Below are 72089 nucleotides of genomic sequence, written 5' to 3'. Positions count from 1 at the left end.
ACAGTTACAATTGTATAAGAGGTCCGTATAATTGTTCTTCCGCTCTTTAGCATTTCCCTAAACTCCGTGTCAAAGTTTAAGGCATTGGGTATAGGCCTTCTCTTGTGGGCTGAACAAGCTATGACAGCCATGAACAGTGTTGGTTCAATAACTTTGACAATTCGGAATTAACAAACGTTCTGACTTTGTAAAGCTCACATCAGGTGCAATCTTATGGGATTTGTCAAAGTTTTCCAGTCAGGAATACTTCTCCGCTCTATAATCTGATACACTTTGATGGAAGCTGCATGTCTCTGTGCGGCGTTCCCTTTCGGCCGACTTTATAGAGTTGCTCGTGTCGTAGCGGTCAAAAACGTGTGCTACTATGTGTGCCATAGAAATTCATTGGGACATACCTTTTTAATAGTAAGCTACAAGGTCTTATGTTTTACCTGTTTCAGCATTAACAATGCCATACCATCTCTTATTTAAGTTGTGAGTGATGGTATAAAAGAAGGTTGTGAAGGTGCACAAGAGATTTGGGATTTGAATTGCTTCACAAAATCCGACTTGCATGATTTTCTCATGGTGACGTCATTTTGAAAAGGGGATAATGGAATGGGTGCGACAACACATGTTCTATGACAACATCATCTCTACATTTTGCCGAAATCAGTGCACGACTAATCACAAAATATTGATTTATGCGACCTGAAAGTTTTTCCCACGATTTATGTTTAAGGTTTGTGTTTGACTTTGATATTGGACTATAAAAACTCCTTGTGATCTTAAGAAATAGTATTAGTGATACAATGTTTAGACATGTAGCATTTAGGAAGAGATACCGATAAGACATTGAGGGTGGGATTCCACACCAAAGGGATCAGTCATGAATCATTTAGATTGGTCACAATTGCAATACCAAGTTCTTCATCTCTTTTCATTGCTGTTGGCTTTGTTTCTTTTTGTGAATTTGCATAATTTGCAACAATTCCATCCCTTTTCAGCATTACACGACTAATGGATTCTATAAAACATCTAGTAAGGGTTCATCTTACAAGCGCAGACTTTGATTTGTTATGCCTACAGTGTCACGTAATCCCCTTGAAGCTTTTATAACGGTCTTTTCTGTTGCCATGTCATAGTACTTTTAAAATGTCCAGGAATCTGTCTAAAAGGCAAAGAAGCCATCTATAAAAGGTGATCGAATTTTATCAGAAAATTGAAGCATATCGATTATCAACCTTCGTGCGGTACGGTTGGTTACAAAAATATAATGTTACATTTAAGATGACGATCTCAAGGAAAAGACCAATTTCCCTCTCGTTCTGCTCTAATTAACATCTGACAGCTAAATGTCTACTGCTTCAAGGAACATATCCCAGTATGTAAATGTAAGTAATACATCTCATCCAAATTGTGTATATGTAGCTATAAGAGGCTGTATATGAATTTCGAATAGCTCCGTCATATGAGCGTTATTAATTTTGTCTAGCTTGAATTGTTGAAATAGTGCCTCTGAGACAAATGAATTTGATATTATTGATTAATAAAGGTACAAATGTATGAAATATCATATAAATGTTAATTATTTTACATTTTGGGTTAAAAAAGTTATGAAATTAAATTTGAATGTACTCTATCAAATGCAAAGTATTCGTAGTGTTAAACTTTTATAAACACTCTTTAATAACGAATTAATTTTCCTAAACTTTATCCAAAATCGTTAAAATAACATGAATAAGGTGCAACAACAATGTGTATAATAACAGAAATCATATCATGGATGTTATTTTCCAATTTTGACGTCAAAACTTTTCTAAGTCGATTTGTCGTTCAAGTAAACTAACGTACTTCAAATCCCATTTTACGAAAATTGCACCGTACGATTTTTTGACGACAAGTCAAAATGTTCAGTTTAACCTTTGAACTACCAATACTGTGATTTATAGCCGTATAGTCCGAATTAAAATTAAACTCCTTAAATAAGCGACTTTTCCTTACTCGGTCACCGTACTATTAAATATGTTCAAGAATCATGATTGATTGTTGGTTGCTTAACGTCCAGTGGCAAATATTTGTTACATGTTCAGGACGAGAACAAGTTAAAAATACATATAATAGGTAAGTCTTGTAATAGAGGGTGGTTTTTTCAAGAATCACCATGTATTCTTAACTTGATACACTCAAATGCGAACAAAGCAATACTTGTTTTTCATATATATAATTGAACCTAATTAGTATATTGCAAATAACCTTTTGTTCGCAGTAGTATTGTAATAGAAAAATGTACTTTATTTGATTTCATATAGTTACTAATTAATACCTGTAAAATCTTCTGCGAAGAACTATGGTTATTGAATGGTATACAATGATATACGATGGTGCTACACACGTGACACATGTGACACAGGTATAGTGTTCATGACAAATCGACAAATCATGTCTTATAACGATAAAAAAAAGAGTCAGTTAGTTGATCGATCATAAACCGAGAGTCAATAACCACCTATATCTCAATTCGTTGAATCACTTATCGGAAGACATATGTCGGAGGCAACTCCGAATAAACCTTTTAAGTGGTGTGTTCCTGCTCTGTTCAATATAATTCTTCAACAGTTGAATATTAAACTCTTTTTTTTTAAAGATAAAATAGTTGACAGGATAAAATTGGTGACTGAAGATAAAAACAAAACACAGATGGTATGTTTAATGGAGAATAATTCAATGATGATACACAGGGGATTTGGTTTTGACACATACACTTTCTTGCAAATAAATTTTGACTGAGGGTAAATGGCCAATTAACTGACATAACGGTTCATCTTTTAACGTTTTATTATCTTTATTCATAATCAAATTAAATTCGAAAGTAATTAGCAATTAAAGCCCTGTTGATATACCAATATGCTCCAAAATTTATGGCAGGCACAAAATCAGTTATCTGCGTACATTTCATTATCTTTTGCACGATATCTAAAATGAGAAATAACGCAACAGTTTTTAGTTAAAGAAAATTTCAGATATGTTGAACGTGATCAGAAGTTAAATCTTGTTGATTATGACTTCAAATAACTTGTTATATAGTTTACACATTGTTGTCATTAGAACTGTATTGTATACAAGTGTCATACAAGTGAGAGTTTTAGCTAGCTATAAAAGAGGTTTAATCTACCGTGTTCTTACTTAGAAAATGCCTGAAATTAGTCAGGAATATGACAGTTGTTATCCATTCGTTTAAGTACGAACGTTGTGCTGTCTAGCCTGCAATAATGCAAATATTAAAGGTGTTTTAAATCGCTTATCTCTGAAAAACAAGCATAATTATGATTAGTTGAATGTGTGAAAGATTCCAAAAGTATGATTTCATAGAAATATTGTTTTTAAGATATCCTGATTGAATACAATGTCCCACACATGCATTATTTTAAATCATCATTTTGACATTCGACTGCAGTTTCTCAAAAAAGCACAATTTTGTCACTCCGTATCACATCTAACGTTTCAAGTTTTATTTGAATTACAGTAAAAAGTAGGAAGTTTTTAAAACATCACTCAAAACATTTAACAAATGAAAAACAAAAGTCAAATTCCTGAATTAGCGTAGCTGATCTTTAATCAACACAATAACAGTTGGTTTTCAACATATTCAATTTATTTAGATTCTAATGAAGTATGATTGCTATCTGGAACGAGTTTTGATATTTATAGTTTTCGTCATGATTGAAAACTGATATCTTTTGGAGTTATCTGATTTCCAAGAATTTCAGTATTACTAATCGAGAGTTTATATGAAGCAATATCCAATCAGCATACGCGTTAATCCTATATCTCTTATAATCAATAGTCATTTTGCGCTGTATTAAACAATCTGCAAATATTAAATCACATGCTATGCATGGCGTCATGTGTGGTTTGCTCACGTCAAACATTGACGTCAGACATTTCAAAACGTTTAATATACTTCAAAATGTGATATCATAAAATAATGATATCTATTATTCTTAACTTTATCTAAAATTGGCATATAATAAAACATTTAAACATAAATACCGCTCAATCATTTACTGAGTACAATTTAAAAACATCACACGTATTTCTTTTCATAATTTTGTTTATATTCGTAATCTGTTCTTGTTGTATTGCTTACTTTTTTTATTTTATTAATAAGAAATAAATTTTCACTAGGTCAATACGCTCCCATTCCTTGGTTTGCAGTACATATTTTAGTCATTAATTCTATTAATAAATCTATATCAGTGTGAATTCACTAGTTTGGATTGCAATAAATATGTTGAATCGTAAAAAAGAATCGAATGAATGGTTCTCAAATGTATGCCTCCTAGTCAGATATAGAAATAAATATACATGATATAGTTAAGATAAATATAACTGTACTGAAACATCATATTCCAAACTGAACGCTTCTTTTTTTAATACATGATGATTAGAATGACACGGAGCAAGAAACTGTAAAGATGCTACGTAGCCTTCCTGAACATGCTTTATCACAAGAGAACCAGCATTGGATGGACGGTAAATATCAAGCATGTTGCCACAAATCTAGCAAATGACAGTAAATGAACGATATATTTTTAAATAAAAGAAAACTTACTGATTGAATAACATAATGGAATAGCACCGATAAAACCCGTCGAAAAAAAAGATACTGTTCCACAGTAACATTTAATTTGGACTAAAAAAAAATCAAAAACACGTTCAGACTCAGTATATATTTTTGTCGTTTTATAACTGACAGATTAATATGGTTACAGGTCTGTACCTTTTGAATAAAAATTTTAAACAACTATCCATTCGAGCAAATACAAAGCACATTGATAAAAAAAAGATTGTTTGCTTGCAAATAAGACAACTTCATACTCATGATATTGGAAATCAAATAAGTAGATGATATCTATTATAGCTCACCTTATGGTCTGAAAAATGATAAAAATTCATACAATAAATAAGCAATTTTAGGCCAAACCATGAAAAACTGAAGTGAAGTTCAATTGAGAAAACCATATCATCAACTAATGTGCAAAACAATAGACGAAATGATAGTATATGATTGACAGAAACAAAGGACAACCCTTTACTTACAGACTCTAGAACCCATTGTTCATTATTTTTTGTCCTTCAACATGGGGACTGGTCATGGTTCATATGAATTCTACTTTTGATTTAACAGTTCAGTTGTAAGGTGGTAAAGTTTATATCAGTTTTTGTTCAATCGATTTATTACTATTGTACAGCGGTAAACTAATGTTGCTTTTATTGGATTCTTACATTGAACACTATACCATACAGAAATTTGACCAGTTCAAAATTAAGAAAGCATAATTTCTAATAATGAAGAAACAGAAAATCCAGTGTGAGTTGTATTTTACTGTTGTCTTAAACTTGACATGAAATTTAAAAAATCATGAACATTTTCCGCAACTTAATCATATGTTAATTAACATGATTATGTAGTTATATAACATGGATACATTTTTTAACAAAAAATATCCAAAGTTGATTAAAAAACCCAGGTCTATGAGTCCTGACAACATCAAACGCTTTCGTTTACAGTCAGCTAAGCGCACTATATTTCATGTTGAACAAGACAATAACAATCAAAACCAATGAGCAAACAAATACTCATTAAACCAAAGGACATTTACATCAACAGTTATAAATAATTAAAAAAGAAACAACACGAACTCAAACGACACAAACATTTTTAGTTAGCAGAACATGAAGACCGTACATCAGAAGTATACAACACAAGTGGCTAAACTATTTTACATGTTCTATGTTTAAGGCAAAACGTATTTTTATACATGTTCGAAAACGTGGTTCCCTTAGATCGAACACACTGCTTATTGTTGTAATACCGATATTGTTTTTACCTTTTAGTCTTTGTAAGATGTGCAAATAAAAAAATAATCACATTAAAATTACTGGACATGAGTAAAGTCTATCTTGATCAGTTTTACAGAAAAAAGGTTCTTATAAAATTTCATTATGTATCAAAAAATAGCAAACACTAGAATATAAAAAAGAGAATGTGGTAGGATTGCCAATGAGACAACTCTCCACAAGAGACCAAATGACACAGATATTAACAACTATAGGTCACCGTACGGCCTTCAACAATGAGCAAAGCCAAAACCCCATAGTTAACTATCAAAGGCTCCAAAATGACCAAAAAAAAAACAATCCAAGCGAGAGAAATTACGGCCTTATTTATGTAAACTAGAAGTTTACCATAAATTTATTTTATAGACACACAAAAAAAAGAATAGTGCTTTGCAACACCAAAGATAAAGTTAATGACTGAAGAAGTTTCTTTACTACAATGCAATTTGGGATTAATTTTCGTCTAGGATATTTTTTTCTACCCTTTTTCGTATGCAACCTGATGTGGTATACCATGGTTTGGGGTATTAAACCCGAATAAAAGAATACAAATTATGCACTCAGAATGAAAATAAATAAAAGTAAACAAAAAATAGCTCCATCTAATAGAAAAAAAATGCAAACGGAACGTTCCTTTTAAAAACAGAAGTTCCGAAACATAAATACAGCCAACAAATAGAAACAAGTAATATATTCTTACTTGGTACAAGTATTTTTCTTAGAAGTAGGGATGGTGAGTTTAACATAGTTTAGTAGCTAGCTAAATTCGTCACTTATCTTAAATTGGCATATAATTCCATTATATTCACACCGATGTGTGAGCAAAACAAACAGACAAAAGATGTAACAATACAAAAGATTGGTTCAAATTTGGCAATTAGATGCAATAATAAAAAACAAGACACTTATAATTTGTAAGTTTTTATAATATCCACCACAGTTCAAATAATTCGATGATATATGTACAATAACGAAACCGTATTTAAACTTTATTTGAGGAATGTAAAATAACTTTTCATTATGGGATGTTCCGTGATCAAAGAAGAATTACATTTTTTGTTTCTAATGTGTCCATTTTCTGACTAGAGACCAATTTTTGTTTCGCAAAAGTTAGGTAAAAAAAACGCGGAAAAAAATCAAAGAAGTCAGTTGCAGTCAACACCAATTACTGTATCATCCGATATTAGTACATGAATTTTAATTAACACCTATTTTGTCGCGTGTCCCCTTATAACATTACGCCAATGATTAGGCACCACAGATGAAAATTACACGCATTAAAATGAAGAGAAAATTTAAAAAAGAATGCCAGTAAGGTCAAATTTGTTGTTTACCCTGTGATATAATGTTGACGTGTGTCTTTAATTTCAGACGGAGAAATTATCACGGGTTCAGATGAAGCGCAAAATGGTGATGTGTCAGATTCATTAGGTAATAAAAAGTAGATAAATTTTGAATGATGCATCATTTCCAATGTGTTGCAATAAGCGAAATCGAAATCGTTTATTTAGGAAATGAACGCTTCTTTCTGTAACTTCATTGGGGTGTAAAAGCGTTAACCGAAGTGCATTTTGAATGAAGCGAACCGCTTTATTCTAAAAATGTGCGCACGGTCAACGCTTTTACAACCCTATGAAGTTACAAAAAGAAGCATTCAATACTTATAATTACATTTTTTAGCTAGGATCATGAAAACACGAATTTTATAATTTTCTTATTTAATTCACCTGTGTACTTTATTGTGGGACCACGTGTTTTCATGAATGAAAAGTTTTGTTGAGTAATGCAATGGCTTAAGGAATAAGACGTTTTGTGCAGTTAGCAAATCAATATAACGTATTATAATTTAACATACATCTAATGTAATAATTCATAAATACTCGGTCAAAATTTCTTTAAGTTTTATATCAGATTAGTTTTCATTTCTCAATATTATATTTTTGGGGTTTATTAAGGAAATTTATCAATATCTAGACCTCTTAGAAAATGGTTTTGAATGATACAATGAGATCTCAGTAAATTAAAATTATTTTCGTGAAATATTGTTTAAACTACATCTATACATGTATGGAATAAATAATTCAACTAAATTTTACAAAATTGATAAAAAGCATACAGCCGTTGGATGGTGTAATTTAAAAATAAATGTGTATGGTGTAATGGTGAATGGCATAGGGTGCAATATCAGAAGGTGTATGGTGTTATGATGTATGGTGTGTAGGGAATGTGGTTATGGTGTAACATGCGATCCGGACTTGTGGGAATGAATGGTGTTAGACATTGAGAACTATGCAAAATATTGAACAGATTTTAAATTCTATACATCAATTTACAATATTGAGATCAAAATCCGTTTTTTTTTTAATACAAAAAAATAATTTCGTAGTCGCACGATTTCTTTGAAATTACATTGCATAATGGTGTAGTGTGTATTGTGCAAAGGGTGTAACGTGTATGGTTTAATGGTGTATGGTGTTATTGGAAAGTTTACACCATTAAAGGAACTTAAGATAGTCACATTTTCAAATACAAAAAAATGTATATGTTCTAAAAATAGAGAACATTATCATATAAATTGCATAAATAAAGTATTTTTTGCCACTTATAATAACAAGAATTTATATTTGTTCTAGATATTTCTAGGGGGAACCACACATGTGGTATAACAATTGATAACATTACAGAAAATAACGTCCCACTGTTAGTTCAAATAATTTGATGCTATATGTACAATAACGAAACCTTATTTAAACTTTATTTGAGGAATGTAAAATAACTTTTCATTATGGGATGTTCCGTGATCAAAGAAGAACTACATTTTTTGTTTCTAATGTGTCCATTTTCTGACTAGAGACCAATTTTTGTTTCGCAAAAGTTAGGTAAAAAAACGCGGAAAAAAATCAAAGAAGTCAGTTGGCAGTCAACACCAATTACTGTATCACCCGATATTAGTACATGAATTTTAATTAACACCTATTTTGTCGCGTGTCCCCTTATAACATTACGCCAATGATTAGGCACCACAGATGAAAATTACACGCATTAAAATGAAGAGAAAATTTAAAAAAGAATGCCAGTAAGGTCAAATTTGTTGTTTACCCTGTGATATAATGTTGACGTGTGTCTTTAATTTCAGACGGAGAAATTATCACGGGTTCAGATGAAGCGCAAAATGGTGATGTGTCAGATTCATTAGGTAATAAAAAGTAGATAAATTTTGAATGATGCATCATTTCCAATGTGTTGCAATAGGCGAAATCGAAATCGTTTATTTAGGAAATGAACGCTTCTTTCTGTAACTTCATTGGGGTGTAAAAGCGTTAACCGAAGTGCATTTTGAATGAAGCGAACCGCTTTATTCTAAAAATGTGCGCACGGTCAACGCTTTTACAACCCTATGAAGTTACAAAAAGAAGCATTCAATACTTATAATTACATTTTTTAGCTAGGATCATGAAAACACGAATTTTATAATTTTCTTATTTAATTCACCTGTGTACTTTATTGTGGGACCACGTGTTTTCATGAATGAAAAGTTTTGTTGAGTAATGCAATGGCTTAAGGAATAAGACGTTTTGTGCAGTTAGCAAATCAATATAACGTATTATAATTTAACATACATCTAATGTAATAATTCATAAATACTCGGTCAAAATTTCTTTAAGTTTTATATCAGATTAGTTTTCATTTCTCAATATTATATTTTTGGGGTTTATTAAGGAAATTTATCAATATCTAGATCTCTTAGTAAATGGTTTTGAATGATACAATGAGATCTCAGTAAATTAAAATTATTTTCGTGAAATATTGTTTAAACTACATCTATACATTTATGGAATAAATAATTCAACTAAATTGATAAAAATTGATAAAAAGCATACAGCCGTTGGATGGTGTAATTTAAAAATAAATGTGTATGGTGTAATGGTGAATGGCATAGGGTGCAATATCAGAAGGTGTATGGTGTTATGATGTATGGTGTGTAGGGAATGTGGTTATGGTGTAACATGCGATCCGGACTTGTGGGAATGAATGGTGTTAGACATTGAGAACTATGCAAAATATTGAACAGATTTTAAATTCTATACATCAATTTACAATATTGAGATCAAAATCCGTTTTTTTTTTTTAATAAAAAAAATAATTTCGTAGTCGCACGATTTCTTTGAGATTACATTGCATAATGGTGTAGTGTGTATTGTGCAAAGGGTGTAACGTGTATGGTTTAATGGTGTATGGTGTTATTGGAAAGTTTACACCATTAAAGGAACTTAAGATAGTCACAATTTGAAATATATGTTCTAAAAATAGAGAACATTATCATATAAATTGCATAAATAAAGTATTTTTTGTGACTTATAATAACAAGAATTTATATTTGTTCTAGATATTTCTAGGGGGAACCACACATGTGGTATAACAATTGATAACATTACAGAAAATAACGTCCCACTGTTAGTTCAAATAATTTGATGCTATATGTACAATAACGAAACCTTATTTAAACTTTATTTGAGGAATGTAAAATAACTTTTCATTATGGGATGTTCCGTGATCAAAGAAGAATTACATTTTTTGTTTCTAATGTGTCCATTTTCTGACTAGAGACCAATTTTTGTTTCGCAAAAGTTAGGTAAAAAAACGCGGAAAAAAATCAAAGAAGTCAGTTGGCAGTCAACACCAATTACTGTATCACCCGATATTAGTACATGAATTTTAATTAACACCTATTTTGTCGCGTGTCCCCTTATAACATTACGCCAATGATTAGGCACCACAGATGAAAATTACACGCATTAAAATGAAGAGAAAATTTAAAAAAAGAATGCCAGTAAGGTCAAATTTGTTGTTTACCCTGTGATATAATGTTGACGTGTGTCTTTAATTTCAGACGGAGAAATTATCACGGGTTCAGATGAAGCGCAAAATGGTGATGTGTCAGATTCATTAGGTAATAAAAAGTAGATAAATTTTGAATGATGCATCATTTCCAATGTGTTGCAATAAGCGAAATCGAAATCGTTTATTTAGGAAATGAACGCTTCTTTCTGTAACTTCATTGGGGTGTAAAAGCGTTAACCGAAGTGCATTTTGAATGAAGCGAACTGCTTTATTCTAAAAATGTGCGTACGGTCAACGCTTTTACAACCCTATGAAGTTACAAAAAGAAGCATTCAATACTTATAATTACATTTTTTAGCTAGGATCATGAAAACACGAATTTTATAATTTTCTTATTTAATTCACCTGTGTACTTTATTGTGGGACCACGTGTTTTCATGAATAAAAAGTTTTGTTGAGTAATGCAATGGCTTAAGGAATAAGACGTTTTGTGCAGTTAGCAAATCAATATAACGTATTATAATTTAACATACATCTAATGTAATAATTCATAAATACTCGGTCAAAATTTCTTTAAGTTTTATATCAGATTAGTTTTCATTTCTCAATATTATATTTTTGGGGTTTGTTAAGGACATTTATCAGTATCTAGATCTCTTAGAAAATGGTTTTGAATGATACAATGAGATCTCAGTAAATTAAAATTATTTTCGTGAAATATTGTTTAAACTACATCTATACATTTATGGAATAAATAATTCAACTAAATTTTACAAAATTGATAAACAGCATACAGCCGTTGGATGGTGTAATTTAAAAATAAATTTGTATGGTGTAATGGTGAATGGCATAGGGTGCAATATCAGAAGGTGTATGGTGTTATGATGTATGGTGTGTAGGGAATGTTGTTATGGTGTAACATGCGATCCGGACTTGTGGGAATGAATGGTGTTAGACATTGAGAACTATGCAAAATATTGAACAGATTTTAAATTCTATACATCAATTTACAATATTGAGATCAAAATCCGTTTTTTTTTTAATAAAAAAAATAATTTCGTAGTCTCACGATTTCTTTGAAATTACATTGCATAATGGTGTAGTGTGTATTGTGCAAAGAGTAAACGTGTATGGTTTAATGGTGTATGGTGTTATTGGAAAGTTTACACCATTAAAGGAACTTAAGATAGTCACAATTTGAAATATATGTTCTAAAAATAGAGAACATTATCATATAAATTGCATAAATAAAGTATTTTTTGTGACTTATAATAACAAGAATTTATATTTGTTCTAGATATTTCTAGGGGGAACCACACATGTGGTATAACAATTGATAACATTACAGAAAATAACGTCCCACTAACTATACGTTTCATTTTGATTATCATTCTTGTTAAAAGAAAATAAATATGCATGTACGGTGGGTGTAGTGGGTACAGTGGTTATGCAACTTCCTAGAAATTGTGCATAGCCGTAGTTCGTTTATTCGCACAATAAATTTATTTCCTGTTTATTTAAGTATTTCTATAGGTATTACAGTAAAGCTACATAGATATAGAACGATGTGGTATACATGTATAATGTATTGTATAATTTTGGCATACACGTATATACTGATTTATGTTAAAATTCGGGTTTCATATCTATTCATGGGAATGAGGTTTTAAAACTTAATTCAAATTTCATTTTCGTACCAAATGACGATTTGCAGTGTTTGATAGACAAATATTGACCATTGAATTAATTTCGGTGTTTTTTTTTTTAAATAGATCTGAACAATCGAATGGTTTTTTTGGTAGTTTTATTTTAACATACTTTTAAATTTTTGAAAGAAGGGGCTTTCCATTAACTTTGTAAATGTATTATTATTGATTGTAATTCCAGTTTCTAGTTTAAATAAAACTCTTTATTTAAACTAGCAATGTTTGAAATCCAGTTCTGCACTATCACGGTGGGTATGGTTGTCCTGCGAGAGAGCGTTCTGTGCTGGTGATTCGGTCCTGACGGGTGCTGGTGATCAATGAAAAAATGTAAACAAAGACGAAAATGATGATTTTTGACGTTTTCACTCATAAAAAAATGGAAGAAAACAGATGAGATTTTTCAATTTTGTTTCTTTTGGCTTCATATGTAAACCATTAAAAAGTTGACTCTCTAAACTGTTTCATTAAGCGTAACACAAAAATGCTCCATTTTCAGAAAATCTAGCACTGAAAAAATAAAACAAAAATGCTCATAGAGTCCGCTTTCTACACCGCAATCCACACAACAAAACTATTTTTTTGTGACAAAACATTGCAATTTATTAAAATTTAGCATTTTCTCAATTTATTCATGTCCTGATACTGTGCTGGTGGGTCCTGTCATTGTGCTGGTGGGTCCTGATACGGTGCTGGTGATTTCGGATAAGAAGTTGGTCATATTTGAAACAAATGTTACAACATCAATAAAATTGGGCAAATAATTGTTGTCAATAGGATCTATGACTCCTATTTTAGCTCTTGTGCATCCATTTGGCTGTTTAATGCATCAATGTGTTTTCAAATGATCGTAACTTGTATCACATAATTACATAAAAGGGCAACATCTGTCGTCCAATATCAGATAACAATATATAGTATCTAAAATAAGAATAGTTTTATTAAGATATTAAATGCCCCTTACATTGATGCTTCAACAATGATCAAAGCCCATGCCGCATAGACATGTTTGTTAGCGCTCCGCATACCCCTCCCCACTTCCACCCAACCAACCCTCCTCATTTCCTCCTTCATTGTTACAGTGGTGTACCAACACAACAATTTATCACATAAAATAATAACACAAAGACACACATTATTGAACAACGAATGCTCGCAGATACTGAAAGCTAGTTCAAAGCCGCATTTTCAACTAATAGATAAACCATGTTTTCCTATACAAAAATCCTAATCGTGTCGATTAAAAAAGTCAGGCGCGTAGCTACGTTTACGTCAAAACGCCCGGGCGTAAACTTAAATTTTCGTAAATACATTAAGAAGAACTGGTTAAAATCATATTATAAGCCTTGCATATCTTTCTTCAATGGCTTTTATAATTGCAAATAAAAGTGACGAAATTTACTTTTCAATCAAAAGGTATCGTATTATACATTTGTTCATTTCTGTCAAAGTCTGAATCTACTGTGAATTCTAATTACTTTCCCTTTGTTTAAATCTATTCATTATCTGTCGAGATTTGCTTTTTTGTCAAGTCTGCAACTTTTTAGTCTCGAAAGCGAGACATAGCAATCCTAAATTCCGTCGGCAGCGTCAACATCTTGGTTCAGCATGTTGTGGAAAGTTTTTTTTAGATATCAATGACTGTCAGCTATTCATGAAATTTTACGAAAGTTGGATATATATTTAATTTTACCGTATCTACTGATGATTGCAGTTAACAAGTACATACAGTCTAGGGTTTTTTGTTACACATCAATTACATTGTCTAACCTTCATCGAATTTTATGAAACTTAGCAGAAGCTTTTTTATGATTAATGTCTGAACAAAAATTTTAAAAGTGTTTTTATTTTAATTTTTCAGTTTACGGACTTATCTTTTCGCAACTAACAGACGGTCTGTTTAATACTTTAAATGATAATTTTTTAAACCTTCATAGATTGCCATGAAACTTTGGCAGAAGAAAATCATGAAAAAATATCTTAAGAAAATGTTTAATATTCTTAAATCCTGGAATGGACTGATAAATGGATTATTTTTTGCGGAAGCAATCATAGGCCCAGGCGAGATCTGGGTTCTACGGAAACCTTTACGAATTTTCATAAAACACCCGAAAACTATCAAAATTAATTATTTCATGTCCATTAACGAAATTTGCGCATGAAAAGGGGTCTTGATTGAGTGATTGCTTTACCCCATGGTTTCTTTTAAACATATTTAGAGTAACTGGTTTGGACATTTTCTCTAAAACCAAATCAACACAATGAATAAATTAAACATAAAAGAATGTTTTCATCTCAATACATTAAGAAGAACTGGTTAAAATCATATTATAAGCCTTGCATATCTTTCTTCAATGGCTTTTATAATTGCAAATAAAAGTGACGAAATTTTTTTAGTGTTCTATCGAACTTTCGAAATAAATACCTGATAACCGTTCAGACAAAAAAAATATGTTGCAAAAATCTTACAGATACAGCAAGTGATTCTTAATAGCTATAAGATCCTCTGGCCTCTGTTGGTCTTGTGTTATTTTGGTTTTGGTTTCTTGTGTACGGTTTGGAGGTTGGTGTGGCGTTCATTATCGCTGGACTAGTGTATATTTGTTTGGGGGCCAGCTGGGGGGCGCCTCCTGGTGCGGGAGTTTCTCGCTGCATTGAAGACCTGCTGGTGACCCTCTGTTGTTGTTTTTTATTTGGTCGGGTTGTTGTCTCTTTGACACATTCCCCATTTCCATTCTCAATTTTATAAGATACATTTTTTTATTTAAAATACAACTTTTAAATCTTACGGGAAACTATTCCAAGCTTTAAACTTTCACTGTAATCTCGCTCTAACTTATCCCCCATCCCCCCCCCCCCCCCCCAAAAAAAAAAAAAACCCACCAAACAAACAAACAAACCCGCTATACTATTGTCATTTTTATAGTCAGCACTTAATTGTTCACAAACAAATGTGTTTTAAGCTGCTAAAGACATATGATTCAAACGCTCATAAAGTCCTTTGTTCTATATTTTTGCTCTCCATTTTTATGCAAAACCTTTTACATTTTTATTTTATGGGTTATTGTTGTAGGTCGTACGATGACGTATGGTTTCTTATGGAAATTTGTCCATTGACAACAAACATACCACATCATCTACTTTATATAAGTATTGTATAAATTACAACGTATTTTTGGTGATCTTGCAAAATGATCGTAATCCCGAAAATCGTAAACATATTTTCTTATCTTAAAAGGGGGCAAGAAGGGTTCCATTAACAGGCCAATAAATAAGGTTACAGTTAATTTAAAAAAAAATAAAAAATAAGGGTATTTTTTTCTCTCATAATAACAGTAAACAGATTCACAACAAAAAAAAGCTGACAACAGTTAATTAGTCAATAATAGTACAGCATCAATGATCTTGAATATATGCCACTGTTAACTAAAATATAAAGGCACAGAACCAGGACATAGGAGCACAGAACCAGGACTGTTTTTCTTATCACCAGCACAGCGTCAGGACAATTCCGTTTAACGAACTTGCACGAATTTTGCAATATAATATTGTTGTAATATACTTTGCATGGTACTTATGACACATCAGAGAAAAATTAAGCAACAAAACAGTCGTTTTATTGCCGTCCTGATACAATGTAAACAAACCCACCAGCACAGAATCAGGACCCACCAGCACCTGACAGGACCAAATCACCAGCACAGAACGTTCTCTCGCAGGACAACCATACCCACCGTGACTATATCAATGTAACTAAATTAAATAACTCTGCATATGAAGTCATTACGTTTTGTTGATCGGTTTATTTGTTCCTATTTCAATGTAAGTATAGTTAAATACTGTTGAGATTACTTCAAGAAAAAGTTGTGCTTGACTTTACTGGCCAAGCACAAAATATGATCTTCTCAGAATCTGAGCTGTTTGTAGTGTAGTCAATTCGTTTTTGAACATTATGCATTTTCCTCCTCTTCCTTATAATTCCCTTTCTTAATTATTGAACCTAAAATTTATGCAACAAAATTTATGTTAGTTTTCCTTTATTCACTAGTTTTACGCTCTTCGTAGCTTGCTGTTCGGTATGATCCAGGGCTCTGTGTTGCAGGTCATAATGAAATTTTTCTGATTGACACTGATACGTCATATTCCTATATGTATGAGAGGTCAAACTGCACTGCAATTATCAAATTAACATAAACTCATCATACTGTACTTAAGCTTTTGCATATTCAAAAGGTTTAAAATAAATATATCTGAGTTTAATCATATTATTTTAAATCTTTTAGGAACAAATACCTCTAAAGCGGAATATCATACTAGTAATTCCAAAAAAATATTTCTTCAATCTTAGAAAGCACAAAAAGAACAAAATATGAAATTACGAGGGTTTCAAACCGTGTATTATCCAGGTACACGATTATTTGACATGAATCTGAATCGGAAGGTAAACATACAATAAATGTAGATTGTGTTTGTCTTTTATCAAATTAGGTGTAGATTATTTAACTTATGTAGTCGAAATTGAAGTCAGCCAACAATTTGTAGGGACGAGTAGGAGATTATGTATATTTACCTGCATCACCGATGACGTACTCTGAACCTCTCAATATCGTTTGAATTTTTTTTTAGTTGGTTTCTGGTTTTTTTGCATAGAACCGCCTTTTTTGTTATTATTGTGTAATAATTTCGTTTTCAAATTTTATTATACCGAACATTGTGACTGTCCCTTTGGTATCTTTCGTCCCTCTTTTATTTTGTAGTTAAATGAAATCATATAAACTTGTGTTCTATTTCAATTTTTCGTTAGAGAACTCAAGTAGTATTATACAGGACATAGCAGTACGATTAAAAACGGATGGTTTGAATGCCATTAGACGATATCTTTCTGCGCATGTGAATAAATGGAAAAAAGCGAAAGTCAAAATTGCAGTTGCAGGCCAAAGCACGGCAGGAAAGTCTTCATTCATCAACTGCATTAGATGTGTTCGATATTCAGACAAAGGTTATGCAAAAGAAGGTTATGGAAACACAACTGAGATCGTTAAACAATATGAAAATCCAAAAAACAAACAGTTAATATACTGTGACTTGCCAGGATATGGAACGACAACCATAACAAGAAGGATATTTCTAGAAAGAGTCAATATAAGAGAGTACGACATGTTTATAATTTTTTTCACCAGTGTACCTACAACTGATGATGAATGGTTGGTAAGACGGCTGCAAGAAGCTGATATACCGTTCTGCTTTGTGAGATCAAAACTTGATAAAGACATAGCAAACGGTAAGAGAACAAATAAAGATGAACAAACTGTCATGGCTAACATTAAGGGTGTTATTTCAAGAGCGGCAGATAGCATGCCATCCTTAAAAGTTGAGCAAATATTTATTATTTCAAATTACAAGCCATCACTTGGCCAAATGCCCCAATTAATAACATTCATGCAAGAAAAAGTAATAAAGGTAAAGTTTGAAGCAATACTGTTTTCTATACCTGTTTTTACAAAAGAAATTATTGACTTAAAATACATAGAAATGTCAAAAAGAATTCAATCTGTCTCCCTTTATCACGCGTTTGGTTATCTTTCTTTTGATTATAAATGTTCAAAAATCAGAGACGAAATCATAACGTATTTTAAAGTATTTGAACTTGACAGTGCGTGTGCAATAGAACTTGCGGTAAAACATCACTATTCAGAACCATATATCCTCGAACTTATCGAAAATTTTAATTCGAAAATGCCTCGCATAGTTCAAGGGATAGTACCTATCTATTCAGTAATACAAATATACAAAGTCTGTAGTCAGTACCTACAAAATCTGCTAGATGAGCTCAAAAATGATGCGTTTGCGTTGTTTAGACATGAAACACAAAATGTACCAATTTGATTGAGTATATATATAGTATATATATATAACTCGTCTAAACATCAACCCAACAATGTTAGATCTGTAAATATATATATGTCACTGACTCAGACGTACTTATAAATATAATTATTTTCTGTGACTGTATATTACATTAATTTATAGGATCCTTTACTATAGATAATTTAACTGATCTGTATCAATAACATCTTCATGCCTTATATATCATGTACTGTAGTACGCCGCTAGATTAAAACTGACGAGGGAAGGTAATACACGGCCAACGAAAGCTCTTTTTTTTGAGAGCCCAGGTGGTTGTGTGGTCTAGTGGGACGGCTGCAGTGCAGGCGATTTGGTGTCACGATATCGCAGTAGCATGGGGTCGAATCCCGGCGAGTAAAGAACCAAAAATTTGAGAAAGCAAATTTACAGATCTAACATTGTTGGGTTGATGTTTAGACGAGTTGTATATACATTATGTACACAGCCATGTATCACCATCATTGATGGCGATCCGATGGATACATCTGTTGTAGAGTTGTCACTGACTCAGACGTACTTATATATATATATATGAAAGCAAATTTACAGATCTAACATTGTTGGGTTGATGTTTAGACGAGTTGTATATATATATATGAGTCTAAAAGATTGTGTAACAATACCGATAAATAGATGGAAAACAAAATACTAAGTGTTGAATATCATCGCACAAAGGTGAACAGATGATATAAATTATACAATAATTGCAAATATTTCGGCTCAACAAATGGCCTTCATCAGTGTTATAATACTGGTTGGTAGATTCTTATAGACTCTCTCTCTATATATATCTATATATATATAACTCTTCTAAACATCAACCCAACAATGTTAGATCTGTAAATTTGCTTTCGCAAATGTTTGGTTCTTCCCTCGCTAGGATTCGAACCCATGCTACTGTGATATCGTGACACCAAATCGCATGCACTGCAGCCGTCCCGCTAGACCACACGACCACCTGGGCTCTCATAAAAGAGCTTTCGCTGGCCGTGTGTTACCTTTCCTCGTCAGTTTTAATATAGCGGCGTACTACAGTACATGATATATAAGGCATGAAGATGTTATATATATATATATATACGGTACAGTTACCTGTAAACCTACTACGTCTTTATTGTGTTGTTCATGTGTATAATACTTCCTATATATTTGTTTAAGGGATGGCTAGGGCGTCTTAATTATAATCATATAATTTTTCAATTATTAGTCAAAATAAAGTTTTATCATGCTATTTTTATAAATTAAATAAAAAATATGATCTCCCCTATTATTTGAGTTATCTGCCTTTATTTGAAAACAAATGAATCAAACAAATAGATTGTGTTTTGTTTTAGAAAATACCACCGTAACTACGATTAAAAAGCACATACTGTTATATACTAACATTAAAAGTGTTACACATGAATAACATACTACTCTAAAAATTTGCATATTTCATTTTAATGATCTAGACCAATTATTATCAGCTACTTCAATATCTAAGCTCGAGGACGTAACTCGAGCCAACTTATACTATTATCCAACTTTAACTTGTTTATGAATGCATTTTCTGTAGTAAAGAATGATATTTTGTAAAAGCTAAATAAGTCTGGCTCCCGCGTTGGCACTTTAAACGGCCATAAAATTTTGACAAATGTCAGTATAACTCGTTGTTAATAATTATGAAAAGTGTGTAGCATAGCTTATATATGTATTTTACAAAAATGTATGCATTGGTTGACTATTGGTTTATACATGTTATATACATAGAGTAATACAGAACTATAAATAGTCATAATTTAAAATTTATGTTGAAAATGAGAGAGAAAATAATCGTATGAATTGAATAAATAAAGTATATTTTTTGTGCTTTATATGAAAAAAGTATTTGACCATTTTCTCGACATTTTTAGGATGAAAGCACATACTTGGTAAAGATTAAAAAATATGCACTTCTTGTAGAAAATGAAGGATCACTACGTTTCATATGTCATTGTTTTTTTTTTGTTAAAATGATAGAAATTATGGAGTTAATTAAAAACATATGCATACCTTGTCATGTCCGGGTATTACATAGCAACATGTATATTACTAAAATGGTGGGTGTCGTCCCATGTGGTCTTACGTATACAGGTTCATTTTTGTTTAATAACATTTATAAAAATCACACTTCTAAATGTTCTGTATATCAATTTCATATTTAATTTCAGACCAAATGCAAAAATATTTATTTTCAGTGAATTTTTTTTTTTTCACTGAATGTAATCACATACATTTAGAATTAATACTAAATGAGTGATATTAAGGATTATACTTTTCGGTTAAGAGTAGAAATTAGGTTCCCTGCTGAGGAATATGCAAGACAATTCTTGCAAAGATACAAGATATAAAGCACATGGGAAATCCGGTTCTTCTAGTATGTCTTAAACAAATCATATACGTTTTTTTGCATTTTATATGTTGTGTACAAGATGTAAGTTTGTACAAATTATAATTTGTATAGGGTTTTTGTACTAGTTATGATTTTGTTTACACCTAACTCCTTGCAACAGGTGAGACAAGTTTATCGTCTAAAATGTATCCGTCAAATGTTTAAAATTTCAACTTAACATTCAGTGACATTTTCATTGTCCTAAAATTTTAATTGAGGATACCTGAATAATTTAATTTCTAGTGTTATTTTTCACCGTATACCAAATTTATATCTATAAAAAGTCTTTTTATATTCTGATATTTTTTTTATCAATGCTTCGTATTAGACTGTATCATGTAGTTTTGGAAACAGAAATATGAGAAACAAAAAACTGTTTTCGTAAATTATTCCTTTGTGTAAAACGGTTCATAAAACTCAGATAACGTGTACAAAAAAATCAGTACAAATGATTATTTGTACAACATTACAACTTGTGCACATCATATAAACGATTAAACGAGAATACCTCATTGTGTATGTCTCTGCTCTTCTTTCCAAAATAAATCAATCATCATGCCTCTGTGTCCAATGCAAAGTCGCATTTGTCATCCATTCTTATGATAACTTGAAATTGAGAAAGGAAATGGGGAATGTGTCAAAGTGACAACAACCCGACCATAGAGCTGTCTACAGCCGAAGGCCACCAATGGGTCTTCAATGTAACGATAATTCCCGCACTCGTAGGTGTCCTTTAGCCTGCCCCTAAAAATATGTATACTAGTACAATGATAATGGACGTCATACTAAACTCCGAATTATACACAAGAAACTAAAATTAAAAATCATACAAGACTAACAAAGGCCAGAGGCTCCTGACTAAGAACAGGCTCAAAATTGCGGCGGGGTTACACATGTTTATGAGATCTCAACCCTCCCCCTATACCTCTAGCCAATGTAGAAAAGTTCAAGAGAAGCCCGAGTCCGATGTCAAAAGATGTAACAAAAGAAAATAAATAAAATGACAATGATACACAAGTAACAACAGACTACTAGCAGTTAACTGACATACCAGCTCCAGACCTCAATTAAACTGATTGACAGATTATGTATTCATCATATGAATATCAGGCACAATCCCTCCCTTTAGGGGTTTAGTATCATGCTATCATAAAATATATGAGAAGAACATAACCCGTGTAATGCCAACAACTGTTTTTTTTAAGAATAAATTTGTTTAGTTCCGATGCAAAGACTCTATTAGTGAATCAATATTAAAGCCAAAAAATGACATGACAACAGTATCGTTATTATATCCCTTAGTTTGGGTTATGGTGGGAGCAAACATGATTTTATATGGTTGGGAAGAAAATTCAGAAAAAGTAATTTTATAATATAAAGGGATGTGAGTTTACCTTTTTTTACAATGTAACAAGGAAAAGGTCCGGTGATTGTTTCTTATCTGAAAGCATGTTATGAGAGCTATCTTCTCAGATTTTATTTAAAAATACTGTGGCATAATCTATACAAAATCTTACAATTTTGCACAAACTGTAGCATTTGAAAAAGTCCGGTGACCCGTACCTTTCATTATATTTTTGAAAAAAGCATGTCAAAAATTTAATTTTGACAACTTTTTAAAAAAAATATATGGATTTCGTTTAAGCTATAAAAATGTGTCTTTTTATCTAGATTAATTAAACATTTGAATTTTGTATTTTCTTGATGTATCATGCATTGACGTATACGATTTGTTTGTGTATTACGTGCCTTTAAGCAATGTTTGTAACATACTTAGTTAAAACGAGGGTGATGTGTTCCAAAAGTAAGATATAAAGGTAACGTTTTCTGGCTTCGTATGAAATACAGGGTATTTGTTTTTAATAAAAAAGAGGTATGATAAAAGTCATAATGTTTTCCATGGAATTACAAGTTGTAAACCTATGCAGAAATTTGAATTTTAATATAATTAACAGATGAACAATGTAAAGTAATCGTGACACACATTAGTGAAAAATGATCACTTAAAATGTCACCGTGACGTAATTACACTTTTGTCAAAAAGGGCAATTCTACGCGCTTGTTTTCATTATATGCAACAGCTATGCCAAAAATAAAATAAATATTTACTCAAATTTACAATCTTTCTTGTTGAGACTGTTAATATATCTGAATGTTAATGACAAGTACCCTCAATCAAAGCATTCGAATCTTAAAGGCACACACTTAAAGTTTTGATTACTGATATATGTCAGAGTAAAGTTTTACGAACAGTCGAATATTAATTTTTCGTACTTTTAATATTTACATTTTCGAATAGAAGGGGCTCTTTAAATAGCATGATCATGCCTTTATCTTTGTGAATGTATAACAATTGATTATATTGCCAGTTCCAGTTTTAGAAAATAGCTCTGTATTTATACGGTGTTTGCAATACAGTTCTGAACTTCTATGTTCTAATCAATGTATTCAATTTTCATAAATTTGTTTGTATTTACGTTTCTTGATCGGTTTATATTTTCTGATTTCAATTCAATAAAAAAGAAATATATACGTTGTTTGTTCAATTTTTTGTATTGCATTCAGTAATGTAACCGTTCTTCTCTTTACATGTTAGATAAACAGTAATTCATTGACTGCATTTGTTAATTTTCCTGAATCTTTGTCAACTTTTTCGAATACTGTTTGCCGCATTTAGTTCTATCTAATCTAACTTAAACAGACAATCTCAAGAAATTGTGGTGAATACTGCCAAGGTTGTCTATTCCTGAGGTTGGCAAATGTTGGTGTGTTTTGCTAATATGCTTGGTCGTTACGCAAATGTGTGCTTCTTTGTAACATATTTGTTTGTTTTATTAGTAGAGATTATAACACAATGTTGACTGCTGTATTTTTGACAATTTTTCTTTTTATGTCTGTTTGTTTTGTTTACTCATCGTTGTCAATATTATGGAATTTGATGCAACTGTCATATAAATTAGAGGTTCTGCTAGCTTTAAACCAGATTCAATCCACCATTTTCTACATAAGAATATGCCTGTACCAATTCAAGACTATGACAGTTGTTATCCATAAGTTTGATGTGTTTCAGCTTTTGATTGATTTCAATTGATCATAACTAATTCAAGTCAAACATTTCAAACACATTACTATTGATAAGATTTCAATCAATTAAGAGAATCCTTAAATAATTTAATATATATATATATATATACACATAGATTAAAAGGGGGGCTAGATAAAATGTAAGTGTACTTGTTTAAATTTGTATTCTCATTGTTTGACCTCATGATGTAGTGAATCCAACAAATAAACTGTAAATATATATCACGATATCATGAAGTGACAAAAGATTCAAAACAAGGAGCCATTGTGTTTTCAATGCAATTGTATCATTAATATACTAGTATAGGGAATATAATCGGTTACACATAAATTGATAAATAATGTTCATGTTTAGAAATGCAATTTAGAAGAGATAAAATACATGTCTAATAATTCAGGGAGGGACACGGATCGTCCGTCGACTGAAATTGCAATTTTTCGTTAACATGGATCTCAATTTTAATTATCATACATCAATTTTGTTATCTGTTATTTTTATTCTGCAACTAGTTGTGTATATTTCCTAAATATAGTAACATATCTATATTTTGTATAATGTCAATTTCACCATGGAACACTTTCTCCACAACCAGGGGTTCATTAAGGGATGAAAATAAGTTTGACATTTGTGTTACTATTTAAAGAGCTATCAATGTATTTGTTTAAGTTGCAGTATAAAACCAATATTATGCCAATGTCATAAAAATATAAACTTTTTTGTACTCGGCGCAAAACTATAGAAGGGCTCGGTAGAACATTGCCCTTTCTCAGTTTCTCAGCCTCATACAAAAAGTGTAAATTTTTCTTTCATTGACCTAATATTGTATATGTATCTGTCTGAATGTGTTACAATCCATAAATATATACTCATTTAACATCTCACACAATATGACAAAATATCAAAACTTTGGCTAGCGCTCACTAAAAACCTGTTTTGTGAGATCAATTTTAAACATATTGGACAGGAGTTTTCGTGATTCTAGCTCAGCCTCCATGTCTTGATTCAAAAAGTTTTCCTTGTCTTAGCTAACTTGCAAGGTCTTGTTTCACAGATTTTATCTGATCCTTGCTAACATGTCATGTCTTTTTTGCAACGTTTCCGTTACCCTAGCTAACCCGCCAGGTCTTGTTTGACAGAGGTTTCCTTATCTTAGCTGACCCGCTAGATCATTTTTGATTAAGTTTCTCTGATCCGAGATAACCCTGCCAGTTCTTGTTTTCATATGTCAAGGTATTATTCAAATGTATTATATCAAAAAGAAAAATGTGTGATTATTTAGTATTACCTAAGATGTAAATGTTTAAAAAAATGTGTGAGCAAGGAAAAGCTAAATTATTAGATGTCAATCACTCCCCAACAACCACTTTTTTAATTTGTATACAGGTATACAGTACATATGTATATGTATCAGTGCAAGTTTCTTGAAATTCCGTCAATCCATGTGTATGTGTACTGATGACTTTTGTATAGCGGAAAAGCGAATGTGGCGATCCAACGATTAATAGAGGTGCACTTGATGATTTGTTTTAACAATTGATCTCAGAATATCATTCACATTGATTTTATTTTACCTTTGATTTCTTTACCTAACCATGTGGTCGTCTTGAATAGATGTATTACATGATTACCTACAGACATTACATATTCAACTGTCTGTTACTTTGTAAGGTGATGGTGATGGTCAGTAAATAGACGGTATGGCAGTGTCTCCAACTTATTACATTGGACTCCATTCATTTGGTAAAAAAGATAGAACAAATTAAACATGTTAAAGCTTTAAAAAAAACACTGTTCTTTAATAAATAAACATAAAACATCAACGAGTAACCTAATGAAAGTCTACAACAACAATAATAACAACTGTAATTATAGACATAAGGCAATGAAGAGAACCAGTCGAAATATTATATACTCCGAAGTCAAATGTCGGTTATATGAAGATCGTGTTTTGGATTACACTGTATTTTATTTCCCACAACAGTTCAATAACTGTGTACATTCCTGAAGTAAAACTCTGAATTTACGTGTTCTATAGATATAAAGGATAGGATTGACTAGTGCTGTGAGGGACGATAAGAAAAAGGTAGAATGTAGGACAAATCTAGACGGCCATTCGACTATTGATCCATATAAAAACAAAACTGTCCATGGTAAACTTAGTGATGTACACACAATACTAACATCACAAATGGTAACACATAGTCGAATGTCACTTTTACTAGTTGTTCTTCCTGTATCAATTCTTATCGGTGACTTCATAAGATTCTGGTGGCGAATTAACAAAACTATCATAATTAATACATTGGTCATTATACCAATTTGGATAAGTGCAAGTAACGTAGCTATGTACGGACATCCTGGGTTTATTACTCGACTTATAGAACATTCTTGTTCACCACTGTTTCTACCATTTAGAATTTGAAACAAAACCAATGAAACAGCAGAAAATATCTATGAACCAATTACTGTCGATATATAATAGCTCCGCGGTGGTTTATAAACAATTTAGCGTTTAAACACACTGTACAAATTCTGTCAAGAGTAATGTTAAATAAATGTACATTTGATACGGAGTGAGACAGTTGTATAATGATTAAACGAACGACACATTCCGTGTTCGGAATATTGTTTTTGTTTATGTTTATGTCAATTATTAGAAACCAGATAAATCCGAATATCATATCAGTTATGCTCAAACTAAACAGTGCTTGTATATTTTTCAGATCATTTCTTCTGCAAAATGAACATAAGACAATGATCACAGATGGGAGGTTTATAATGCCCGCGTCACACTGTCCCGATTTGTACGCCGATGTCAACACGATTATGGAAATGTTCAAAATCGGGACTGATCGTATCCAGATCGGGCTATTCGTAGTGCCATCTTTAACCATCGTAGAACCATCGGCCACTTTTTCTAGCCTTCGGGGACAACTTCCGGAAGGTTTCTAAATTTTTTAACATGTTAAAAAATCCCCGAAGGTGCGTCCGATGTTGAGGGTTCGTATTGAGTTCGTATCACCATCCTCACCATCGTAATGTCACCGGGAATGCATCTTTGAACATCGTATTGCATTCGTGTTTCCATCGTTTCCATCGGGCAGTTTTGACATTACGATGTCTACACGAATGAATCACGAAGTTACCCGAAGGTCTTACGATGGCAACACGACTTCGTGAAGACCTCGTAATCCCGTCGTGTAGCCATCGAATAAAAGTACGAAGGCGATAAGATGGAACTACGACGGCAATAAATCCAGCTTAATGTAAGTTAATTTTCGCGCTAAAATAATTTAAAGTGCCATGCGCGATATGCACTGGTCAGTTTAATACGACAGTTAAGAAAGACGTTCACAAAGCATGGAGCTTATAGCATATGATTCTATGAGAACAAGAAAGGCGACAGCGTTTTTTCTATTAATTCAAATGGAACAAGAAGAGCAGCTATTACAGGCTCAGGATTTACTTTAACAAGTAAAATATTATTTTTCGTCAATTTTTCATATCAAGTAACATAACGAAAATCATAAACGCGCCTCGTACACCAACACTGCAGGCACACGTATACAGGGTAACCAACTTTTTCTTCATTATTCTGATTTTTTATGATCGTCTGAGTTGTTGTCCCACGAATGTTTACTCCATAAACATTTTGTTTTCTATATTTTATATTTTGCCGCATTTGTTGCTTTCCCCACATCATTCCTTTTGTCTATATTATTATGATATTATCCTGGAAAGAGCTCTTTTTGAACAAAAGGGATCAACGAACCCATTACCTTACCTTTTAGATAGATCAGTTAACATGGGCATAATTATGGGTGATTATTCAGACTAGTGCACACATTTTACAGTTCAAACAAGGCAATGCCGATCGTGGCACCACCTCGTATGTAACATATTGGCGACACTATATTTGTATATGACACATGCAGAAAATGGTAAATTCATATGCATATTTGATACATAAACTATTTTTTTAGAAATCAACCAAAACAATCAGTAACTAGAAATACCTTTAATATTGTCTTTAGAACCAGCAGGTAAAAAAATGAGCAACCAATTTCCTGTGTATTATTCTATTTTAAGGAGAAAAAACAAGTCCATCTGCATGACCTTGACCTTTGGCCTTGAACGTAATAAATGTCAGATCATTACAAGGAGGAACAATATACCAAATGTGGTTAAAATCTTTTGAAACATATTGGTTTTAGAGTGTCCACAAGGGTGATATTACCTTGTATTACAACTGCCACTGTGACCTTGACCTTTGAACTTTAAAGTCAATAGCGCTTAAGATATTCTTAACGAGTAACACCATACCAAGTTTTGAGCATTTTGGTTCTAGAGTGTCCATAACAATTTTATCTACACGCAACTTACATGTAGTAGGCGAGGGGATAATAAACTAAGTTTTATAAGAATTAGACAAAAAGACAGATTTCCCGCCTATAATTTAAATGCATCGTAAGCTGTACACGACGTCTTTTAGACATCGTATGGCCATCGCGCCATCATCGTAATCTATCGTGTAGTCTTCGTAATCCATCGTGTAGCCTTCAACTGAGATATGAAGCTTAAATACCCGTCTTCGGTTAACCTTCGTAAGTCCATCTCTTGCTATCGTATATAATTTAGGCACCATAGTATAGACTTCGTTATTCATCGTACTTGCTTTTGTCACTTTTTTGATATTTTAACGAGATCGGGACCAACTTCGTACGAACTTACAATTTTCGCATTCGGGTGTCCATCGTATATAAAAATCGGGACAGTGTGACGCGGGCATAAGAATAAACACTGTACCAAGAACATATGATAATCAAATCATAACTAAATAATTATTCTCTGCGGAAAACGTAAGGACAGACCCGTTTTGTGTAATGTTCAACATTGTTTCTGTATACTGTCGGCTGATATCAAATTACATATTTATATGGTCTGCGGTTAGTACTATTGTTCATCAAGATTGCTTACAACTTCACAAATTTATTCATTTCTGTTATAAACGTGTCTCATTATAATAATTGTACAGGGGAGTGACAAAATATTTACAATTAAGTGCCACATTATGATCTAAACGCAATTGTGTCATTTATATGTAGGAGTAATACCACCAAATCATAGTACGTCATATCCAGTTAAATACGGTTCGAAAAAGTTATTCCCTTGAATTTGACAGTTGTTGGAAATATATTCTACATTTGCAGTAAAATAATCTGAGTCATAAACCTATATCTTGTTTTATTTCGTGTTTCTATATACAATGAATTATTTAAGAAACTGAAGGTAACATGATGACTGAAGTTTTTAAACAGGAAGAAAGGGTTGAAAATTTGATTGGTTGACTTCCATTAATAGTTATTATCTTATATGCAATGTATGATATAAACGGGGATTTTTTGTCTGTAGTACTGCACAGGATATAATTGTACCTATTTAAAGTATTTCTTAAATCGAAACAAACATAAATTCTGCACATTTGTTTTTAACGTACAAATTCAGCAGAAACTATTTGGAAAAGAGCAATGCAGTATTACGTCTATATGGAATCAAATCAAGAATAATCATTTTTTAGAATTTGCGCAACCAAGAGATAAAGTACTTTTGGATAGTTCTCAATTCTAATAGTTATAGACCAATTTTATTATCTGTAACTTTTATCAAACTCGTTAACCACCAGGCCTAGTTTGACAGTGTTTCCCCCTCCGGTGGATCGCTATCCTTGCCGTGGTCGGAGGGCTTGCGTGTCTCAGTGACCCCAAGAGCTATGCCAGCTGGAGCTTCGTCTCCTGGTAGGGTTACCCATGCTGGACAGGTCGAAGGGTAGAAACCAGACTAAAGTGATCCGAACATCGTGAGATGCCCGATGTTTTAAATAAAATAGGCTCTCCAACCCGTTTGCCGTGGGTTGCTACCCGTGTCGGTGGTTGACGAGATCCTTGTGGATGAGGGCTATAGCCAGACTCCTTACGGTCAGAAAATACCCGGACGGACGAGACTATAGTTCAATAAGCTGCTTTGGCTTCGAAATCATCTAAACGGGAGGTCGGATGGACCCGGTTCGATCAATCGGCTGGTCATGTCGAGCCCTTCAGTTAATCCTCAACAATAAGCTTTCTTGTAACAATTTTCATAATATACACATGTATTTTAAATTAAGCTATTTATATTTTGGATAACTGAAGAAGGCGATGGCTCATGGGTCAATCAAGTGGTACGCTTTCTTTTTCGCTTGATGGATACGCTCTGCTTGAGTATACTATTCTTGGAACATCTGGTGCTTTCCGCAGTGGATCTTGGGTGCTGATTTTGAGGACCAGCTACATTATATATGGAGCTCGTTTTCAGCATTAGCACTCGATCCCGGTTCGCCACGGAAACACAGCATCGCCCTTGTAGGCACTCCGAGGTGGGTGGATGGCAAGAATGGTGAATCTTTCTCCTTTCATATGGCAAAACAAAACAAACCCTCGAAATCAGCTTTAATACATAAGAAAAGAAAATGTGATGATTCAGAGCCCTGTCGGGAAGATGACAGTTGGCCCAGATTTATTGTAATAAAAGGAACAGAAGAAAAACCAATTTCAAAAATATCGCCCTTTGTAATTCACAAACAAATTCAAAGCGTTGCTGGTACTGTTAAAAAAGTTTCAAAAATGAGATCTGGCAATTTGTTGGTTGAATGTTCCAACAAAAGTCAATCAACAAATTTACTTACAATGTCTACAATATCAAACTTTCCTGTTTCTGCCTCTCCTCATAACAGTTTGAACAGCTGTAAGGGGATCATTCGAGACAGAAGTCAATACCTTGGTGACCTTACCGTGGAAGAAATCGGTGAGGAACTTTCAAGCCAAGGTGTAACTAATGTTATTAGATTTCAAATTAAAAAGAATGGAAATATAATCAAATTAAATACTTATCTTTTGACCTTTAGAACTCCAACTCCTCCTCCATCTATTACTTTAGGTTGCTTCGGAATCAGAGTTGACATGTTTATCCCAAACCCAATTCGATGCTTTACTTGTCAAAAGTTTGGTCATGGAAGCAAACAATGTCGTGGTAAGCAGAGATGCTTCAAGTGTTCTGACGAAGGACACGAGGGAACAAACTGTCACTCTGAATCTTCTAAATGTGTAAATTGTGGTGAATCCCATTTTTCATCGTCTAGGGACTGCCCTGTTTACCTTAAAGAAAAAAATATTATTAAAATTAAAACAGAAAGAAACATTAGTTACCCAGAAGCTAAACAGATAGCTTCTGTTTCGAATGATCTCCTTGTTTCAAACAGACCATCGTACGCCAGCAAAGTTGTCCGCTCATTCAGTCACGAGAATACACAAACTCGCATGACTTGGCCAATTGATGCGGACAATTTTAAAATGCTGCCTGTTGAAACAGAACCTACCGATAGAATATTAATTCCAAGAAAACCAATATCTTCCAAAACCAGTACTCAGTCAACTCAATCTTCCCTACAGAGCTCACTATCATCACCAAAAAAAAATGAGAAAAAAAAATCAAATAAAAAAGAAACAGTAGAAATACACAATTGGAGCGGTGAATCTGTCTGGGATCTTCCCAGTGATATAGATGATTCTTCCACCTCCAAAAGTCTTCCTTCATCTGCATCCAAGAAGGTATCTTCTTCGTCCAGTAAACAGTCTACCAGAGCCCCATCTCCTCTTCGTTCTCAAGAAAAGAAGGATGTCCAAAAGAAGCCAGGAAATACATCCTCTCAGAAGTCTTCTGATTCGAGGTCGCGGGGTAGGGGTCGAGGCGGAGTAACACCAGCTGCGCGTAGTCCTGGAGATCGACGACTCTCCTTGCACAACAGATTTTCAACACTTATCATCGAAACTGAAATGGAAACCGAAAGTGTTCCGCCACCCGAAAGATCACGATCTCAGGGTGAGCGAAATAAGAATGCTGGCAAACTCGACAGCATTCGCCCTTCTTTTATTAAATAATGACAAATATAATCCAATGGAATTGCCGAAGTCTTAAAATAAATCTTCTCGAGTTAACACTTCTAGTTCAGTCTTTTTTACCTATTGCATTTTGTCTTCAAGAAACTCATCTAAAAGAAAGTGACAACGTATCTTTAAAAGGATACAACATGTATAGCACATTTTCTAAGGTAGATGAACGTGCTGCAGGCGGATCATCCATTTTTGTGCAGGACAACGTCATTCATAGCACAGTCCAACTCACAACGGATCTACAAGCAGTTGCAATTCGTTTATCATTAGACAAAACAATTACATTATGTTCGATATATATTCCACCTAATTCAATTATCGATAAAGCAAAACTCAAAAACCTCACTGATCAATTACCCTCACCATTTATACTTATGGGCGACTTCAATGCCCACAATCCATTATGGGGTAGCAAGACTCATAATGCCAAAGGTAAGATCATTGAGGACTTTGTCTCTCAAGAAGGATTATGCATTTTTAATGATGGATCTAATACGTATCTTCATCCTGGAAACGGGTCTTATTCTTCTATTGATATCACTATATGCGATCCCTCTCTGCTCCTGGATTATTCATGGCGTGTTCATGATGATCTATGTGGAAGTGATCACTTTCCAATAGTACTTGAACATTTTTTTAATTCTGTCCAACAGAGAGTACCACGTTGGAAACTTGACAAGGCGGACTGGTCCTTGTTTGAGAATCTCTGTCGAACGGAACTTCAGTCAAAGATGTTTGAGACTGTGCAAGATCCAATTTTAACTTTTAATACAGTTCTAACGTCAATTGCTGACAGAACTATTCCTAAGACCTCGGCAAATCCAAAACATCCCAGTAAACCATGGTTTGATGACGCATGTGATCAAGCCATAGGTGACCGTAAAAAATCTGAAAGACGGTTCAATCAACAACCAACGACGGAAAACTTGAGTAATTTCCGTATTTTTTGCGCTAAGGCACGGCGGACTTGTAGGCAAGCCCGACGAACATCCTGGAAAAAATTTGTCTCGGGGATTACATCTCGCACTCCGATGACAAAAGTTTGGAATATGGTAAATAAAATAAAAGGTAAAAATTCTAAAGCCACTGTAAAACATTTGAAAGACGGCAATAATTTATTAACATCTGAAAAGGATATTGCCAACAAACTTGGTGAAACTTTTGCAAAGTCTTCTTCTTGTAACAACTACAGGGAAGACTTTAAAAAAGTTAAAAAAACAAAAAGAAAAAATTAAATTAAACTTTAAATCAAAAAATGGTGAAAATTATAATAAACTATTTTCTCTTGAAGAACTTAAAACATCTCTGTCAAAAGCCCATGATACAGCTTGTGGGCCTGATAATATTCACTACCAACTCTTAAAACACTTGCCAGATTCCTCGCTAGAAGCTCTCTTGCAGCTCATGAATAACATCTGGGAATCTGGTGATTTACCATCAATCTGGAAGCTTGCAACCGTCGTGCCTATTCCAAAACCAAGTAAAGATCATACGGATCCTATTAATTATCGACCAATTGCTCTTACCAGTTGTGTCTGTAAAACACTCGAACGGATGGTCAATGATCGCCTTGTTTGGTTCCTGGAATCCAATGGGCTATTAGCCAATATTCAGTGTGGATTCCGACAGGGTCGCAGTACTCTTGATCATCTTGTTCGATTCGAATCATTTGTCCGTAATGGTTTTGCGAAAAATGAGCATGTGGTGTCGTCTTTTTCGACCTTGAGAAGGCCTATGATACTGCATGGAAATATGGTATTTTAAAAGATCTATTTGATATGGGGTTGAAAGGCAATATGCCTAATTTTATTTCTAATTTTCTCTCTAACAGACAATTTAATGTTAGAGTTAATTCGACCATGTCTGATCTTTATGATCAAGAGATGGGTGTCCCTCAGGGCAGTATTTTATCTGTTACATTATTTAGTCTTAAAATCAACAGCCTTGTTGAAGTTTTAAAAAGTAATATTGAAGGTTCATTGTACGTTGATGATTTTTTAATATGTTACAGAGGCAAAAATATGAATAACATTGAAAGACAATTACAATTATGTCTTGGAAGAATTGAAAAATGGGCCTCGGAAAATGGTTTTAAATTTTCCACTTCAAAAACGGTCGGGATGCATTTTTGTAACAAAAGAAAATTGCATCTTGATCCAGAACTAACTTTGTACGGCAACCCAATTAAAATGGTTGATGAAACCAAATTTCTTGGGTTAATTTTCGATAAAAAGTTAACCTTTCTACCCCATATCAAAATGTTAAAAGCGAGATGTTTAAAAGCTTTAGATATTTTAAAAGTTGTCGGCAGCACTGACTGGGGTGCTGATCGCAACATTTTACTCAATTTATATAGATCTCTTGTTAGATCTAAACTAGATTATGGCTCTATAGTGTATGGCTCTGCAAGGAAGTCCTACATACAGATTATCGATGCTGTGCATCACCAAGGTTTGCGTCTCTGTCTTGGCGCATTTAAAACCTCACCAGTTGAGAGTCTGTATGTAGAGGCTGATGAGCACTCACTCACTGACAGACGTTTGAAGCTTGGACTTCAATATGCTGTCAAACTAAAAGCCCATTCAGATAATCCTGCCTACAGCTGTGTTTTTAATCTGATTTATGAAGATATTTTTGCAAAACATGAAAATAAAATTCCTCCGTTAGGTTTACGTTTAAAACCACATTTAGCTTCTTTTGATTTAAAATCTGTTGCTCAAGTTCAAACTTGCAAATGTCCTCCATGGGAACTTCCCAAACCAAAAATGAAATTTGATCTCCGTGAACACAATAAAAATAAAACAAATCCTCTTTTAATTCAGCAACACTATGCTGAAATTAAAGCCGATTATCTCGATTTTTCAACTGTCTATACTGATGGATCAAAAGATGGTGATAGAGTTGCATCTGCTGCTGTCTTCAGGGACAGAGCTGCAACCCTCCGTTTGCCATCTGATGCATCCATCTTTACTGCTGAAGCAGAAGCAATAATTTTGGCTTTGAAATTTATTGCTTCTTCAGATAAATACAAATTTATTATATGTTCGGATTCACTTTCATGCTTACAAGCTATACGAAATACTAAAATTAAAAACCCAACAATCCTGAAAATTTTATATGTAATGAGGAATTTAAAAATTCTTCTGAAAGAAATAATATTTCTATGGGTTCCGAGTCATGTTGGAATCCTTGGAAACACAGCTGTAGACCTTGAGGCAAAGAATGCCCTGGGTGACCCTCTATCTAACTGTGATATACCATATACTGATTTTAAATCTAATATTAGAGAATATGTTTTTAATATATTGAAAAATAAATGGAGTAAAAAAGACGATAATAAAGAAGCATTTCAATATCAATAATATGTATGATTTATTTAATAATGTTCCATTTACAAATATTGTTGCTTTTTTAAAAGAAATTGGAATTTATTATAAAATATAAAAATTTATTATATTTAAATCGATTTTAATTTTTATCACGTTATTTTACTGTTGATTTTTATTTGTATATAATCAATTTGCTTTAGTCAAGAATTTTAGTGTATTGAAGGACCTTTTGTCTTATTTTAAAAATATGCTTTAAATTGTAAAAATATTCAAATTAGCTCTCGCCGCGATATAGCCTTTTTGTGCTAATGCGGCGTAAAGCAACCAACAATCAATCAATCAATGACAGTGTTTCCCTGATCATGGGTAACCCACTAGGTCTTTTTCATAAGGTTTCCCTGATCCTTGGTAGCCCACAAGGACTTGTTTGACAGAGTTTTCCGTCACCCTAGCTAACCAGCTAAGTCTTTTAGACAGAATTCTCCGTCATCCTAGCTATGATTATAGGAAACCCACAAGTATTTGTTTGACAGATCAACAGTTTCGTTGATCCTGAATAACCCATCAGGGGTGTTAGATATGGTTTCCTTGATCATAAGTAGCCCACCAGGACTTGTTTGATAGAGTTTTTTTTTCGTCACCCTAGCTTACCAGCTAGGTATTTTTTCACAGAGTTTCGGTCAGCCTAGCTAACCTTGTATGTCTTGTTTGTTAGAGTTTCGCTGATCATAACTTACCAACCATGTTTTGTTTGACAGACTTTCCCTTATCCTAGCCAACCCACCAGGTCTTCGTTTGACAAAGGTTCCCTAATCTTAGCTCGTCCGCCATGTATTGTTTGACAAAGTTTTCTGTCATCCTCTCTTACCTGCCAGGTCTTGTTTGACATAGTTTACCGGCATCACCCTAGCATGGTCTTGTTTGACAGAGTTTCACTGATGTTTTGTTTACAAGACTTTCCTTGATCCTAGCTAAACCGCCAGAACTTAGTATGACAGAGTTTCACTAATCTTAGCTCATCCGCAATGTATTGTTTGACAGAGTTTCCCTGATTCTGGGTAACGCACATGTCCTGTTTGACAGTTTTTCCCTGATCCTAGCTCACCCGCGAGGTATTGTTTGACAGAGTTTTATGTAACCCTAACTTACCGGCAAGGTCCTGTTTGACAGAGTTTCATTGGTCACAGCTAACCTGCCAGGTCTTGTTTGAAACATTTTTCATGTTCCTTGGTAACCAACAATGTATTTTTTTACGGACTTTTCCGTCACCCAAGCTAACCCGCTAGCGAAAGTGTTACGACTTCAAGACCTGAACCTAGCTAAACGACCAGTTCTTGTTTGATAGAGTATCCCTGATTAAAGTTAACCTTTCAGATCTTGTTTCACAGAATTTCGCACCATAGCTACCCACCATGTCTTGTTTGACAGCGATTCCCTGCTCCTATCTCACCTGTCAGGTCTTGTCTCTATGTGTTACCCTACGATCAAGTAAATTCAAGAAAAATCAAAGAGACAACCAGACAAACATAAGTACACATAACACAACATAGAAAACTAAAAAAACTAAAGAATGAGATACACCAACCTTACTAAAAACTAAGGTTGATCTCAGGTGCTCCGGAAGGTCATGTTATAACGGGTGCCACATGTGGAGCAGGATCTGCTTACCCTTCCGGAGCACCTGAGATCACCCCTAGTTTTTGGTGGGGTTCGTGTTGTTTATTCTTTAGTTTTCTATGTTGTGTCGTGTGTACTATTGTTTTTCTGTTTGTCTTTTTTATTTTTAGCCATGGCGTTGTCAGTTTGTTTTAGATTTATGAGTTTGACTGTCCCTTTGGTATCTTTCGTCCCTCTTTTCTCTTCTCTTTTATAACAAATATGTTTCCTTGATTCTAGCTTGATAGATATCCATGTCGTCGACTTGGTATCTAATTGTTCTGCATTACTACATGTATGTCATAGATAAATTGAAAACTTATGCAAATGGTGTATTTAAAATGAAACAATCCGTAATTGAGAAGAAAGTTGTCGTTTTATTGGTTTTTATTAACTTTGAATTTATGTTACTATAGTAAACATTACAGTAAGCATTTATCGCCTTCTCTAACAAAAAGGTTAGATTCCAACTGGGATTCCGCCTGTTAAAATTTACCATTCTTCGACTAAAAAAAAAGAACAAGGATTTTTTTCAAATAAGGTATTTTTTTTTTATTTTTTTTTTTAAAAACCGAGGTAGCTGGTACTTTTTTTAAATGGCATTACATGAATAAAACCAAAAAATAAATATCTAACAAATAATTTACAAACAAAATGAGCTAACATCCTTGAAACAAATTGAACAGGAGTTTCCTTACTAACCTCATTGAACCTGTCCAGTATTGTTTGATAGAGTTTCCCTGGTTCTAGTTAACCCGTCAAGTCTTGTTTGACGGACATTTCCAGATCCTAGTTAACCCGTCAGGTCTTGTTTGACAGAAATTTCTAGATCCTAGTTAACCCGTCAGGTCTTGTTTGACAGAAATATCCAGATCCTAGCTAACTTGTCATGTCTTGTTTGACAGCATTTTCCCCTGATGCTAACTATATATATGGCTAACCTGTCAAGTCGTCTTGTTTGACAGAGTTTCCTGATCATACCCTGACCTTTCAGGTCTTGTTTGACAGAGTTTTTCTGGTCCAAGTTAACCCCAAAGGTCTTGTTTGACAAAGTTTACCTGGTCCTAGCTAACCGACCAGGTCTTGTTTGCAAGAGGTTCATACTAAACATGTATGTTTTTACAATCCTACAAAACCACCAAATAATGAATTTATTTTTGGTGGAAGAAGACTTCAAGTCTTTTGAAGGCCTATTGTGCCAACTATAAAATCATTGAACCTCCGTATGCCGCATTCATTTCTGTGTATTACAATTTTATAACAACTTCTGATTCCTGAAACCGATTTTTACACATGATTAAGCATCTGCGTCATTCAATTTGTAAATTAGGATTGAAAAACAAACACTATCGTAAATATGTACCCTTTTGTTTATGTAAATTATTAGATTTAATCTACATGAACGTTATTTGTTTACTTGTAACACGATGTGTTTACTGTAGATATTTGTAGTACGCATGCGTGAATTTGGTATCAAGACAACTCGCCCTATTTACATGTTCGTCCTGAGTTCTTTCGCCCGTATAGTACGTTCGCCCTGTGTTCATTCTATTTACTCTTGTCAAGGACGTTTTATTATACCTCATTGCATTTATTAAAAATTAGTAATATTAAAGGTATCGCTAAAAAAACTCTAAAACACGATTTAGTGAATATCATCTGTTCCTTATTTTGTTCCCAACTTGAAACTTAGTACACAAGTGTTCTTTTTGATATGATCTTTCTAATTTTACTGCCAAATTAAAGATTTTACCTAATTTTCACAGTCCACTGAACATAGAAAATGATTGTACAGATGGGAAATCCATGAACTTATGACACATTCTTGTTTAAAGAAAAAAATACGTCATAATGATTATGGAACAAAGCAGGCTGGGTTAGTGTGGCTGCTTTTATAGTAATTCAAGTTACCTTTTATTCATCTTCTTCCACCACAGAGTTATCAGCTCTTTGATTAATAACATTTTTGGACTATATCCATCAGTTACAAAATTTATATCAAACTTTTGTTTCATATGCATTGTTTCGGTGTTTTAATTGGAAGCATATGCAGTCATAAATGATGATTTTGCTTAAAATAAAGTAAAAAGTTTTCGTGTGATTCACGATAAATGTCTGTCAATCAAAATTACACAAATTCTGTTGAACAATAAATTGAGCGCCTGCTAATATGTTTAACCCATCGTATATGCCTGTCCCAAAATAAGGCAATAGTAGTAAACCGCTGTTCGAAATTCATAATCGATTGAGAAAAAAAAACAAATCCGGGTTACAAACTAAAACTGAGGGGAACGAATCAAATACAAGAGGAGAACTACGACAAACAGAAACAAAACACTAACATCTTACCCTTCCGGAGCACCTGAGATCACCCCTAGTTTTTGGTGGGTTTCGTGTTGTTTATTCTTTAGTTTTCTATGTTGTGTCATGTGTACTATTGTTTTTCTGTTTGTCTTTTTCATTTTTAGCCATGGCGTTGTCAGTTTGTTTTTGATTTATGAGTTTGACTGTCCCTTTGGTATCTTTCGTCCCTCTCTTACACACATGGTACCTTTGATAACTATTTACACAAAAAAAACGAACTATAATATAACGATGGCCATTTTCCTGACTTGGTACAAGACATTTTAAGGAACAAAATGGAGAGTTGCAACTGGATATGTGGCAAGTCAAATCTCCCGATTTTATGGCAATGTTGAATATAACATTAAACTGATAACATTACAAGTCAGAAGTCTGTTATCCAGTTGTTGTCGTTTAATTTGTATCTGTGTATCGTGTGTGTTTATTTTTTGGTTCATTATTTTGTACATAAATTATGTAGTGCGTGTCGTTAGAATTGTTTCATATTAGTTTTTTTTTTTCATTTCGGGGCCTTTTATGACTGACTATGCAGTATGGGTTTTGCTCATTGTTGAAGACCGTATGGTATCCAAAAGCTGTTAATTTTTGTGTCATTTTGTTTCTTGTGGAATGTCGTCTCATAAGCAATTAAACCATATCTTTTCATTTGTATTTGTAAATTAATCAGTATATCAACGAGAAAATCTTTTTAGGGAAATGAATATAGTAGATGTATTTTAATCGATAGTGCCAAGTAACCTACAACTATTTGACCACATTGTATATGTACCAATTTTACTTCGATACCAACAGTTCTTGAAATCTTCTTTTTGTCAAAGAAAAAAAAAGAAATGTTTTAATGAAGTTAGAATAAAGTTTTTTAATTCAAATCTTTTATTATTATTTATTAATATTACTTTAAAGTTTAACAAAGATCCATGATGCGTGGGTCGAACACACATATATTGTAGCAAGTAAAGCGTTGAAGTTCAGAACTAATTTACAAAATGGCATTTCATTTATGCATTTGATACGGTGCATTTAATATGACGATGCATTTGTAATTGTTCTCACAATGATCGTTTTATTGGTTTTTATTTTTTAAAACATCTTTTAATGTTGTTTATCAGTATATAGACAGTTAAATATAATTTCCATTTCAAACAAAAACGTTAAACGTGTCAATTATTAATATCCTTCATCTTTTATTTCGTTTTTGAATATTCCAAAGTCAAGCAAAGTTTTAAATATGTACATGTAAAAGTGCACTTGCATACGGTAGACGCAGCTAATGTTGTATTTTCATCATGCTTCAACTATGTTTGTGACGTCACAAACATCCATCAGTCGTATTTCATGGCACAAGAAATGTAACCATATTACATTTGCAACAACAACAGGCAACCGTACATAGAATGACTGTTTATCAAGTTAACTTGCTGTAGGACTGCACCCATATGTAGTATATTCTAGATACGTTAGGTGTTTTAACTTCCGTATGAAATGAAAGAAGTGTCATCAAATAGTAATGTCGCTGCAAATATTCAGCATGTTTGCCTCTACATGTGCACAAAAAAAAATACAATACTATTTCAAACAAACGTAACGTACGGTACAGTACACAATTTTATAAACTGGTGAATATTTCAGAAAATAATTATGATTACAATGAACTAAGTATGCAGGACTTATTCTGGGGAAAACTAATAATAACTGTGTGCAAAAGTATTTTAAATTGTGTAATGTTGAATATTTTGTGACCAAGGTTTGTAAACTTACGTACGTCTATCCTTCAGAAAATGAAGTATAAGTGGGAAGATGTTTTGCAATTAAAAGACATTAAATTACCAAATGTCTACCTACGCATAGTCATTATTAAAAATATGTTGAAGCTGGGAAAAAACATATCTCAGAGTAAATTACCGTTTGATGCTTACAAATTCAAATATCGTTTACTTCAATTTTATTAAGAGTTTTAAACAACCCATACAATGTATTTAATTTAATATCCTTTTCTTTTCATTTCCCATCTGATTTTAAAGTACAGATATTAACATAACATGTACGTCATGTATATCCTGAAGAAAATAACTAAAGTACAAAATACTATAAAATAAATATTTTTACAATTGCAAAAAGAACATATTTTTCACCTCGAACAATACAGGATCAAAAACAAAACTTTATTATCTTCCCTTCTTATAAAACATTTTAAAAGACTTAAAGATTATTTTTTTCAGGTTTTTTTTTCAAAGATTTTTACCCAGTCATAAATGCTTAAAATGACCTTATTCAAATATTCTTGGAACAAAATTAGTAATCATCTAAAAATTGTCGAGAAGGACTTTCGTGTTCCTTTTTAAACATCACATACTGTTAACATATACCACTTTATATTTTTCTTGATAAACTTTTTAATAAAAAACCAAATGCCTTCCCGTTTAAAAGAAAGATTGTTTGTGCATTGATATTGTCATAGTCTCCTACAAACAGACGATGTATGAAAAAATGCATTCGACAAAATACAACGTTCTAACTATTTATTTTAAGCATGTACGTACAGATGAACCAAAAAAAAATAAACCCATGCAATACGTATATTTGGATTCCAACTTATTTAAGTTGTGAAACTGGTAAAGGTCTTTTTAAATTGTTTAATGTAATTTCCTCATTTAATAAAGTGTAATAGAACTAACTAATTTGTTCGTAAAAGTCGATGCATGATAGTGTCAATTTTATGAAATAAACTCTATCTTTCAGTTTTTAATCGTGAATCCGGAAATGTCACAGAAAAATAACACATATATACATTGACGTTTGGTAGCTGTTATGTGTAATGGAATTGGGAATTAAATAAGGATTCCTTCCCCTTCCCCGTTTTTTCTACACACGGCCGTCGTTATTTTCCATTCAAATATACATATAAACGAGAACGATATTACATCAATGTTTTAAGCTATTTCCTTGAAATTTAATAGAATAATTGCAAACAAATTTCAAAAATTTATTTTTTTGCATTTGCTACATGTAGCATGGAACCTCTAAACTTTTTCCAAAGAATCATGAACCATTCCAATTTTTTAGAAAAATATATATTTGGAATCATCTTTTCCTTCAATACTCAACCCAGATCAATGCAACTATTTTAGACTAATTTAACACTTTTAATATTTGTGGCATTATTATAAAAACATGTTGATGTGATATTTCATATTGATATGGTATATTGAGAATAAAGATCTATGGATATATATGGTCTGTTATTATGATTATTAAAAACAGGATTGGTAACAACTTCACAAGTTCTCATTATAGCAAAAGTATAGGGAAGTGACAAAAGATTCACAATAATTAAGGTGACCAATTATACAGTGTTTTATTCTTAATGCAATTGTATCAATTAAATATAGCGAGTACAAATAGGAAACACACATACATTACTAAACTGTGCAATTTTAGAATCTGCATATTAGCCAAGAGATAAAGTACATGTAAAATGACAATTAAATGGACAAGAAATGTTCGTTGACTTAATGTATTTTTTTGTTAGCATGAATCTTAATATTTAATTGTAATAGACCAGTTTTATCATCTGTAATTTGTATCTGTATAAAAGTGTTAAATTAGTAACTAGATTTCATTTATCTTCCAAAATCATTATTATTAAATAAAATTTATACAATTTGCTATTTGGAGTTAAAGGTTGAGATATCCATAAAACCAAACTTTCTCTAGAACGCCATTTTAAACCTTCTTTGTGAAATGCACTTAAGGTGGTACCTAACACTACAGGGAGATAACTCTGTAAAATCAGCAGAACGTTTTAATGACGTTGTGTTCATAAGGGAATATAAAGCTTCTCCATGATCAAAATAAGAGTTTGTCAAACTGCTATATAACCAGTGTATTTTTTCTGATAAAACGGTTGGTTCAATTTTTCTAAATTTTTATATTTTTGTAAAAGGGTCACTGTAAATACTTTGTCAAAATTTTAAGAAAATTAAACGAGACAAATTAATTTTGGTTAAAGTGTTGGGTACCACCTTAAGGAAGTTCATTTCACTGTTTCAAAATAAGAGCTATAAGCTATTCAATTAATTTTGAGGATATGATTCTAAAATCATCTTACAATTAGCTTTGACCATTTCTTCTACTTACAAAAAAAAAAATAACAAGGAATTTATAAAATTTACAGTTAAGGCATTTTAAAATTATGAAAAAGAAACGAAGAAGTTTGCGTTTTTTTAAATAGCACATCATGAACATGGTGAATAAAACCAGAGGATTCTGAATATTTGAAAAAAAATCAAAATCAAGGGGAGCTAACTTCCTTAAAACGAATTAAACAGGTGATTCCTAGATACACACTGTCAAACAAGACCCAGTGGGTTAATCTGTTTTGGTGAGAGAAAAAATGGTTATCGTTTGTTTCTGTGAATCATAATTCTTTTCGTTCATTATTTTTTTTAATGAATTAAGTCGTTAGTTTTCGCGTTGAAATTGTTTTATATTATTTTTTTTATTTCTGACAATGAAGTATAGGTTTTGCTAATTGTTGAAGGTCGTATGGTGACCAATAGATGTTATTCCTGTGTCATTAGGTTTCTTGTGGAATGTCGTCTCATTAAAAATCATACCAAATCTTTTCATTTGTATATCTTATGTAATTTCGATCAACGAGGAAATCTTTTCAGAGAAACGAATAAAGTAGATGTATTTCAATCGCGACAAGTAATCTACAGCTATGGCCGATTATTTGAACATACATCATAATAATTTTGTTACTTCAATACCAACAGTTATTGAAATTTGATTTTTTCACAAGATAATATTACTGAAAATTCCGAACGAAATAAGAATTAAGTTTTCTTTTGTTTGATACGATGCATTTATATTGACGATGAACTTGTAATGGTTCTAACAATGAAAACTCTAGATCTATCGAGCGGAGAAATTTTATTTTAACACCTTTGAATGTAGTGTATACACATATATGCAGTCACATGTAATTTCCACTTCAAACAAAATCGCAAAACGTCTCCGCTATTTATATAATTCATCTTTTATTTCGTATTTGAATGTTCGAGAGTCAATCAAAGTATAAAACATGTAGGATGGTGTGTTTCATGACCAGACGTTACACAAAGTCACATGTAATTTCCACTTCCAACAAAAAACGTTAAACGTCTCCACTATTTATATAATTCATCTTTTATTTCGTATTTGAATGTTCGAGAGTCAATCAAAGTATAAAACATGTAGGATGGTGTGTTTCATGACCAGACGTTACACAAAGTCACATGTAATTTCCACTTCAAACAAAAAGACGTTAAACGTCTCCACTATTTATATAATTCATCTTTTATTTCGTATTTGAATGTTCGAGAGTCAATCAAAGTATAAAACATGTAGAATGGTGTGTGTCATGACCAGACGTTACACAAAGTCACATGTAATTTCCACTTCAAACAAAAAGACGTTAAACGTCTCCACTATTTATATAATTCATCTTTTATTTCGTATTTGAATGTTCGAGAGTCAATCAAAGTATAAAACATGTAGGATGGTGTGTGTCATGACCAGACGTTACACAAAGTCACATGTAATTTCCACTTCAAACAAAAAGACGTTAAACGTCTCCACTATTTATATAATTCATCTTTTATTTCGTATTTGAATGTTCGAAAGTCAATCAAAGTCTTAAACATGTAGATAAACTCATCATGGATACCAGGACGAAATCTAGTATATACGCCAGACGCGCGTTTCGTCTACAAAAGACTCATCAGTGACGCTCGAATCCAAAAAAGTTAAAAAGGCCAAATAAAGTACAAAGTTGAAGAGCATTGACGACCGAAATTCCTAAAAGTGTTGCCAAATACAGCTAAGGAATTCTATGCCTTAGGTAGAAAAGCCTTTGTATTTAAAAAAAATCAAAAATTTGTAAACAGTAAATTTATAAATATAACCATATCAATGCCAATTCATGTCAGCACAAAAAGTGCTGACTACTGGGCTTGTGATACCCTCGGGGAAATAAATCTCCACCAGCAGTGGCATCGACCCAGTGGTTGTAAATAAACTCATCATAGATACCAGGACTAAATTAGGATGGTGTGTCATGACCAGACGTTACATAATTAGGTGAACGTTGTCCTATCATAGTTGCACATGATAATATATATCATGTACATTTAAAAATGATATTTTTCTTTGTATTGGCTTTTACATTTATGTATCAGAGCTTAAAGAAAGATATTTTGTATGTTGTTTTTTTTAAACAATCATTTTATTTTATCCGATTTATTTTCGGAACACACCTTCTTTCAAAACATTACAGAACACAAAATTCAAATACAAATAAATTTTGTATTTATATTTTTTTTTCAAAGGGACTTTAATTAATTTTGTTGGTAATTTAATGAGTATGAGTGGGAAGATATTTTGCAATTAAAAGACATCACCAAATATCAACCTACTCATAGTCATTATTTAACATCCATTGCAGTTGGGAAAAAACATATAATTCAGAATTAATTGCCCTTGGACCTTTACAAATCCTAAATCGTTTACTCAATTTTATAAAGATTTGTAAACAACCAATGCAACTATTTATTTTTTTTCATTTTTGCTTAAAAGTACAAATCTTAATATAATATGCACTTCATTTATTTTTTACGAAAAATTACAACATTAAAGTACAAAATACTTAAAAGATAGTCATGTTTAATAAATTTATTATCAGCTACATAAGGAACATTTCCATCTTGAATAATACAGAATCAATAATTTCTTACCTTCCCTTCTTGAACGTTTTAAAAAGGTTTGTGATTATTTCTTCCCGTTTTTTTTTATCGAAGATTTTACCAAGTAATTAATGTAAAAAAATGACGAAATTTAAACATTTCAAAAAATAATAACAATCATTCAAAAAATTTCGGGTAGGACTTTCTTAACTCTTTTTTCAAAATTCTATTGACATACACAACTTTATATTTTTCAGTTGAAACTATATACACGTAATTGAAAACCCCATATCTCCTCCTAGTCCAACAAGAAAAAAAGGATTGTTAGTGCATTTGGATTCGCATAGTCTCCCCCACACATGCGATATAAAACATGATGCATTTAAAGAAAAAAAAACACCTTCTAAGTAAATATTTTAATAATGCACGTGCAGATGAACCAAAACAGATATATGCAAAGAAGTTAAGTCGTCTCCTCTTCAAATGGAGCAAAGCCGTCCCCGCTTCAAACAGAGCAAAGGCGTTTCCGCTTCAAACGGAGCAAAGTCGTCTACAGAATTTTAAAACGTGATTATCAAAAGAGTAAGGCTGTAAAATAATGTAAAGCACTGTTCTGCTTAGACCGCAAGTATAAATATATGCGTATGACAAGTGATGTTAACATAATCTCGTCCACTACATGCATGAAACATTTGTTACTGGACGTTAAGCAACCAACAATCAAACAATTTACTAAATCTCATAAATAAACAGGAAATTTAAATTCCTGTTTAAAAGAAGTTATCATTAGGAGTGGAAAGAAAGCTGATAAATGTAAAGCTTTGGTCACATGATATTTGAATAAATGTAATTTTATCTAAAAATCAATTTAACAAAAATCCACAGCGTAAATTGGTTCCTGTTAAGAGTTGTATATTTTTTGGATTAAACAAATATGAGAACAAACTGTCAGTACCAATCAGATTTGTCAAGATGGGTCTTGTTCGTGTTACTATGAGATATGAGCTTGTTCATTGTTGAAGGCTGCATACCCCACATTAGTTATGTACACTGATCCAGTCTATTCATAGTCTCATTATGACAATCATACCACAGCTCCTTATTTTCAATCTTTTGGTCACGTGATTGGTAAAAACAATTATATCAGAGAATATAATAGACAACATATCGGTTTAGTCGACTTTTTTTTTCTCACATTGTTGAAGGTCGTACGGTTGTCTATAAATGCGTACATACATCCAGGTTTTTTGTCTGTTACAAATTATCCAGCCATTTCGTATTTCTTCTAAACTTCGCCTGTATAAATCAACAAGAAATATTTTCACAAAACAATTCCAATACTTGTAGATATTATAAAAAACAATATGCTTCGGTAATATATATTTTCCTTATCAAAATTAACGTGACTGCGTATTGGTAATTAATTGAATAACGCCCAGTATTTCAGTTATATTCAATTAACAATGACTTAAATTTTACATGAAGGACCAAAGATATAGATTGGCCATGATCAAGCCAGAAACTTTTGACAGCCTCATGAAACGAGGACATAACACAGGAGTAAATAGATATAAGAAGATGTGGTATGAGTACCAATGAGACAACTCTCCATCCAGGTCACAATTTATAAACAGTAAAACCATTATAGATCAAAGTACGGCCTTGAACACAGAGCCTTGGCTCACATTGAAGAGCAAGCGATAAAGGGTTCCAAAAATGACAAGTTTAAAAACATTCAAACAGGGAAAACGAAGGCCTGAATCGATGAAAAAGGACGAGAAACACTGATGAACCACATTAACAAACGACAACAAGTGAACATCAGTTAAATGACCTACTGATTCAAAGGTTCAAAACATAAATACGAAAAAAATCGATTATTGTGACCCACTCAAAATTTAATTCAAGTTAAAGATATAAAGATAAAACTTCCTTTTATTTTCTTATCACACTTTACCTAATCTCTCTCTATTTTATCTAACTTTTATACAGCAAAAACACGTATTCAATGTAAATTTACAATACGTGTGTTAAATAACCTTTAAAGTAACCACGTAACTGAAAAATGATTGACAAAAAACCGTTACGTTCTCTTTATCTAATTTATGTTTTAAATGTAGTGGATAAGGGTCCGTCGTAAAATTTGCATGAAATGCAAAAAAGTGATTATATTTAACTTTGAAAAAAAGTATATATAAAACAGTTTCACTATGATTGCGTAGTACATGTAGTATCTTTATGCATCTATGCTGAAGGGTATATATACATATTACATATTATATCAAAATATAAACAAAAGTGGTTAAATGGAAGACAATGCACACTTAGCTGATGGAGGAGGTATAGAAGGTAAGAATGATACTTAAACTTGTGTTTGGAAAATTATCTCGTAATTAAATATGAAGATGTTCGCTGCTTTTATCAAAATAACAAGCTTTTTAAAAAAACTATTCTAAAATGAGAATATATAAATAAAGTAAATTAAAAAAAATAATAAATTGTCCTAGTGCTTGTTTACTATATTTCAGACATTGCAAATTTGTACTTTTAACATTGTTCAGATTAAGAAATAACTAGGATTTTATAAGATTTTCAAGTATTATTTTTTTCCAAGTTATATGTAATAAAATTATGAAAATAAAGGTAAGTGGGAAAATGTTTCAATGGAAGTACATGGATACAACCAAATGATTCTGAAAATCTAACAATATGATATGATCGTCACTGGTGGGTCATATGTAGACGAAACGCGCGTCTGGGGTACTAAATTATAATCCTGGTACATTTTTTACCTTTGATAACTATTGACGTGAAACCGCAGCAACTATACAAATGGTCAACGTGAACTTTTGTTTACTGGTACCTAAGCTTTTTACGTATTCTTCACTTATTGTGTCTTGTTTAATGGTTTACGTTTAATGTACGTTGTGTATGCAAGTTTTTTTTATAATTGTAAGTGATATGGTTTTATGGAGTTATCAAAATAGTCAAACCTGTCCCATGTCGGAAATCTTGAAAGATATTGCCCGCAATTATACTTTAAAGGTTTTGTCTTTAAAGACATTTGGTCGTAGAAATATAATGAGGTTCTATTAGATTTTGATCACTATTTTGACGAGGTGCATGCTTGGTTACAAAATGTAGGTGCATTGGACAAACACATCATTGTAGGATTCCGGTCGGATAGAAACGTTTATTATTACAGCGCATGGAAGCACAAATTTAATACACATATAGGTGTACTTGTCTATAACACAACATCAGGTAAAAAACTGGACAACATGCAGACAAACTCAAAGATATTGCATTAATATATAGACTATTTTGTATTCAATTTTTATATGTTTATTTCATTCCAGTCCTTTTTAAAATCAGCAATATTTTCTCCTGTTTTACGAATACAATCATATTAGCTTTAATTTCACTGGGGTAAAGCTGATGACCGTAACTGCATTCACGGTCATCCCAAGATGTCGGATGAAAAATTAGGTCAGTTTCTGTATTGTCTGTTAAAGTGTTTCTATATCATTTTCTTTACAAATCATACATTGAAACGATGTAAATTTATAAAAGAATCACTCGAAAATCACTAATTACTTCCGAGAAATGTGCATGAAACTGGAATTTCGATATGAAAAAATCGTTAAGATGACCGTAAATCATAATCAAAATATTTTCAAGATGACCGTAACATAAAACAAGGATGACCGTGATTGGTAAAAAGATGACCGTAACTTGTAAAGGATGACCGTAATTTGTAAAGACTGACTGTAATTTATATAGGACGACCGTAACTTTTATAGGATGACCATCAATTCTAAGAAATATCAGTATTGTATTCAAAGCTTTTTTGTTGAGTTTGTCGATCTCAATAGGGGCTCGGTTAGCGGATATAAATATGTTTCATAAATTTCTTTTTTTAAACTATAATATAATTGGCCATATTTAGGATTTATAACAATGATACTAAATTGCATATTTCTCGTAAACAATGAAATATTTATTGATATCGACGTTAAAATTTTAACACAAATTTACAGCGATACGACGAAAATTTGAAGAAACATGAATGTGTCCCTAGTACACGGATGCCTCATCTACACTATCATTTTCTAGTTTAGTGGACTATGAAAATGGGATAAAACTGTAATTTGGCATTAGAATTAAAAAGATCATTCCATAGGGAAAATGTGTACTAAGTTTCAATTTTATTTAACTTGAAGCTGGACAAACGAACAAACAAACAGACGAACGGACGAACGTACGCACAGACCAGAAAAACATAATGCCAATAAATGAAGCATTAAAAACATTAATAATACATACGAATATTTGGTAATCGAACCCATGTGTATGGGTCCAGAGGAAGCAGATTAAAATCTTAATTTGTCTTGATATATGCAGGCGGAAACACTTTTGAAATAGAACAAAAGAATCGAAGCTCTGTGTTTATCGAGAAAGCGATAAAAGTTAACTGTAATGTTTGATATAGTAACAAAATTTTAAAAAGTTAATAGAAACAAATAAAACGACAATTTTCTTATTTTAAAAACACCATTTGCATAAGTTTTCAATGTATCTATTACATAGTAATGCAAAACAATAAGATATCAAGTCGACGACATGATTCTTATCGGGGCCTTTTATAGCTGACTATGCGGTATGGGCTTTGCTCATTGTTGAAGGCCTTACGGTTACCTATAGTTGTTGATGTTTGTGTCATTTTGGTCTTTTCTGGATAGTTGTCTCATTGGCAATAATACCACATTTCTTTTTTATATATAGTATCTATAAATTGGATGTAGAAAATGTATAACCTGCCCTTCCACGAAATATTTAATAAGATTTTTTTTAAATGCTAAAGAATTTTCAAAAATTCCATCTGACATCCAAACAGACAATATTTTTAAGTTGAATCAATGCAGACAAGATCATTAACTAATGCTCATTAGCTAGTAGATACATTTGTATTTTAAAATATAACTGACATATAACGATCGATCGTAATGGTGCTATGTGGATAAATTTATCAGTTTTCAAGAGCAAAATTGGCAGAGCGTCATCCCTACAATGGCTTCCATTTCTACGACTGTGAGCATGAACTGGCGTAATGGGGAGATAATTTTGAAGAAGTAGAATCCTGACTGTATGAATAACATTTCTGTATATATACAAATTGACAACGTTCCGCCTTGTGATACGCTTTTCGTACAATACTATTTTAAGGATCTACTTTGCTGGAGCTCACCTTCACTAGTTTATTCGAATGATATTTTCAAAATATTTCTGTTATTTTATTTGCACGACAAAATGAAAGACGATATAATATCAATGGGTGTACATGCAATTTTTTGGCATTTTTAAAAATGTGTATTTATTATATGTCATTAAAAGGAATCCCAGAAACAAAACAAAATCTTTTGTCGAGCAGTTGAAGGGTGTGTACCGCATGTCTTTTGGCAAATTCATTTTAAAAATTGAACCCTCTACTGTAAAAAAGATACATATGGTAATCTTTTCATTTGAAGCACGTCTTATTTTCTTCTACCTATAGGATAAAACTTTCATATTAATATGTGTATACCAACACGATTAATCATTTGATACAAAAAGATAGTTATATAAATACGGATATTTCTTAGAATTGAGGGTCATCCTTTAAAAGTTACGGTCATCATTTACAAATTACGGTCATCTTAAAAGCAGTTACGGTCAGCCTTGTTATGAATCGCTGATTCTGTTACGGTCATCTCGATTGTGATTTACGGTCATCTTGGCGATTTTTTCAAATCGAATTTCCCGTTTCATGCACATTTCTCAGAAGTAATTAGTGATTTCCAAGTGATTCTTTTATAAATTTACATCGTTTCAATGTATGATTTGCAAAGAAAATGATATAGAAACACTTTAACAGACAATACAGAAACTGACCTAATTTTTCATCCGACATCTTGGGATGACCGTGAATGCAGTTACGGTCATCAGCTTTACCCCAGTGAATTTAATAACTTTGAAAATCAAATTTCTGAGTTTTTTTGCAAGGTTTCGGCAACTTTCCGATTCTTTAATCAATTGGCCATTGGAAAGCCTCTAAGTTAAACAACTTTCCGATTTTTAATCCGAATGTAATAAATGAATAGAAACAAATTTTAAAGTCTTGTGGCAAATATTGAAATTAATACATATTAGTATTCAAGATGGACTGGGGGGAGGGATGAAGAATTCACAAAATGCATGTAAGTATTTTTGGACATACAAAAGGTTAAACGGAACGAACTGTGAAGGGAGAGACAATTGCATTTGAAGGGCCCCATGATGAGCGTATGGTGGATAGAGGAAAAGAAATTAAGTCTCACAACACACTACCTGTGTATCTCACAAATTGGAGAGAAATTTTGTTAACTTGAAGAGAGTGTAACAAAAGCAACATATCAGATTTAACATCCCCATTTCATTTGAACCTGACTGCATACCGGACAATCAAACGAACACTTACCGTTTAAAATAAACTCATCATAGATACCAGGACTAAATTTTATATATACGCCAGACGCGCGTTTCGTCTAACTGTCAGACAGGAGAATTAAGTCAATAAATGATATGTATATGCCATTGTAGATCTTTTATGGTCTCAGTTTATTTGAATGTGATTGAAAAAATTGTAAATGCTCGAAGATTTCCACAAGCTTCAAAGCTAGACTTCTAACAATTTATAGATGTACACAATGTTACATAGTCACGCGTGCCCTCGGTGGCCGAGTGGTCCAAGTAGTCTTACTAGTGTATCACTAGCCAGTCAACCCTGAGGTTGTGAGTTCGAATCCTGCACGGGGCAGGTACACTTGACTCCGATCCTAACAGTCTGACAGGCACGAAAAGGACAAAAGTGTTGAAAGTAGCATTAAACACCAATCAATTAATCTATACTTCGTCACGCATAAAGATTTTCTTTAACATTGCATACTAGTACATGCAGTACAATATATATATATTGCATGTGTATAACCATGGCATCAAGGTAGATTAAAACAGTATATTACTAAATTTAAATAATACTTCAAATTGATAGAATGCGAATAAAAGAACACAGAAAACTAACACCACAAACTTGATTGATAAAATATGCGCTTTGTATAATGACGTGCATATGGATATATCAGATTTTTCTTTGTTTACCTCTTTATAAATAAGACCCTACATGTATATGACGTTTTAATTTTTAAACTTTTTGACACTAGTTATCAAAATATCGTTATACGAAAATATTTGGATATTCTTTTTAACTTGTTTCACTATAGTTATGTGTGAAGTAAATAGGAAACAATATGATGTGTACACTAGTTATCAAAATATCGTTATAAGAAAATATTTGGATATTCTTTTTAACTTGTTTCACTATAGTTATGTGTGAAGTAAATAGGAAACAATATGATGTGTGTTTTATAAAACGTCCCTTTATAATCAAAGATAAGACACAACTCGCATGTACATGTACAATGTAATGAGGCCTCTACACACAATTTTCATAAATGTGAATGTTGAATAATACCTGTTTACAAATAATATTAATTTCAAGAATGTGTCCTTTTAAAGTTATTCGTGTAAATAGTTTATTACTCTTTAAATGACTTAGGACTTTAAACTAATAACAAAAATAAGTGTTCTATATTTTGTTCTTCTCTATAAATATGATTGCGTTAAACCGGAACAGAAGAAAAAAATGGACGCCACATGATGTGATGAAGTTTGCAATGCAACAAGTACATGAACGCAGAACAAGTTAGTAGTCACAAACTTAACATAGCAGTTTAATTATTATCAAACTTGTTTTAATTCTTGAATAACTTGTTTTTAAATGTGAAAACGAGATTATACTAACCTTGCTAACGTTGAAAAGAAAAGACATTCACAAAAATATAACAAACACACATACACATTGTGTTTGTCGATGTCTTTTTTTAATTTTATCATTTAGTTGTATCTACACGGCCGACACTCGGCTAACCGAGAGTTTGGTCGGTTAATCTATATTGAGTATGCGGCTATATGGGCGGTTGGTCTGTTAATCGGGTTGGTTATACGTCTGTTAAGAGTAAAATGCACAATTTAATGTTGAACTCTGTTAAATATACAGATTTTTTGGCAAATTATAAGAACCAAATCAAAAAAAGAAAAGTGTCTGACAAAATGATATATATCATAGAACATTTTCCACCTGTAAACAAATTTCATAGTCTGCACAATTTTCAGTAAAACTAAAAGGCGTCGCGCAAGTATGCAGTATTTATGCTTATACACATAGCAAATTTTTTTAATAAAAGGCGAAACAAACAATTTTAGATATCTTTTAAAGGACACAAAATAGTACTTTGGTTCTAAAAAAAAATGGCATTAGTAAATATTTCATAATTGTAAAATAACGTGAATAATAGCACGTTTTAGGGAAAAATATGGGAATAAAGTCTGTTAATGGGTTGGACAATTAAAAGTGTGCCAGTAAAGAGTTATTTAGCCACGACAATAGTTTTGCTACCTTTATATTTTCCCATTGAAAAAAGTTAAGAATGAGATGTTCTTGAGTAAAAAAAAATGACAATACGGTGCAACAGTATCCTTCTAGTAAAAGCATTTTTATTTTGATTTTCTTTGCATTTTATTGAAGGGTGTGTCATTTCAATATAGCGTGAATATGGCCACTGGAATATGCATGAATTTATGTGTCTGTTCAAAGTAGCACGTTCTAAAATCCGACTGAAGGTGTCTATGCACATGCTATTTGTCACTGGACGTTAAACCCTAATTCATCAGCATCGTCCAATTGAGTCCGTTCTTCTATTACTTCATCATAAGTTTTTTTTTACAAATCATTCTAAAGAAGTAAATGGAAAGGAGCGAATACAGCTATATTTGGTTATCTTAAATTTTAATTCATTTTATTCCGTTTAGGTCCTTTCTACATAAGTACAGAGGAACTGTAGTTGTCCGCATGTAAACGTCTAGCAATTATCACCAATTTGAAAACATTGCAATCCGTTACTGTTTCAACACCCAGGAATGTTTCATGTCTGTATTCTTAGACAATAATATTTTTTTCTCTCTTTTTTTAGCAATGCATCACTCTCTACTGTCCTTATATATTATTCTATATTATGCGTCTCCATCCAGATTCTCGTGTATACCATGAGGGCCTAGATTGGGGGTGTTTATTTCTGTATTCTTTGAATTTGTATGTCACTTTTCCCTAGATTTTATTTATTTTACTCATTATTCTTTCTCTATTCTTTATATTTTAGCATCTCAATATATTTTACTTACTGTTGTTTGGTTACATTACGACGTTTATCTCTGATTTATATACTAGTTACCAATGTAGATGACGAATTGGTGTCATTCATGACAATTAAACAGAATCCACATGATATATGCGACTATTCTTGGATGAAATTTATATTACTTTTATATTACACTTTTTGAAACCATTTTTATCAATTTTCAATTTCCATTGTCTAAATTGTTCATTTTTCATGTGTTGTTTCCGTTTATTTATGTTTCGTTGTTTATGTGTTGTTTCCGTATATTTTAGCCACTCGTCTTGGGCCTACCCATTTGATCCGATAACACCCCATATAGCAATAAAATTATACTTTTATTGTCATTCATAACTCTTAACAGACCAATTAACAGACCGGGTTTTATACATCCGACCCATTAACAGACCAGGTTTTAAATACAAATTGATTAATGTCACCAAAATACAGATTTTCGTGTAGATTTTTCACACAATGATATTTATATGGTTAACACACATAATGCCCGTCTTTTTTCGACGTTCAAAATATTACATAAAAGCAAATTCAACCAACGTGTCATTTTGTGTACATTTTGTGTGTGTAAAATGTGTATAAATTTATTGATGAGTAACCCGCCTTTTCATTTTATAGATCGTTTATCGAAGCTAGAAAAAAAAATACACCACTGGATTCAGTACATTGAATTGTTTTGTCAGAAATAAATAATTTTTACGATAAAAGTATATTTAAAAAGTTATACAATGAAACATACTGAACGTGCACTGATTTTCTCGATAACACCTGATTAACAGACTTTAGCCAACCCGATTAACAGACCAACCGCCGATATAGCCGCATACTCAATATAGATTAACCGACCAAACTCTCGGTTAGCCGAGTGCAGGCCGTGATCTAGGGTCTTCATAGCGTCTTTCTCTCACACTTTCACAAAAAGCCAGTTTAAAAAAACCAGAAGTAGCATATTAATATATAAAATTGATTAAAAAAATATTTGAATAAAATGCTCTTAAAGCAACTTTAATTTCTAATAACGGTTTTGTTTTAACAATTTTAAACAATTAAAAACCGGACAATCCGAAGCATAATTTCAATTCGATCATCAAAAATAAATTTGATAAACAATCACTTACACAGATATTTCTTAGACCTTTGACCTAATATATAATAACCACTATTGATTGCTTTCTTAATATCAAAAGTCCAGTGGAAACTATTTCATACAAAACGAAACTTTACTACTATTCCTAGTGTTTACATTCAGTGATTTTAAATTGCTGTTAATTAACTTTCCATTGTTGGTACCGGTGTTCACCGATTATATGAAAACTATTTAAACCTTTGACCTTCATGTACACTATTATGATTGATTGTTGCTTTCTTGACGGCCAGTTGCAACCATTTCCTGCAAGACAAAATCTTACTGAAAGTCGTATTTTTGCAAATTTGGAAAACAAATAACACATAATGGAACATATACATGTACATTATTTCTATTTTCTATGTATTCCTATTGGTTTAACTAACGACTTGGGGTGACATAATGTATTCTACGTTTCTTATTTCTTAGTTTCCTTTCACACATTTTTATCCTCGCTAGTTTTGCAAAATAGCAAAAATTTGAAAGTGCTCAAGACTGAATGAAACTTTACAGAAATGTTTGAAATAGGCATGTGTGACTTGGAAAATTTCAAAATGGCTGCGTTTCCATGGAAATAGCAAAAATGTCCAAAACTCCAAAATGTTCCAAACCAAATGAATCTGAACAAAAATGTTGAGTGGCATGTGTTGATGTGCTGTTTGACTGATTAGTAATTTTAAAAATGGCTGCCGTTACCCTGGTAATTGGTGGACGAGGGTGCTATCCGTTATTGCTCGCAATTACAAATCTGATTTGTTATTGTGGTTTTACCGTTTCATTTTATTTTGAAACATGAAAGGATTCCGATGATATTCTTGGTTTTTATAGGAGATTAACGTTTTTAGAAAGAAACTACAACACAGACCAAACATATCAAATACTTTATATATAAGATGATTTCTAACTAGAAGACCTTCTAAACAAATAAAATGCATTTCATATTCATGAAATTGATTTAAATCCGTTTTCACGGTTTTTTTTTTCATCAGGGCTAAATCTACTATTTTTTAAGAATAAGTGTTAAAATTTCAAATAGCAACTAGCTGTGGTTCAAGGCAAGAGGTATAAATTACATATCAAACCAAAATGTATAAAAGCAGTGCATGTCTTGTTTTCAAGTTTTTTAAGCCGGTTTGACCAGATTTATATATGAAATAACATTTTTATTGTACAGTTAATATAAAAGCGACAATACAAGCTAAAGTAGTTTTAAAAAAATAATGACTCGTTGATTTTGCGGTCAGCGTCTTTACTATTTTGAGAAGGGATTTAAACTTTAAATATTATTATCATAATTTTTAAAATTCAATGTCTTTTTTAGTTTCGACAAAACCAAAATCCTCCCAATCTAAGTGTGGCAAGAAGATGGGTAAACGGAATAAAGACGACAAACAAAGTCCTCTAATAGCACTCCTTCCTGGGGCAAAAATCGACAGTGAAAAGGGAAAAATTACTGTCAACATCGGTATCTCGAAAGAAACTGTTATATTTAACATTGGAGGTGTTAAGTTTGAAACGTACAGATCAACACTATACCGCCAACCTGACAGTCCATTGGCAAACGAAGAATTTCTCCAGAAGCACTTCCGGTCGAATAAAAAGGAATATTTCTTCGACAGGGATCCAGCCATGTTCAAAGTAAGTGATAAAAAACGACGTTTCAGTCTTATAAATCTTTAGAAATAAAATACAAACAAGAACGTGGCATTAAATTGGAAAGATCAAATCATAGGGAACATGTGAACTAAGTTTCAAGTAGATTAAACATCAACTTCATCAAAAACTATATTGACCAAAAACTTTAACCTGAAGCGGGAAAGCCTGACGTACGGACGGGCGAACGGACGAACGGACGGACGATCGGACCCAGATCAGAAAACATAATGCCCCTTTACTATCGTAGGTGGGACATAACAAAGTCAATAGTATATTAAATACTTTATTCTCCAGTTTATATTTTATACTTACATACTTACTGCCCTTGTACGTCATATTTTATAGTCACGAAAGTTATTTTAAAAAATTTGAAAACTATTCATAGTTTTGTATTTCAAAAGTTCTACGTTTGTGAATGGTAAGAGAATAATAGGCATTGGTTAACGACAGATAACGCAATGATTATAGTGACAGTGTAAGCAAATTTGAATTTTGCTTTATTAACCGAACTGAACTACTGGTAAATTAAATTTAAACATTACATGTAGTGTATCACTGAAGGTCAGTTTTGTCGAGCTTTTTTTTTTGTAGTTGTTCAGAAATTAGTATTTTACGATATCTGAATGTATTTACAGGTATACATGTATGTATGGGGTCTAACAAGCATCTTTTTAATGATTACCAAAATTCTGACGAAATTACATTTTTTAAATACAAATATGATGCCACGATAGCAAAACAAGTGTTTTCATTGCAATCGATGTTCACAAATGGTCTCGACCAGCGGTATTTCAACACTTGCTAAAATGGGGCGTTCACACCATGACACTCGCACGGAATATTAACATATTGATTTGATAAAAAAGAGAAAAAAACATAAAATTATGACATCGTGGATGAATATTTGTCAATACATCTAGTTTTAATTGTAATTATTTGAACTTGATTTGAAATTTTAAAAAATAAGATTATTTCGTACATAACATTATACTGTACACCAATTTACTTTCGCCGATACTTTATTTTGTGTTTTAACCTTTCCAGTCCACTTCGCGGCTATTTATCTCCGCGATCTCTTATTTACTGGATGTAGGTTAATAAGAAAAGATCCAAATTTTACATACTCGCGAAAATCGCGAAAATTTGTTCGTTTACAGTATATAACTTTATTTTTCTCTTTTTTGTTTGACTAAATGTGTTGATTCCCCTTTAACCTTCACACGCATGTCTACTTGGTGCTTTCATTTCCTGCAATCGATGGCAAGTTTATATCTCGTCTCTCGAGTCAAAACGAGATTTGATTGTGTTCACGTGTCAGTAGTGTTAAGCTCCCCTTTCCCGTTATCCATCTATAGCATATTTAGTATTCAAATAATGCATTAATATCGGAGAACACTTTGAATGCATTTTACACTAATGAGAAGTTATGTTTCTCTCATTACAAATTTTTATTTAAAAATAACAATATTAGTTGTGCAGAAGATATTTTGATTTAAAATACGACCTATAATATATATTAGAAATATTGATGTCAGTAGAATTTGAAACCTAAAGTATTTGTTAACTGACAATTTTATTAAAATAGCTGTCCCATAAAACTACCTGACATATTTTAAACTGTAAAAGGCGTTTCATATTTTTCTCTTATATCTTCAAATATATATAGTTATCACTTTCCTAATGAAAATAAAATCAACAAACATAAAAAAGACGACAGCCGTATAGTTTTTGGTCGTTTTATGAAGAATGGTACCTCCTAATAAAGCACCTGCAAAGGTGAGTGTCAATCAATAAGAAAAGTCGACAATGGTCAAAATTATAACTCTAGATACATTGTAGGCGAAGGCGTTGTACAATGTAGCTTTGATGCTCTCAAGAATAAATGGAAAATACTTCTGTATGTATGTGCCTGTTCCAAGTTAGGAACCTGTAATTCAGTGGTTGTCGTTTGTTGCTGCGTTACATATTTTTTTATTTTTTTCTTGATTTGTTTGTGCATTAGTTAGGTCGTTATATTTCTGGTTTGAAATGTTTTACATTTATAATTTCGTGGCCGCACGGTCACCTATAGCGGTTAATTTCTGTTTCATTATTCTCTTGTGAAGAGTTGTCAAGGTGGCGATCATACCATGCAGTCGTACACATGTATATTGGTATGGCGTTGGCGTCGTCGTCGTCGTCCGAAGACATTTGGTTTTCGCACTATCTTTAGTATTAGTAAATAGAAATCTATAATTTAAACACAAGGTTTATGACAACAAAAGGAAGGTTGGGATTTATTTTGGAAGTTTTGGTTCTAACAGTTTAAGAATTAGGGTCCAAAAAAGGGCCCAATAAGCATTTTTTTTTGGTTTTCGAACAATAACTCTAGTATAAGTAAATAGAAATCTCTGAAATTTAAACACAAGGTTTATGACCACCAAAGGAAGGTTGCGATTGATGTTGGGAGTTTTGGTTCCAACAGTTTAGGAATTAGGGGCCAAAAGGGTCTAAAATTAAACTTTGTTTGATTTCATCAAAAATTGAACTATGGAGGTTCTTTGATATGCCGAATCTAACATTCTTAATTTTTGGTCCCGTTTTCAAATTGATCTAAATTAAGTTCCAAAGGGTCCAAAATTAAACTTAGTTTGATTTTAACAAAAATTGAATTCTCGGGGTTCTTTGATATGCTGAATCTAAACATGTACTTAGTTTTTTTTTTTATTATTATGGGCCCAGTTTTCAAGTTGGCCAAAGTTGAGGTCCAAAATTCAAATTTGTTTTATTTCAACAAAAAATGAATATATGGGGTTCTTCAATATGCTGAATCTAACTATGTATTAAGATTGATGATAATTGGTACCGGTTATCAAATTGGTCCACAGTGAGGTCTAAAGGGTCCAAAATTGATCATCAAAATTTTAACATTGAATTCTTGAGGTTCTTTGATTGCTGAATCTAACCATGTTTTTAGATTTTGGATATTGAAATACCACACAGGGATGGTAAGAATTGTCTTTGAGAGGTATGGCTCAAACTGTTAAGGAATAAGGTGCAAAAAAGGGGGAATAGGGTTACCAGGTTAATGGACAATTACTTAAGTACAAAACATAATTTGAAAGCACTGTAAGGGTGGTAATTGAAACTCATTTGAAAATCTTAAACTGCTTTTAAATTATGTATATTGGAAATTTGCCAAAAACTTTATTATTGATAAATTCCATTGGAAATTTGCCAATTACTTTAGTTAAATGAACTTCATTGGAAATTTGCCAATATAAAATGTTGCTGATGAAGATTATTTTAGTTTTTTTAGCCATGATTATTATTCTTTGAAAATTTGAGTTATCTTTCTTTGTCCAAAATAGTAGTTGAATTAACTTAAATCAGTGCTATATACAATATACAATGCAATATTCACTTTAACTACCAACTGATAAACTTAAACTATCTTTGCCATTCAGTGATTACAAGCACTTTGATTACCATTCTAGGGTTATGCCCCTTTACAAGTGGAAACACTGAAGATTTTTTTCGTTTCTGTTCTCTTAACTGAAGTTTGTCTCAACTAAATTTAATGAAATGTTTATATAATTCTTCGTACCTCTAAACTCAGCTCATGTTCAATTTTGGCAGCTTCACTTTAACAGTTTTTGAGTTATGTCCCTTTTTAACGTTATATGCTAATGGGTGCATCATCTGTGTCCCTTTGGACACATTCCCCATTTATTTTTTTAAAAGTTACTATTAATCAAAATTAATTTTAACCGTGACATATTATATTTTAATATTTTATGATGTATTTTAATGAGTAGTTATTGTTGCAAACTTCATTAGAAATTTAAATTGAGATCATTTTTGGAATAAGGGAAGGGGAGATGAAAAAAATGCGGGGTGTTCAATTTTTCAGATTTCAGAAATAAAAAGAAAATTTCTTTAAACATTTTTTTTTAGAGGATTAATATTCAACAGTAAAGTGAATTGCTCAAAAGCAAAAACAAATGTTTAAGTTCATTAGACCACATTCATTCTGTGTCAGAAACCTATGCTGTGTCAATTATTTAATCACAATTCAAATTCAGAGTTGAAATAAGCTTGAATGTTGTGTCCATACTTGACCCAAGCGTTCATGGTTCGACATCTGCGGTCGTATAAAGCTGTGCCCTGTGGAGCATCTGGATTTTTTAAGGCTAAGAGGAGTGGAATGCCATTTATAATCAATAATGGAAGACGGACGTTTAGCATCATTTGAATGAAATCAATTTTAATTTTTCTTCCTTCTGTTATCAAAAATATATTTACAAATCTAGTCTATATTATTCTTTCACAGTTACTTTTAAAATTATAAGAAAAATGAAAGTTTTTATATTTAAATCACAAAGGAGATAAACAAGACGACAGTCAAATAGTTTCTGATCTGTTTATAAACAATAAGATGCCTCCTAATATATAATATTTGTGTCTACGCACACTCAATTGATTTTACATTTTTGAAGTTACCCATCCTTTCTCAATCGAACATGAATATATACATTACATTCACATGTCTTTTGTAAAAAACAAAAATACATTATCGAACGTTATAGATTTAGTTTCGTGAACGTGAACGTTTCCATTCTGAATGTTATACTTAACCGTCTAAAATTATAAGGCAAAGACAATTTAAGTTGTAGCGCTACAGGACACCCTAACATGCACATGAGTCTGTTGAAGTCGCATGGATACATTTTGCAAAGAACACAAACGAGAGTAAAAATCGCATTTGCTACCCAACCACCGAATTATTTTACATGCAGGGTTCATTGCATAAATGTCACATGTTAAACAGAAAGTGCTTACCCTTCCGGGGCACCTTGCAAATTATTTGTTTACTTCCTAGCATGTTACTCGACACATTTTTAGCATAGCCGGTACATTGTATCTGTAGTGATTATTGAAAAGTACCAAATTTTGGTGGTGGAGATGTCTGTCTTTTCTCGTCCTAATCGGCAATTCTCGGGTGAATCTGCTAAGGTATGGAATCGGCCGAGTTGTAACAAATGTTCTCGACTCGCTTTTCTCCACTTTTATTACAACGATTGTGATTTGTGTTGATGTTACATGTAACTACATAATATCTTATTTCAGGCTATTCTGAATTACCTCCGTACAGGAGAGCTTCATATGCCGCCATACATGTGTGGCCCTGCAGCAAAACTTGAATTGGAATTTTGGGGAATACCGGACAGCATAATAGAAAGATGTTGTTATACACACTACAATGCATATAACTCTACACTGAGAGCCCTAAATCGCCTGGAAAAGGACCGTCATGGAAGCTTTGATTATCCTGTCGATACCCATACAACTAGAAAAATGTCTAAATGGAAAAGAATCCGCTCAAAAGCCTCCATAATTCTCAATCATCCAGAAAGGTCAAAATCTGCAAAGGTGAGTGTCAATAAATTTTAAAAATAAGCAATGGTCTAAAGAATAACTTTTGGTAGACGAAGGCGTTGTACATGTAGCTTGAATCAATACAGAGACCTTTCCCTCTTTTTTTTAAGGCACTGGCTATTCGTCCGGATTCTTGAAACGTCCGTTGCATACGCGTGTTTGTTATCGATCGACACCTCATCCTGGTTACTTCCCGCGTCACATTACACTTTTATTGATATTGAAGATTTGTGCATCGGCAGACGGATGGCCGGACTAATACAGATTTTTATTAAAGCTAAGGAGGAATGGAATGCCGTTTCAAATCGATTAAAGGAAGAAGGAAGTCTAGCTAAATTTAAAAGAAATCAATTTTTATCTTAACATAAGACTCAGTTTCTTCCTCCTGTTATCAAACATATATTTATAAATCATGTCTTGATTATTCTTTCACGGTTGATTTTAAAATCATAAGAAAAATGAAACTTTTTATATTTAAATCACAAAGTAGATATCATTTTTTTAGTGTTTCAATTGTGTCTTACAAATTATTTTTTATAGCTACACGCCGTATTTGTTTTTTATATTTGAATCACAAACAGAGCTCTTAATCACGAAAGATATAAAGTTTATGTTTCTAGTTTTTATACGCCCGTCAACATTTTGACGGGAAGTATTAATGGTATACAAATGTTCGGTGTAAACATGTCGCCCCGTAACTTGAGAACAACTCATCCAAATTTTATAAAACTTAATACAGTTGTTCCTTATGATGGTCAAACGATCTGTATACTTTTTGGTGAAAATAGGATTTAAACTTTTTTAGTTACGGGACTTTATACCTAAAACAAGGGTGTGTATTTTTCACATGTCGCGCTGTATCTCAAAAACGATTTCTGATTATTGCTTTAAACTTCAAACACTTCTTAATTATATTAATCCAATTTGAAATATCTGTATACTTTTTGGTGATGATTCAAAATTTCATTTTAGGGTTATTAATTTTTTGGAAAAAAGGGGGGATGGTTTTCACATGTCGCGCCATATCTCATAAACGATTTATGATTGTTGCTTCAAACTTTACATACTTCTTAATTATATCAATCCAAAGATCTGTATACTTTTTGATGATAATTCAAAATTTCATTTTTAGAGTTATTGAGTTTTTTGTAAAAAAGGGTTGATGGTTTTCACATGTCGCACCATATCACATAAACGATTTATGATTGTTGCTTTAACCTTAACACACTTCTTAGTTATATTAATCTAAACATCTGTATACTTTTTAGTGATGATTCAAAATTTCATTTCGGAGTTAATGAGTTTTTTTGTAAAAAAAGAGGGGGGTTTTCTCATGTTGCATTGTATCTTAAAAACAATTAATGACTATTGCTTCAAACTTTAGACACTTCTTAATTATATTAATCTAAAGATCTGTATATTTTTTGGTGATGATTCAAAATTTTATTTTAGAGTAATTGGTTTTTTTTTGTAAAAAAAGTTTTTTTTCACATGTCGCGCCGTATCTCAGAAACTATTTATGATTATTGCATAAAACTTCTCACACAAGACGAAGGGCGTAGCATGCGATCATGGCGCATGATAATGTGAACTTCACTTTACTGAACTAGTTAGACTCTAACACAGGGTAGCATAGCAGATACGTCGTTACAATTCCCGATCAGACGTGGCTGATATTTTTAACATCTGGCATTGCCAAACTACAATTTAATTATCCATAGACTATAAAATTCGTATTTGCTTCAGATACGCTAAGTACTGGATATTTAGAGGTAAAAGATAAAAGAACAAGAATATGTCCATAGTACACGGATGGCCCCACTCGCACTATCATTTTCTATGTTCAGTGGACCGTGAAATTGGGATCAAAACTTTAATTTTGAATTAAAATTAGAAAGATCATATCATAGGGAACATGTGTACTAAGTTTCAAGTTGACATCACTTTAACTTCATCGAAAACTACCTTGACCAAAAACTTTAACTTGAACTTCCCACTATCATTTTCTATGTTCAGTGGACCATGAAATTGGGGTCAAAACTATAATTTGGCATTGAAATTAAAAAGATCATATCATGGGGGACATGTGTACTAAGTTTCGAGTTGATTGGACTTCAACTTCATCAAAAACTACCTTGACCAAAAACTTTAACCTGAAGCGAAAGAACGGACGAACGGAGCCACAGACCGGAAAACATAATGACCCGCTACTATCGTAGGTGGGGCATAAAAAGAAACCAGGTCCGCTCGCAATTCCAATATACATATTTTGTAAACTGCATTGTGACATGTGTTCCGGTGAACAGTTTCATTGTAAACTAGCATGTTAAATTTCCGGATAAGCGTGTATAACTAGTACAAGCTATACATATTACATCGTTTCGTCCTCATATTTATATAATGTTTGCCATTGGACGTTAAACAACGATCGTTAATTGTCAAATTTGTTCTGTTTTGATTTATTAATATAAAAAAAAACTGTTCATCGTTCTCATATTAATACATATTTTTCACTGTAGGTTTACGGAATGGTCTCACTCCTTGTGGTAGCGATCTCCATCCTTTCATTCCTTGCTGAAACACATCCAAGTATTCAGGTCAAGGAAACTGTATATGACGTGTCATTTGTGTACAATGCCACAACAAATATAACAACGAACTCAACAACACAAAAAGAAGTAGTAATGCCTCATCCAGTTTTGGATATCATTGATCATTCGTGTATGGCGTTTTTCACTATTGAATATATTTTAAGAGTTGTGCTTTCGTTGCGAAGGCTGGTTTATGTGAGATCATTAATGGGCATTATTGACCTTTTTGCACTCTTGCCAGACTATATTCAACTAATTATGTTTTCAATAAGCAAACATCTAGCTCACACTTCTTTCACCAGGATAATCACAATTTTAAAGATAACAAGGATATTGCGCATTTTTCGATTAGTTCGTCACGTGCCCGGATTATGGATTCTTGTGTATACATTAAAAGCGAGTTTGCGCGAGCTGTTGTTGATGGTTGCGTTTCTTTTTGTTGGAATGTTGATATTTTCGTCATTAATCTACTATGTAGATGATAGAGAAATTTTTACAAGCATTCCTCACAGTTTTTGGTGGGCACTCATTACCATGACAACAGTTGGTTATGGTGACATGTACCCCGTGACCGCTTTGGGCTATGTGATTGGATCGTTAACGGCTATGTGCGGGTTGTTAATGATTGGATTTTCAGTACCAATTTTAGTTAATAATTTTATAACCTACTACCAATATGTTGAATTTGCAATCCAAGACGAAAAACTAAAAAGAGAAAAATCTGAGATTCTAGAGGACCCTTTAATTGGTGACCAGGAAATGACTAAAAACAACAATTCGTACAGATAAATATGACCTCGTATACTGCAAAAATATAAGAGATAAACCGCTCATCTATCAATTGTTACAAGAAACATGCCTCTATATGAATAGCTTATCTGTATTTCTTTTATTAATAAGATATTTAAACGAAAAGACTGATTTTTAATTTTGAAAATGTCTTCAACAATGAATGCTGTCTCCGAGAAAGATAGTTTGTATATGCTTGTCGCTAATTGGACGTATGATGGTATACCATTGTCCGCCCGTCAGCCGTTTTGGACGTAAACACTTCGTACGGTTATTCGATTTTACCAATTCTCATGTAATTTTAGCACATTATTAGGATTGAGAGAGAAAGCCCCTTTGATTTTGATTTTTTTGTTGATATGTCGTTCTAAAGTTATGGCACCTGAAAAGTTTAAATTGAATCAACATTGTACCTGCCATTAACTACATGTAACTCTGGAACGCCTTATTTGATTTCCTAAATAAAATACATAATACATGTAGTTACACGTGAACCTTTACAATTATTTTAATTTTCCGGTTCACAAGACTTTATAGTTTAAGTAATGTTTATCTTCACATACAAGTATTTTACTTTGATTGAGTGTGCTTGGATTGATTCACTGGAAATTTTACATAACTGTTGGAATGGGTAAATAGAACACACCGTTTTAAATCTTATCATTACCGAGTTATGGGACTTTGATCGCCAAATAAATAAAAGGCGTTTTTATAAGTGGATCATCGACCCTGTTTGATTGTTTAATTGGTTTGTTTCATTTATTTTTTTCAATGTTTAGGTATCTTGCTTTTATTTATGTATTATAAAATTATAGTCACACATAAATTAAATGTCTGTTATAATTTAATTGTTGATTTATGCTAAGCAATATTGAATTAAAGATTTGTTTTGCACACAAAGTATACATCCAAATGAAAGTATGAATCAAAGGCAATCGGGAAATTTGCTGGATGACTCTGATTTGCGCCATTTTGATTCGCAATTTTCGAATATGCTCCATTAATGTTAATCAATGATTTGGAAACTGTTGTGTTGTTACAGTACGAGAACACGTCAGTTTATAGTTAGAAGTGTTTTGGGCATACAGTCGGTGGTTACTTTACTTTTGTATAAATTTCAATGAGGGCGGAGCAGCGAGCGACACTATAACTAGAGCTTACATTTATGGGTTATTGTTTTGTTTTTAGTTTACATAATAATAAAAGATGTAGGATACATAATTTAACTTCAAAGGGAAAAGAAGGGGGGATAGGGTTTATTTTTCGTACTCAGAAACTTTTTTTCGCGAAATGCGCGAAGAAATTTATTAGTTTTTCGATGCGATCAAAAATAAAAAATATTTTTTTCAATATTTAACACTATGTGGTATGTGGAGAATGAATTTAGAATAAAAAAAATTGTCATCTGCTTGACCAGAATATTTTTTCCATCACATTGGAGATCAGAATATTTTTTTAGAAATAAGCCATAACCCCTACCTTCAGGTTAAATAAGTGTTCCCTAATAACAACAAAAAGGAGTTATTTCAATAACACATCAACCAACAAACCCGAAACCAACAGACGTTTAGAGGTTGTTTAACCACGAACATGTTAATCGTATTTTATATGTATGCATAAATGTTTGTTGACTTAAATTGCATTTTTTCGTTAGCATGGATTTTAATAGTCATAGACCAATTTTATAATCTGTAATTTGTATCTGTATAAATTTGTAACAATCAATTATTAGATACTTAGTTATTATCCAAAATCAATATGAGTAAGCAAAGACAATTTACTCCTTGAAGTATAAAGGTTGGGGTATCCGAAAAACCAAAGTTGTTCTCCCAACTTTCTGTGGCGCCCCAGTTAAAACCCTTTTATGTGAAATCAACTTAAGGAAGTTCGATTCTTTGTTTCAAAATACCAATCATATTAGAAAACAGTAATAAATTGATAGCCTTTTATAGGTGGAACTAAAATAGCAGAAAAAATAGAGGTCCGTGTCCTTGTTTTAGAGATATTAGGCTTTGAAAATTTTGTGGGAAATGATTCTCTGTAGAATTATCATACATTTAGCATTAACACCTTTTTTCTTCAAAAACGATGTAAAATAACAATGATTTTATATGATTTTCAAATAAGGCATTTTAAACTATATGTAATAAAATTATGATAAAGAAAAGTAGAGGTTAGCAGGATTTTTTTAAAAATAGCACCACATAAATAAAACCATAGAATTATGATTATCTGACAAAATTTCATCAACAAGGGGATCAAACACCCTGACACAAATTGGACAGGAGTTTCCTTGATTCTAGTTTACCCGCGATATTTTGTTTGAAATAGTTTTCCTGATCCTACCTACACACGTAACCCTCCGGGTCTTGTTTGACAGTTTCCCTGATTCATATTAACCCACCAGGTCCTGCTTGACAAAGACTCCCTGATCCTAGTTAACCCGCCAGATCTCGTTTGACAGAGTTTCCCTGATCCTTGGTAACCCGCCAGGTCTTGTTTGAAAGAGTTTCCCTGATCGTAATTAACCCACCAGGTCTTGATTGACAGAGTTTTCATGATCCTGGTTAACCTGCAAGATCTTGCTTGATAGAATTTACCTGAACCAACCTAACCAGCTAGGCCTTGTTGGACAGAGTTTCCCTGATCTAGTTATTATTTGAATCTTTTATAGCAAAATTAAGAATATATGATTATTTGATAATATCAGAGATGTGACTATGTGAGTTTCCAAGGGAGAGCTTTTATTTTTTTCGATTTCAACCCCTTCCATCTTTTCTTAATTATCTCAGATTAAAAGTGTAACTTTCAGGTACATAACTGTATGTTTTTAAGAAGAATCAGTGCAAAGTTTTCCAATTCCGTCAATTCATTTAGAAGGAGTCAAGGCTTTGCAATGTGTTACCGAATGACGACAGAAGTGATTAGTATATTACGCTACAGCTTCGAAATCAGCCAACACGATACAGTCTGTATTAATTAACAGTGTCCTTTGACTGGCGTATAGTGAATTTTGGCGAAAAATAGATAATTTTGTAACAAATCAAGCAAAAAAAAAGTTGTATTCATATGGAAAAAAACCAATTCTGTAACAATTGTTTTGTATTCTTAAAACATAGATCCATTTTCAAAGTACAGGCGTTCTCAAAAACAGGTGTTGAAAATGTTCGTACTAGACTTCAGCTGTACTGCATACATATACACCCAGGCATGTATTCCTGCTTTCTTTATTTTGTTAAGTGATATCTGTTTTAATTACATGTATGACGACTATTTAGTATTGTTGTATGTTTTATCATAAGTTTCAAAATCTATTTTAGGAATGACTGTAATATTTTTGTCTATCTATGAAGCAAAAAACATAAAAAAATAAGGTGCATACTGCATAACTCGCGTACCGTGTTACCACATTTTATGGTTCTTTCAAATAGACAGAAAACATATTACAGCCAGTCCTTATAATTTAATTCTAAATTGTATTTTGAAGTAGTTAATCATGAAAAAACGTTGATGAGACAGTTCACGTTACATGTTTGCTGTCTATAAGCTGATAGACAAACAAAAACTTTCAGTAAATCAGAAGACGTGTTTCATCCAAAATTAAATTATATATAAATATATTTAGAGCAAAACTGTACCAACATCATTATGAATTTAAATCATAGAACTATCTCAACAGCATGGTTATGAAAACTACAAAATCATAACACGACTTGCGGTTAAATAAATGAAGCCATACACAATCTGCAATCTCTGTTTTGGCTGAAATATTTTATGCAGTTTGTTCCTTTTTAGAATGACAGTATTGATTATGAATTATGTTATGGTAACGTTTATCTTCAGAAGAAAGAGTATGCAAACATGAGTTATGTTGTTTTTAACGGTTCAGAGATTTAAAGATGGAAAAATTATCTTCCATAATCTAGACCTCACAATGTTAAAATATGATCTTATATGTGACAAGCCAAGCTTTTGTGTGGCTGATTAGGGACCTAGTTAAAAGTTGGCTTATTGCATTTAAATCCAGTATATTATTAAAAAAGACTCCATGTCTAGTTGTATTTAAGAATTTGCAATGCTTCTTTTTTAATTTTATTAGAATGTAAAAGCGTTTACCGACGCAAATTTTCCCGCATTTCATACCAAAAACGTATGCACGATCAACGTTTTTACAATACTAAATTACAAAAAAGATGCATTCATTTTTTTGTAATTACATTTTTATGCTACAAACCATGAGTTACAAAACGTATATATATCGCACTTTTCTTTTGTTTTCCTATGCATTGTTATCTCGTTTTCATGGGAAGCACATGGATTCATAAAGGATGAATTTTACTGGAATAAAATGTAATTTTGGGATGCCTCCCGATTATTGTCTGTCAATCAAAATTACGGATTCTGATGAACCATACATGTAACGAGCATTGGATTGCGAATTGGTTTAGTAACGAATATATTAGTTTATAACGTACTAATGTATTTTAATTCCATACGTACCAATTTTACTTCTATACCAACAGTTTTTGAAATTTGCTTTTTTCCCCACCAGAAAATACAACTGACAATATTTTAATGAAGATATAATTAAGTTTTCTAATTGAAATCTTTTAGTGGTTTTTTTTTTCATTTGGCCTTAAAGTGTAACTTTAACTCATGATGCATGTCTCTAACACACGTTTCAATTGAAATGTAGCAGTTTAGAAGTAATTTACAAAATGACATTTCATATATACATTGGATACGGTGCATGTATTCTAACGATGGAATTTGTATGGTTCTTACTATGAGAAGTCTAAAGAGCATCAAATATTTAATTTTAAACACCTCTATAACTTGTTAATCAATCTATGCAGTAACATAATTTCTACTTCAAACAAAAACGTTAAACTTCTTGAGCATTTATGTACATGCCAGAAAAAATGGAGCCAAAGTAAAATGTTTTACTTTCTTAACATATACTTCAAATTGAAAATTCAGCAAAATTCAAATAAATATAGGCCTGGGGACAATGAAAAATATCTGAAAGCAATTATTATGCGAACATATATATAATATATCGCAACTTCTTTGCGCCTCAATGACAATTCTAATATATTGCTCCTGTTCTTTTCTGTGGACTTGCATGAGGGTCTGGATAAGGTTTACAGAATAAAGAATAATGGACGAATACAACAGAAAATGTTAAATAAAAAAGCAAAAACAAATCGTGTACAATGCAGATTCAGCAAAGGGGTTTGCGTAATAATGTATCAGTTTTGACTATCAGCACTTAATCCAACAGTTTTTATCCGACG

At 32.4% G+C, this 72089-nt stretch overlaps 2 protein-coding genes across 3 annotated transcripts; both read left to right on the top strand.

Moving 5' to 3' along the window:
• The first annotated feature begins 17109 nt into the window (after window positions 1-17109).
• LOC139494410 (T-cell-specific guanine nucleotide triphosphate-binding protein 2-like) lies at window positions 17110-31803 on the top strand. The gene is made up of 2 exons (XM_071282573.1): window positions 17110-18302; window positions 31315-31803. The coding sequence occupies exons 1-2, from the start codon at window positions 17190-17192 to the stop codon at window positions 31801-31803; spliced, it is 1602 nt and encodes a 533-aa protein (XP_071138674.1). The 5' UTR covers window positions 17110-17189.
• A 16138-nt stretch (window positions 31804-47941) lies between these two features.
• On the top strand, window positions 47942-67632 carry LOC139495871 (potassium voltage-gated channel protein Shaw-like). Of its 2 annotated transcripts, none has more exons than XM_071284276.1 (4): window positions 47942-48238; window positions 57660-57976; window positions 63104-63406; window positions 65932-67632. In XM_071284276.1, the coding sequence occupies exons 1-4, from the start codon at window positions 48196-48198 to the stop codon at window positions 66790-66792; spliced, it is 1524 nt and encodes a 507-aa protein (XP_071140377.1). In that variant the 5' UTR covers window positions 47942-48195; the 3' UTR covers window positions 66793-67632. The 2 variants fall into 2 exon arrangements, with proteins under 2 accessions (XP_071140377.1, XP_071140378.1); XM_071284277.1 differs by lacking the exon at window positions 47942-48238 and adding an exon at window positions 53512-53668.
• The last annotated feature ends 4457 nt before the right edge of the window (window positions 67633-72089 follow it).

This window comes from Mytilus edulis, chromosome 11 (genome assembly GCF_963676685.1).
Source record: "Mytilus edulis chromosome 11, xbMytEdul2.2, whole genome shotgun sequence".
In the NCBI taxonomy this organism is placed as follows: Eukaryota; Metazoa; Mollusca; class Bivalvia; order Mytilida; family Mytilidae; genus Mytilus; species Mytilus edulis.
This window is presented reverse-complemented; position numbering and strand designations above follow the sequence as displayed.

What these genes read in the sequence shown, in the direction of transcription:
- LOC139494410 (XM_071282573.1), top strand. Translation starts at nt 17,190, where the DNA reads ATGAAATCATATAAACTTGTGTTCTATTTCAATTTTTCGTTAGAGAAC. An exon ending in TTAGACATGAAACACAAAAT is followed by an intron (nt 18,303 to 31,314) that starts GTACCAATTTGA and finishes TCTTCCCTACAG; the next exon opens with AGCTCACTATCATCACCAAA.
- LOC139495871 (XM_071284277.1), top strand. Translation starts at nt 53,578, where the DNA reads ATGATTGCGTTAAACCGGAACAGAAGAAAAAAATGGACGCCACATGAT. An exon ending in AGTACATGAACGCAGAACAA is followed by an intron (nt 53,669 to 57,659) that starts GTTAGTAGTCAC and finishes TGTCTTTTTTAG; the next exon opens with TTTCGACAAAACCAAAATCC. An exon ending in GGGATCCAGCCATGTTCAAA is followed by an intron (nt 57,977 to 63,103) that starts GTAAGTGATAAA and finishes ATCTTATTTCAG; the next exon opens with GCTATTCTGAATTACCTCCG.